At 36.6% G+C, this 72,089-nt stretch overlaps 4 protein-coding genes and 2 pseudogenes across 4 annotated transcripts in view; 2 read left to right on the plus strand and 4 right to left on the minus strand.

Annotated features, from left to right (window-relative positions):
• Positions 1-2,638: 2,638 nt before the first annotated feature.
• LOC116590090 (olfactory receptor 11G2-like) lies at positions 2,639-3,592 on the minus strand. The gene has a single exon (XM_032341754.1). It carries the CDS (start codon positions 3,590-3,592, stop codon positions 2,639-2,641), a length of 954 nt encoding a protein of 317 aa, XP_032197645.1.
• A 14,393-nt stretch (positions 3,593-17,985) lies between these two features.
• LOC116590091 (olfactory receptor 11H6-like) lies at positions 17,986-18,930 on the minus strand. Its single transcript, XM_032341755.1, has one exon. The coding sequence runs from the start codon at positions 18,766-18,768 to the stop codon at positions 17,986-17,988; it is 783 nt and encodes a 260-aa protein (XP_032197646.1). The 5' UTR covers positions 18,769-18,930.
• A 13,108-nt stretch (positions 18,931-32,038) lies between these two features.
• On the minus strand, positions 32,039-32,588 carry LOC116589935 (annotated as a pseudogene).
• Positions 32,589-39,144: 6,556 nt separating this feature from the next.
• LOC116590092 (olfactory receptor 11H12-like) lies at positions 39,145-40,158 on the minus strand. Its single transcript, XM_032341756.1, has one exon. The coding sequence runs from the start codon at positions 40,129-40,131 to the stop codon at positions 39,145-39,147; it is 987 nt and encodes a 328-aa protein (XP_032197647.1). The 5' UTR covers positions 40,132-40,158.
• A 15,638-nt stretch (positions 40,159-55,796) lies between these two features.
• Positions 55,797-58,864, plus strand: LOC116590093 (annotated as a pseudogene).
• Positions 58,865-69,643: 10,779 nt separating this feature from the next.
• Positions 69,644-72,089, plus strand: part of LOC116590094 (olfactory receptor 4S2-like) — a 3,868-nt gene continuing 1,422 nt past the window's right edge. Inside the window, exon 1 of the mRNA XM_032341757.1 lies at positions 69,644-69,740. Within this exon, the coding sequence (XP_032197648.1) occupies positions 69,644-69,740 (97 nt within the window). The remainder of the gene's footprint in view (positions 69,741-72,089) is intronic.

The following is a 72,089-nucleotide window of genomic DNA, read 5'->3' on the forward strand; positions in this document are numbered from 1 at the left end:
CCAATTGCTGTTTTACATCACTTTTTGGAGCAAAGGACTTCCTGAAGTCTATAAATTTAGATTTTATAAATTATGTTTAATATTATATAATAATTTCTCTTAATCGTATCTTGGAGAGTTATGTTTTTAAAAAAGTGGCAACAGAACAAAATGAAAATCATAATTAAAGCAACAATGTTAATTAAATATTATATAGAAATACTTGTTTTTAAATATTTATTTTTATTTTAAATTCCAGTATTATGATGAACACTTGAGTAATGTATACTATTGTTGAATCACTATATTGTATACCTGAAACTAATATACCACTGTATATTAACTATATTGGAGTTAAAAAAGAACGTAGGGAAACCTGGGTGGCTTTGGTTAAGCGTCTGGCTTTAGATCAGGTCATGATCTCAGGGTCCTGGGATCTAGTCCTTCATTGTGCTCCCAGCTCATTGGAAATTTGCTTCTCCCTCTTCCACTGCCCCTCCCTCCTGCTCCTGCTCTCTCTCTCTCTCTCTCTCAATAAATAAATAAGATCTTAAAAACAAAATAAAATTAAAAACAATTAAAAAATAAAATTGACTAAAGGTACAGAGCAGAAAAACAGAAGTTGTGTTAACCTTTAAAGTGAACATAAGGAATAACACGGAGGACATTAGGAGAAGGAAAGGAAAAGTGAAGTGGGGGAAATGAGAGGGGAGATGAATCATGAGAGACTGTGGACTTTGAGAAACAACTTGAGGGTTTTAGAGGGGAGGGGAATGAGGGGATGGGTGACCTTGGTGGTGGGTATTAAGGAGCGCACATACTTCATAGAGCATTGGGTGTTATATGTAAACAGTGAATCATGGAACACTACATCAAAAACTAATGAAGTATTGTATGGTGACTAACATAACACAATAAAAATTTTAAAAAAGTGAACATAGATACTTACATAAATTCAAAAGGCTAAACAGGAAAATATTGATGGGTCAATATCATATTGGTTGATCTTTGTAATATGTCATAAAAACTCCCTAAGAAAAATCCCTAGTTAAATATACTGAAAAAGAAATTTGAACATAATTAACATAAAGTGTTATAGTAGTTTCAGGTATATAGTATAGTGATTCAAAAGTTCTATACATGACTCAGGGGTTATCATGATAAATGTACTCTTAATCCCCTTCACCTATTTTACAGATCTCCTCACTTACCTCTCCTTTGGCAACCACCAGTTCTCTATATTTAAGAATCTTTTTGTTGTTGTTGTTATTTTTCTTTGTTCATTTGTTTTGTTTCTTAAATTTCACCCGTGAGTGAAATAATATGGTATTTGTCTTTCTCTGACTGACTTATTTTAGTTAGTATTATATTCTCTAGATCCATCCATGTTGTTGCAAACAGCAAGATTTCATTTTTTTTTGTAATTGAGCAATATTTCATTGTGTATATGAATGCCACATCCTTTTATCCATTCACCTATGGATGGACACTTGGATTGCTTCCATATCTGGGCTCTTGTAAATAATGCTGCAGTGAACCTAGGGGTGCATATATCATTTCCAATGAGAGATTTCATTTTCTTTGGGTAAATACCTAGTATTGGAATTACTGGATCATATGGTAATTCTACCTTTAATTTTTTGAGAACCTCCAAACCATTTTCAGCAGTGTCTGTGCCAGTTTGTATTCCCAGCAATAGTGCATGAGTGTTTCTTTTTCTCATATCCTTGCCAAAACTAGTTTCTTTTGTTTCTGATTTTAGCTATTCTGACAAGTGTGAAGCTTATCTAAATAGTTTAAAGGATCCTTATGCTATTAAATAAGTCGCACAGTGCTAACATTAAAACCACAGATGGTACCAGAAGCTGTTGTTTACCTGGATTTATCCTAAGGTGAATTATGCCCTGAGTAATGTCCTAGACCTTATGTTTAGCTATTATTTACCTATATTCTAGGTAGATAATACACTTTAAATTCCTAATTCTTGTCTTGTATACTCTGAAAAATCATTACTATCCAGTTAAAGCTATTAGTCTGTTTCCTTAGTATATGTGCTGCCAAAGTGAGCAGTAGTCTGTTTCCTTAAAGACACATGTTGCACTCTGACAAGGTAGACTTCCTTCAAATTTGAATCTTCTTTATCAGTCAGTATGTCTCAGTGGAGAATTACTGGCATATGGCGTTAATGCCCAAAGTGATCTATGATCTCTATTACATGTGTGCCAGTTGCTTCAATTTAGAAATGTAAAATAGATTTCTGTCTTCTTTTTAGAGATTGAATTACAAATAGAGACACTAAGGGGCTTAGGTACTAAAATTTCACTTACTTGATATTAACTTCAAAGCAAAATAGAATCCATTGCTGAAACGTATTCTTAAATAAAACTACTGCATCTTGTGGTGAGTGGTATTTGAGATAATAATGGGTCTTCATTGTGTAAACCTGGTGATTCACAGACCTGTAACCCTGGGGCTAATAATACATTATATGTTTTTTAAAAATTTAAAAATTTTAAAAAATGGGTCTTTGTTATAGTAGTTTCTTAATAAAAGTTAATGAATTTAAAAGTAAAAAAAAAACTTAATGAATTTGTAGACAAATATATTACTCAGTTTTATTAAGGTAAGTTGCACTTGAGAGATGGAATTCAACTATTGCTTAGATTTTATGAATACCATGTTCAGTCTTAAAGATTCTTTTCAGAGCAGTCTTCATCTCCTTGTTCCTGAGGCTATATATTAAAGGATTGCAGAAGGGTGTTATCACAGAATAAAATAAGGTGATGAATTTTTGAATTTTCACTGGGTGTCGTGATCCAGGACTTACATACATTACCATGATGGAGCCATAAAACAGGGTGACAACTGCCAGATGAGAGGCACATGTGGAGAAAGCCTTATGTTTGCTTGCTGCTGAGGGCATCCGTAGCACAGCCACAATCACCAGAGCATAGGAGCAAAGAATAAAGAGAAAGGTGCCAATCATGAAAATAACATTGAAAGTAGAGTAAATGAACTGAGTGGTGGTGTCTTCAGAACAGGACAGCAACATCAATGGGACAGGATCACACACAAAATGGTTGATGGTATTTGGGCCACAGTAAGGCAACTGTGAAATGAGAACAACTGGGGTTAGGAAGAGGATGAACCCACCTGACCATCCAAAGATGACAAGGCCAGTGTACAGCTGTTTAGTCATGATGCGTGGGTAATATAGAGGACGGCAGATGGCAAGGTACCTGTCAAAGGCCATGATGCAAAGGAAGAAGCCCTCATCACACCCAAATGAGAAGAAGAAGTAGAACTGTGTGAAACAGCTCACAAAGGAGATAGACTTGCTTGTGGACAGGAAATTGGCCAACATATTAGGGACAGTCGTGGTGACATAACATATTTCCAGGAGAGAGAAATTCCCCAAGAAGATGTACATGGGGGTATGAAGACGCCGGTCCCACCACACAGCACAGACAATGGCTGCATTCCCCATCAGAGTCAGGGTGTAGACTACTGAGAAGAGTGCAAAGTAGAGGAGCTGCATTTCTGGGCTTGAAGGAAAGCCCATGAGGATGAAGTGGCTGACAGAGTTGGTGGTTTCTGTGCTGGACACATTCATTGGTCTGGAAGACATGGGAGGTGACTTGGTTATTGCACCTTAATGGGTTATGCTGGTTCTTCCTAAAAACACCAAAATTCTCTATCTTTTATTTGAAAAAGTAGTAAACAATAGTAAACAGACTTTTGTTTAAACAACAAATCTGTGGCTTTCATGACTTAGCCCCTGAGCATATATTATTTTAAAAAGTCACAATAATAGAAAAGAAGGAAAACATGAATTGGAGACAAATTTTTCCCTTCCCAAGAATGCTAGACTAGATGCTAGCAATTCACACTTTGTGATTCTGATTACTTATTTTCTACTCTTTTACCTATTTACCTTCACTATCAATACTACCTTTCTGTTCATTTGAAGTTCTTTCAACAGTCTATGAGTACTTGATTTTTTAAGATTAATAAATGGCTTAATAATAAAAAACTAAATCAAGATGCTTCAAGAATCTATATAAATGTAGTACAATGATAGGACATAAACAGATATTTTTCACCTTCAGTTCCCCCAGTTTACTCATGGTGTTTTAAAGTGACAATAAAAAATACCTCTATCATTCCGGGATTTATGCTTTTTTTTAATGCCAGTTTCTGGATTCATATCATTTTGTATAAAAAATGCTTCCTTTCCTTTTTAGACAACTGAATGCACTGTACACTATGAGAAAAAGTTCTATACCTTTGCCTCCAAATTGCTCTGGCTACTTTAATAGACTTGCATGTGCATATGTGAACTAGAAATGCCCATTATGGCAATTGACCTGAGGGAAAGCAGCTAGTCTGAGTCACTGTGACCATGTTAATTGTGCCTATACTTATACAGTACAACCCATGGTCAAGGTAGCTGCAAGAAAAATGGGAAAATAGGTTTTAAATTTTTTTTTTTAAGATTTTATTTATTTATTTGACAGAGAGAGAGAGAGACCACAGGTAGGCAGAGCAGGCAGAGAGAGGGGGAAGCAGGCTCCCTGCTGAGCAGAGAGCCCGATGCAGGGCTCGATCCCAGGACCCTGGGATCATGACCTGAAGGCAGAGGCTTAACCCACTGAGCCACACAGGCACCCCAGGTTTTAAGTTTTTGTGAGGATTTCCATAGTCAGTATTTTTCCTCTACAGCCCTTTTCCATGTGTTTCTTTTTCTCTTTTAGATAGACCTTTGGTATCATTTTACATTTCACTAAGTGCCATCTAGGCCTTTCTTATCTGGGCAAATCTGAAACAAGGAGCTTCTTCCTTCTCTCTCTGGCTACTTCCATTTCATGTAGTTGTTATTAAATTGAAACTTAGGAGGCGCCTGGGTTGCTCAGTGGGTTAGACCTCTGCCTTTGGCTTGGATCATGGTCCCGGGGTCCTGGGATCAAGCCCTGCATTGGGCTCTCTGCTCAGCGGGGAGCCTGCTTCTCCCTCTCTCTCTGCCTGCCTCTCTGCCTACATGTGTCTACTTGTGATTTCTCTCTTAAAAAAGAAAAAAAAATACATTGAAACTCAGGTCTGTTTCCTCTGACCTTTTATATGAAGTGAAATATTTTCATTCAGAATATTTATTAAGCTTCTTAATTGTGTTAAGTGGTCTTTTGAGTGCTAGAGAAGCACCTGTGTGAATATGACAGATCTTGCATATGGAGCTTATAATCAGAGATTAACAAACTTTTAATACATTTTTGCTGAATTTTTGTTTTCCACTCCTGGAAGTATTTTTGCACTTTATCAGGAACATTTAATAAATCAAAGAAGACTTTTCAAAGTGGAAATCCAAGACTTTGAGTCAGAGAAGCCCTGGGCCAATTTATATAAAAGTCAGACCACATAGATGGCTAACCCTTTCATTTTACCTTTGAGACAGAGTTTAGATTGGAAGGACTAGTTATAGATTCTCATTGCCCTGAGGTTGTGCAATGGTTGTAGAAGCTCAGGTCAGCCTAACCCTTGGGTCTTTGGGTTTTCTGAAAACAGTTAATTAATATTTTTAAAGAAAGAATTTGTTCATTCACACAGAGCTTTTGAGAAATCATATCCCCTAATACCTTTTTAAAAGAAGTATTTTGGAGTGTAGTTGACATACAATGTTATATTAACTTCAGGTGTACAATATAGTGATTTAATGCTTTTATACATATTGCAATTCTCACCATGCTAAGTGTAGTTACCATTTGTTACCAAGTATGTTATTAAAATATTATTGATTATATTTCCTATGTTATAACTTTTTAATATTCCACTATATTGTCCTTTTGTCTTTAGACATTTTTGTGGTCCTCTTTACTCAGGACCCAATGTTAGCCTTTTCAGTTAAATTGTTTTATTTACAGAAAGGTCATTGACATAGGATTTGTTTCAAATCATTATTGATACTCACTCTTCTTGTTTTAGAATATCTCCTGGGGATAGTAATTGTCCAATGCCAGAGTTTAGGGTACAACTTATATGTACAACAAAATAACAGTAAAATGCAACATGCTGAAAACTTTGTACTTCAAAAAGAATCCATATTAAACCAGGGATCATTAGTGTAATGGAACTGAAAAGTAATATATGGGCTTGGGAGAGAAGATATCTTTGGAAAGAGAGATTTGCCATATTTACCCACCAAGCAATAAAAATCTTCAAAATGAATCCTTCTGCAGCAAACTGTCAGTTAACATACATCTTCACTAGAAATCCTAAGCCACTTTGTATGTATTTTTCTATTAATCTTTTAGAGTGATATATAAACTGAGAAATATTCTCCAGAATCCAGGGAAACAAGGAAATTAGTATTTTAGGACTTTATTTATATGTTAGCATTTCATTCTAGTGAAATATTTTCATTTTTTTCAAAGATAAGAAAACACTTTCTATAGAATTGTTTTTGCAAGAAATTCAAGCACATGTGGCTCACATGTTATACAGTTTCTACTTACTACTTGTATGAATGCCGAGAAGAGGGTCAGAGACCAGACGTAAAATATTACTTCACAGAGCAACAGGCATGTAAAGGAGTTCCAAGAAATTGGATGATCCAGTTTGTAATCTTTCATGGATTTCAAAGAGTGAATTGTACAAGGTATTTTTTCTCTAGTTTCAAAGCACATTTTTATGGTCAAAATGAAAGCTCAAATGACGGTGTTATATATGTCTACTTTTTTTTTTTTGCCTCATGACCTTTTGGGATTTGAGATTTATCCTCTTGAGGATTTGGTTGTATTTTTTCAAAATAGATAATTTTTGAATTTTCATTATAATCAAACACCTATTCTTAGTATTCCATAGGGAATAGTGAATCTATAGAAGTTGAGTCTATCTTTTCTTTCTTCTCTAGTAGCCATGTATTGTTGAAGGCTTTTGGGGAATAATTAAGTCATAATAGCTACAACTGGGAGCTCTATCATTGGGTTCCCTTTATCTATTTTGAAGAAGAAGGAATCATTCTTTGACCATCAAATATCTGTACTTGGGGTAGTTTTGTCACAGATATCTGAGGTACATTTTATGTATAGCAGAAAGAATTGGCAGCTTAAACTTTTGGGAACAAGGGCTAGAATGGTGATTGTCAGGGACCAGGGGATGAAGGAAATGGGGTGATGTTGGTCAAAGGGTACAAAATTACAGCTATAAGATATATATATATATATATATATATATATTCTATATATAATATAGATATATAAGTTCTAATGCACAGTGTGGTGATTATAGTTAACAACTATGTGTTATATACTTGAAAGTCACTAAGGAAGTAGATTTTGAGTGTTCTCACCACCAAAAGAAAAAAAAAGGTAAGTATGTGAAGTGAAGTGATAGAAGTATTAACTAACTGTATTGTAATTATTTCACAATATACACATGTATCACATCATCATGTTCTAATGTTATACACCTTAAACTTATATAACGTTATATGTCAATTATATCTTAGGCTGGAAATAAGTGGCAGCTCAAGAAATTTAATTAGCATTCTGTTATTTCACAAATATTTATTGAATACTTGCCATATGCTGATCAATATTTAAGATCCCAGGAATATTGTATGAAACAACCCTAGGACCCCTGTCTTCACAGTACATATTTTCTTTTGGAGGTAGCAGAAAATAAGTAACATTGGGTGGCTCAGTGGGTTAAAGTAACATAAATAAGATAATTATGAAGTATTATTAGGAAATATTATGGATAAATAAATAAAGTAGGGGGTGGGGAGGGAATACTAGAATAGGGAGATTTCGTGATTTTAGGGTGGTAAGGAAATCCTCATAGAGAAGGTAACATTTATCATTTTTTACCTTTTAAAAGAGTTATTTATTTATTTATTTATAATTTATTTATTTATTTGAGAGAGGGATCTCAAATAAATAAATAAATCTTTTAAAAGAGAGAGAGAGAGAGAGAGAGAGAGAGAGTTAGAGTATGAGGGAGGGAGGGATAGAGGGAGAAGCAGACTTGCTCAGCAAGGAACCTGACACAGAACTCAATCCCAGGAGCCTGAGATCATGACCTAGGCAGGTGTTTAACCAACTGAGCATCCAGGCATCCTGAGAAGGTAACATTTAAACAGTGTCTTGACGTGAGAGAACAAACTGTATAGCTATCTGTGGTATTGCATTTCTGGCAAAAAGGTCAATCACAAGAACTAGAGGCAGAAGAAAGGGTAATATGTTGGGGAAAGAGGAAAGGGGCCAGCCAGAATGGCAGTGGAGAAAGGAGCAGGACAAGATGGTAGAAATATAACAAGGTAAATGTACCTATGAGCTATTGTAAAGACTTCAGCTTTCACTGTTTAGAAAGGATTAGTGGAGGTGTTTGGCAGAGAATAAAATGATCTGGCTTGAGGCTTTTTTTTTTTAAAATTTTAAAACTTGGTACCTAAAAATATGCATATTGTAATTGTACAGCTCTCTGAATTACTAAAAACCCACACATCCACTTAACCACCACCTGAGTAAAAGAACATTACCTTGCATCTCAGAAGCCTCATTGTCACCTTTCCTGATAGTACTTTCTCCAGAATAACCTCTATCTCTACTTTAAATACCATCAATTTGCCTGTTTGGGGATTTGGGATTTTCTCTCTTGATGATTTAACAGTATTTGTTCAAAAGAGGAGATAATTTTCAAAATTTTACTTAGTTATAATCAAACACCAAGTTTTTAATTTGTTTTTGAAATGTGCATAAATGAAATCATGCAGCATCTATTTTGTGTCTGGAGTCCTTAACTCATAATTAAATTTGTGAGATTTATCTGTAATGTTTCATCTAACTGTTGTTCATTTAATTTTATTGCTATATATTATTCCTTTATATGATTATACCACATTTCCACCTTATTGTTGGGACATTCAGTTAGAGGGTAGTATGAGTAATGCTGCAATGAATAGTATTCTACATATCTCTTGGTGTATGCTTACAAGAATTTATGATATATCTATGTATATATATATATATATATAATTTCTGGATTCCAGGAAATGCATTTATTCAGCTATAACAGATAATGTCAAAGAGTATTCCAAAAATGGTTGCCCAAATGTATATTCTCATGAGTAGTATGTGCTCATCCTCATTATTCTGTGTTTTTTGTTTTGCTTTGTTTTTGTTAGTCTTTGATTATGTCAGTTTTTTGAAAAAAATATTTAGGCAAACACATCCCATGTTATATTTGGGTATAGTCTTTTCTTAATAATAACTTTTCAACAGTCTTGCCTACTTTAAACTATTGGGAATTTGTTTTTACTTCAAAGGCTTAAAGATTCTTTCTGAAAACAAGACTTTAATCAGTTAGATGTATTCCAAATATTTTCTCCCATTTAACTGGCTTATTTTCCAGTATCATAATTTCTTTTTAATAAACAGAAGTTCGTTTTTTTAAAAATTTGAATTCCAGTGTAGTTAGCAAAGTGTTTATATTCATTTTGGTTGTACAACATAGTGATTCAACAATTGCATGTATTACTCAGTTCTCATCGAGAAGTGTACTCTTTAATCACCATCACCTATTTGACCCATCGTTCTACCCACCTCCTTCCTGGTAGCCATCTGTTTTTCTCTATAGTTAAGAATCTGGTTTATGATTTGTCTCTCCTTCTCCCCTACTTTGTTTTGTTTCTTAAATTCCACATATGAGTGGAATCATATGGTATTTGTCTTTCTCTGACTGTCTTACTAATGAATAGAAGTTCTTACTTTTAATGCATCTAATTTATTAATCAAGTTTCTTTATAGCTAATTCTTTTTGCTTATTTTAAAGTTATGAAAGTATTCTCCTTCATTTTTTAGAAGTGTTAATATCTTACTTTCAAATTTAAAATCTGCAATTATCCTAGTCATAATTTCTTTGTATGGAGTGACATATATAGGTTAGATTTCATTTTTCCACTTGAAAGTCCATTGACCTAGACATTTTTTTGTTGTTGTTGTTAAACCTGTATTCTACACCTGCTGTGTAGTCCTATTTTTATCATAAATTAAGTGGCCATATATATGCATGGGTTGGTTTCTGGATTCTCTATTTAATTTCATCTGTCCTTTTATAGTTTTTTTTTAAAGGTTTTATTTATTTATTTGAGAGAGAGTGTGAATGAGAGAGAGCATGAATTGGGGAGGAGCAGAAGTGTCGCGGCCGGTGCGACAAATCAACCAGGGTCGATAAAAGAGGATGATGAAAAGAGAGGGTAAGAGGATGATGAAAAGAAATTAAGAGACAAAGAGATGGGGGCAGGAGGAGCACCAAGGAGGATGTCCAATAGTGCCGAGTTTATTCAAGGCTGTGAGGCATTATATAACTAACAGAAACAATCATAAGGAAAGTATCTATTTTTAGCTGATTACTAAAGAGTTTGCAACATGCACAGAAAACCCTTCAAGCTTTCCCATTATCTATTTCCCAAGCACCAATAGCAGACCTTCTAGCAACAGATGTACTGACTTCAAGGCCGCTCAAGACATAGTTTGTGTAAGCACAGCACAGCCTTATAGTGGTGTAGTCTATAGCCCATGCAAGGACAGCAAGGACCAGCCAAGAATTTCTGACCCCGGCCAAATCGTCTCTATCTGACTAGCAAACTTGTGGGAAGTCATGTAGGCGAGCGCACAACCCGTAGCACAGACCCTTTCTCAGTGCTACTCGACTTTATCGACCTAAGCCTTTTGTTCGGCTATTCAGCCTTTAAATGAGGCACAAGTCAGGGCCTGGTTTGGTTCTTGTTTCAGGCCTTACAGAGGGAGAGGGAGAATGATGCGGGTCTGGATCCTGGGACTCCCGGATTATGACCTGAGCAGAAGGCAGATGCTTAACCAACTGATCCACCCAGGCACACTTCATCTGTCTCAATTATTTAATTAATTTTAAAATTTGAATTCAACTAGCCAACATGTAGTACATCATTAGCTTCAGAGGTAGAGTTCAGTAACTCATCAGTTGCATACAACACCCAGTGCTCATCCCATCACACACCCTCCTTAATGCCCATTACCTGTTACCCATCCCCCTCCACCAACCTCTCCAACAACCCTCAGTTTGTTTCCTATAGTTAAGAGTCTCTCAAATGGTTTTTCTCCCTCTCTGATGATTACCATTCATTTTTTGCTCACTTCCCCTATGATCCTCTGCACTGTTTCTTATATTCCACATATGAGTGAAGCCATATGATAATTGTTTTTCTCTGATTTCGCTCAGCATAATACCCTTTAGTTCCATCTACATCAATGTAAATGGTAAGTGTTCATCCCTTCAGATGTCTGAGTAATATTCCATTGTGTGTGTATGTATATACACATTTTCTATATTTTGTATAAATTTTATATAACTAAATATTTTAAACCAATTATCAATGAAAAATGAAACCAATGAAAAACCTCTAACACAAAATTTTTTGAAAATATGTTCTTTTGAAATTTCTATATTTAGTTATGGCAGTAAAATAATTCTATCAAATTACAGTACTTAAAGGGCAATGCAACTCCCATTGAAAGTGTTCTAAGATGGAGGCATAATACTCCATAGTGTATATGGACCACATCTACCTTATACATTTGTCTGTTGAAGGGCATCTTGGTTCTTTCTACAGTTTGGCAACCGTGGCCACTGCTGCTATAAACATTGGGGTACAGATGGCCCTTCTTTTCACTACATCTGTATCTTTGGGGTAAATACCCAGTAGTGCAATTGCAGGGTCATAGGGAAGCTCTATTTTTAATTTCTTGAGGAATCTCCACACTGTTCTCCAACGTGCCTGCACCAACTTGCATTCCCACCAACAGTGTAAGAGTGTAAGTTCAGTGTAAGTAACAGTGTAAGTTATCATTTCTCCACATCCTCTCCAACACACATTGTTTCCTGTCTTATTATTTTGGCCATTCTAACTGGTATAAGGTAGTATCTCAATGTGGTTTTAATTTGAATCTCCCTGATGGCTAGTGATGATGAACATTTTTTCATGTGTCTGATAGCCATTTGTATGTCTTCATTGGAAAAGTGTTTGTTCCTATCTTCTGCCCATTTTTTTGATATGATTATCTGTTTTGTGTGTGTTGAGTTTGAGGAGTTCTTTGTGGTCCATATACACTATGGAGTATTATGTCTCCATCAGAAAGTATGAATATCCAACTTTTGTAGCAACATGGATGGGACTGAATTGTGCTGAATTATGCTGAATGAAATAAGTCAAGCAGAGAGAGTCAATTATCATATGGTTTCACTTATTTGTGGAGCATCGCAAATAGCACGGAGGACATGTGGAGATGGAGAGGAGAAGGGAGTTAAGGGAAATTGGAAGGGGAGGTGAACCATGAGAGACTATGGACTCTGAAAAAAAATCTGAGGGGTTTGAAGGGGTGGGGGTGGGAGGTTGGGGAAGCCAGATGGTGGGTATTAAGGAGGGCACGTATTGCACAGAGCACTGGGTGGTGCAAAAACAATGAATACTGTTACGCTGAAAAGAAATAAAAAAAAAAAAAAGAAAGTGTTCTAAGAATAATTTAAGTTTCAAGCAGTGCATACATTTCTTATGTTTGTTAACTTAATGTCTTTATCACTTAAAACCACAAAGAAATACATTATATAATTACAGAAATGGTATACCCCACAAAATGCTTTTGAAAAAAAATATATATCTCACATCACATCTTCTTTATCCATTACATTCTTTATATATTCCATTCTTTATCCATTCCACAGCTATTGTGAAAATTACTGCTATAAACATTGAGGTGCAGGTGTCCCTTCAGAACAATACAATTTGTATCTTTGGGGTATATACTTGGTAGTGCAATCATCTCTCTTTTTATACCTATTGTACCAGCAGTACATTTTCTTAATTTTCATAGCTTTATAATAAGTTTTGATATCTAGTGAGAAGAGTCCTCCAAATTTATTTCTCTTCAAATTCTTTTTGGTAGTCTTTGCCCATTGCCTTTTCAATTTGCCTCTTGTCAATTTGCACAGAAATTATTGCTGAATTTCTGAATGAAATTGCTCTGAATGAGATGATTTACTGTCACCTACACAATTACTCTTATAATCCATGGACTTGGCATATCTTCCTATTAACTCATGTCTTCTTGAATTTCTTTGAATAAAGTTTTAAAGTTTTTTATAAGGAAGGCTTCCTAGGGCAGAGGACATGAACAGACATTTCTGCAAAGAAGACATCCAGATGGCCAACAGACACATGAAAAAGTGCTCCATATCACTCGGCATCAGGGAAATACAAATCAAAACCACAATGAGATATCACCTCACACCAGTCAGAATGGCTAAAATCAACAAGTCAGGAAATGACAGATGCTGGCGAGGATGCGGAGAAAGGGGAACCCTCCTCCACTGTTGGTGGGAATGCAAGCTGGTGCAGCCACTCTGGAAAACAGCATGGAGGTTCCTCAAAATGTTGAAAATAGAACTGCCCTATGACCCAGCAATTGCACTACTGGGTATTTACCCTAAATGTACAAACGTAGTGATCCAAAGGGGCACGTGCACCCGAATGTTTCTAGCAGCAATGTCCACAATAGCCAAACTATGGAAAGAACCTAGATGTCCATCAACAGATGAATGGATCAAGAAGATGTGGTATATATACACAATGGAATACTATGCAGCCATCAAAAGAAATGAAATCTTGCCATTTGCGACAACATGGATGGAACTAGAACGTATCATGCTTAGCGAAATAAGTCAAGCAGAGAAAGACAACTATCATATGATCTCCCTGATATGAGGAAGTGGTGATGCAACATGGGGGCTTAAGTGGGTAGGAGAAGAATCAATGAAACAAGATGGGATTGGGAGGGCGACAAACCATAAGTGACTCTTAATCTTACAAAACAAACTGAGGGTTGCTGGGGGGAGGGGGGTTGGGAGAAGGGGGGGTGGGGTTACGGACATTGGGGAGGGTATGTGCTTTGGTGAGTGCTGTGAAGTGTGTAAACCTGGTGATTCACAGACCTGTACCCCTGGGGATTAAAATACATGTTTATAAAAAAATAAAAAATTAATTAAAAAAAAGGCTTGCTAAATATACATATTTTTATTTTTTTCTACTGAGCCCTTCTCCCATTGTTTCTCACTGTTATAATTTAGAGAGACAGGGTTGGGGGAAAAATTGTAGCATGAAAATCTGCAGCCAATTGCAAGGATGTTTGTGAAGTTTGTGGACAGGCTTGTTGACCTCATTCCAAACTTGGCAGTTTGAATTCAATTTCTTACCACCTCCCCCTTTATTGCAGCTGGGGATCCCTTTACTAGATAAAGCAGTAAAATCAGAGCAGTGGGCAGGTCTAGGCTTCTTTAAGGCTGTCTTGAAATACAGAATCCCTAGAGCTTCTGGATCCTTTAGTTTCCTTCTTCTGGTTCCTTTCTATTTGTCCTTACTTTGCTTTTCCTCCAGTTTTATTGAGAAATAATTGACATACATAACTATAAGTTTAAGGTGTTCAGCATGGTGGTTTGATTTACATGTGTTGTGAAATGATTACCACAATAGATTTAGTTAACCTCCACCATCCCATATGGATACAATGAAAAGAAAATTTCATTTCTCTTTCATGAAAGTGAGAAAATTTCTCTTTGAGATGACAACTCTTAGAATCTATTCTCTTAACAACTTTAAGTCTCTAAGGCCTGTATTTTGCACTTCTTTTTTCCCCCCAAACCTGGGATCAATACTTAGCACATAGGAGACACTCAGTAAATATTTGGAGGATGAGTATGTCAAAAAATGAATAAATGAGTGAAGGAATGTTTCAAAGCAGGGAAAGAAAAATGTGGGAAAGAGAAAACACATCATAGTACAATATCCAAATAATTAATACTGACAATTTAATTTTAGCACCATTGAGTGTGTTTGGGATGGGGAAATAATGTACATTTGTCAGTAGTAAGCCCATGGCCTGGGGGAGTTCCTATAAGAATAATGTGAACAGAATTTTGTTTCCAGGGTGGGATGTGGTTTCAGGATTGATAAAACTATTCATTTGAACCTAAGATTTTAAAAACAGTCCAAGGCACGTTGCATTGGGTGATGAAATTCAAGGGGAAATTCAGAAAATATCCTGGGTATATTGATAGAGAGGCCCGAAAGGATATGGGGAAAACTAAAGACAGAACTACTGAAGAAATTAAGCTTATCAGAGTATACAGATCAGGTCATTTTCCCACACACAGGGCAGATAATTAGAACCCTGGGAAGGAAGGGTGCCTGGGTGGCTTAGTTGGTTAAGCACGTGCCTTTGGCTTAGGTCATGATCTCAGGGCCCCAGGATCAAGCTTGGGCTTCCTGCTCAGTGGCGAGTCTGCTTCTCCCTCTTCCTCTTCCTTTCCATGCCTCTCATGCTCTGTCTGTCTCTCTCTCTTTCTCTCTCTAAAATAAATAAATAAATAAAATCTTAAAAAAAAGAGAACACTGTTCTTTTGTTTTAGGGAGACAACTTTGAAGGCCCGAGACTCACTTGCCTAAATCTCTCCCAAAATATCTCTTTTCATGCACTCTTATCCTGGATGAAGGCTTTTGCACTTATATAAAGATTTTCTTTTTATTATTTTAAGTTGCATACCACATAGGAAATTTGCTCTTGGTTTGGTTATGAGGCATATACACTGTGCTAGAAAATTATATACAATTAAAATCACTATTTCAGAAAATCTAAGAAAAAGTTGTCAAATATGATAAAATATAGAAAAATTATTAATGGCACTATGAGTCCCTCTAAATCAAATTGTTATTAATCTTTGTTGCATTTTCCCATTTTCCCCATTCCTAATGTTTATTTTTATTTTATTAAAGTATAGTTGACACCCTGTGTTACATTAGTTTCAGGTGTGTAACATAGTGATTCAGTGACTCTACACATTATGATGTGCTTACCACAAGTGTACCTACCATCACTTACCATACAACACTATTGCAATTCTATAGGCTTTATTCTCTATGATGTAATTTTATCCCTGTGACTTATTCATTCCATAATTGGAAACCTGTATCTCCCACTTCCCTTCATCAATTTTGCATGTCCACTTACTGCTTTTTCCTTTGGCAAGTGGAATTACTAGATCTTTGGTATTTCTTTTTTTAAATTTTTTGAGGAACATCCATACTCTTTTCCATAGTGGCTATATCAATTACATTTCCTATCAGTGGTGCACAAGGCTTCTTTTTTCCCCCTCATCTTTGCCAACACTTGTTATTTCTTGTCTATTTGATTTTTACATCACTGTGACAGATGTGAGGTGACATATCTCATCATAGTCTTGATTTTCATTTCTTTGATGATGAGTGATGGTGACATCTTTTCACGTATCTTTTGGCCATTTGTATATCTTCTTTGGAAAAATATGTATTCAGGTCTTCTGCCCATTTTTAAAATCAGATTGGTTGTTTGTGTATGTTTAATTCTTTAAGTTCTTTATGTATTTTGGATATTAAACCCTTCCTGGATATATCATTCAAAAATATCTTCTCTCATTCACTAGGTTGTCTTTTCCCCTTGCTGATGGCTTCCTTTGCTGTGTGTAAGTTTTTTATGTTGGTATAGGCCCCGTACTTTCTTTTTGCCTTTGTTTCCCTTGCCTGTGGGGGACCTATCTAGAAGATATGTTGCTAAGGCTGACATCAAAGAATTACTGCCTATGTTTTCTTCTAGGAGTTTTATGGCTTCAGGTCTCTCATTTATGTCTTTAATCCATCTCGAGTATTTTTGTGTATGGTGTAAGAAAGTAGTCCAGTTTCATTCTTTTGCATGTGGCTGTCCAGTTTTCCCAACACGATTTGTTGAAGAGTAGCCACAGTATCTTCTTTCTTTCTTTTTTTAAAAATACTATCTTATTTCTATCCTCAGACTCATACACACTATCATTGCTGCATGGTTAGTATTAATTCTAATACTAAAAATGAGAAAAACCCTTTAAAATCATAAAGCACTTAAAATATGAATCATTAGAAAAATTAAAATTATGAATGATTATTTTTCATTAAGTTTTTTCCAAGTAATCTTGTTTCCTGGTCTCATCTCTGTTTCAGTACATTTATTCTTTTGTATTGAGTGATACTGGGGGTAGTACGATAAGGAATATGATAAGTTATAAGAACCTATAACAACCCAAAAAGTAAATAATTGGGGAAAAAACCCTTATTTTCACAAAATCCTATTTAAGAATTAGATTTGCTGAGGAGAAACTTTTTGGCAAGCCCACTTTGAGGAACAACTGAAAATTACAAGGGGCTACATGTGTAAAATAATTCTTCTGAATAGAAAGAGAAAGATGTTCTGGTTGTTCTGGTAGGTGGTGGGGAAGAGGATGAGGAAAGAAGAGAAAGAGGCAGACCAGGTATAATATGAAAGATTGACTGGGTGTTCAGCACAGTGGCCTTTCCTGTAACTCTCCCTAACCCCAACCTCTAGTCAGGTTAATAAACCCACACAAAACTGGATTTTCTTTGTTTTTGGATAAAATGTTGAAGGGGTGAGTCTCACATGCAGATTGATGTAATCAAAACAAGACACAAGGTAGATTCAGGAGTGGGAGAAAAGAAGCACACATGAACATGTTTGTATGATATGTAGGGAGATAGCAGTGGGTACTTTAAACAGGTGATCACTGAGAAACTGGGGATCAGAGACAAATTTACCTATATATGTAAAAGATAGAAGCTGACCAGGTGATATCTGGGTTATATATGGTTTTTCTGCAGAGGTCTGAGAACGTTTCACATTTTCCTGTTTGCATATAAGACACACAGGAGTACTAATATAATAAAGTCTAGTACAAATGATTTATGCAAGTTCTTATAAGATCTCATTTGCTATTTGCCGCATTGATATACATTTCTAAAAATATTCCAGGGAATATGGGAGACATATTTGCCTCTCAAATTTGCTTAAGACCATTAACCTCCTGTAATTTTATATCACTATATGTCCTATACATATATGGATTCTAGTTCTTGAGAGGCTGTCTTTGACCAAATCTCATAATCTGAAACAGTTTTCTCAGGGCCTTCTTCATCTCCTTATTCCGGAGGCTATAGATCAAGGGATTGAAAAATGGAGTCATCACAGAATAAAATAAAGTCACAATTTTCTGGATCCCTGCTGGATTTCCTGCTGTTGGGCTCACGTACATCACCATGATAGAGCCATAGAATAGGGACACCACAGCAAGATGGGAGCCACACGTGGAGAAGGCCTTATGCCGACCTTCTGCTGAGGGGACCCTCAGCACAGATCTGATCACCAGAGTATAGGAGCTGGTAATGAAGAGGAAGGTGGAGAAAATGAGGACTGAGTTAAAGATGGCACAGATGATCTCAGTAACAGGAGCTGGCACACAGGACAGCTTCATAAGGGGCCCTGGGTCACATAAAAAATGATCGATTATATTGGGACCACAAAAAGGAAGTTGGGAGATGAGGTAAACTGGGAGAAGAAAACAGGAGAAGCCACACACCCAGCACCCAGCTCCTATTCTGATGCAGTGCTGAACAGTCATGACAGTGGGGTAGTGCAGGGGCCTGCAGATAGCAAGGTACCTGTCAAAGGCCATGGCAGACAAGAAGAAGGTCTCAGTGGTACCCATGGAGAAGAAGAAGTAGAACTGGAGGAAGCAGCCATAGAAGGAGATGGTGCTGGTCTCAGAAAGCAAGTTGGCTAGCATATTGGGGACAGTAGAAGTGACATACCAGATCTCCAGGAAGGAAAAATTGGCCAGCAGGATGTACATGGGGGTGTGGAGATGGTTGTCCCACCACACTGCAGAGATAATGCACAGGTTTCCAGTTAGTGTCAGGACATAGATTGCAAAGAAGAATGAGAAGAGGAGGATCTGAATCTCCCAGGAACAAGGGAATCCAAGAAGAATGAATTCACTCACAGGGTCAGAGTGGTTATTTTCAACTGGGTTTTTCATTTTTTTTCTCTTCAAACTGCAATAGTAAGACATCACCATGTAACAAATGACTACATCTTGAGATGTTTTTCAGTTTTCTTTATGATTCAATTGACAGCACAGTTTTAGATTACTTGAAGATATTTAGCGCTCTTTACCCCAGTGATATTGGAAGTAAATAAGGAACTTGGGGCTGTGGGTGCTTGTTATAGCTTTACCATCATGATTACCATGCTCATCATGGGCCATTAAACCCCTGCCTTTTTATGTGTCCTCAGCACTGCATAAAATTAAGATAGATGCTTCTTGTCATTCAGAGGCTTTCAACCAAGTTCAGAAACATCAACTTAGAGTCAACCAGTGCTATCAGTGAGGCCACCTGTGACCTCTTATTTTTGAAGATCTCCTGAAATCACACAATTTGCAATGTTACTTCCTCTCAGGGTTTGGTGATAGGCACAATTCTTCAAAGTACTCTTTATTTTTAGATTTTTTCCTTTTACAGTTAAAAATTTATTCCTGAAGAGGAGTAAGCTTCTTGTTCTGTCACCTTGAATGAACACTTTAAATAAAATTGGTATGAATAAATGAGGTTTTTAAAATTTTTTTTTGCATTTATTTTTTTCATGTTGTTTTTAAATTTATTTTTTATTTATTTTCAGCATAACAGTATTCATTATTTTTGCACCACACCCAGTGCTCCATGCAATCCGTGCCCTCTCTAATAACCACCACTTTGTTCCTCCAACCTCCCACTGTTGTTCCCGCCACTTCAAACCCCTCAGATTGTTTTTCAGAGTCCATAGTCTCTCATGGTTCACCTCCCCTTCCAATTTCTCCCAACTCCCTTCTCCTCTCTAACTCCCCATGTCCTCCATGCTATTTGTTATGCTCCACAAATAAGTGAAACCATATGATAATTGACTCTCTCTGCTTGACTTATTTCACTCAGCATAATCTCTTCCAGTCCCATCCATGTTGCTACAAACGTTGGGTATTCATCCTTTCTGATGGAGACATAATACTCCATAGTGTATACGGACCACATCTTCCTTATCCATTCGTCCGTTGAAGGGCATCTTGGTTCTTTCCACAGTTTGGTGACCATGGCCATTGCTGCTACAAACATTGGGGTACAGATGACCCTTCTTTTCACTACATCTGTATCTTTAGGGTAAATCCCCAGTAGTGCAATTGCAGGGTCATAGGGAAGTTCTATTTTTAATTTCTTGAGGAATCTCCACACAGTTCTCCAAAGAGGCTGCACCAACTTGCATTCCCACCAACAGTGGAAGAAGGTTCCCCTTTCTCCACATCCCCTCCAACACATCTGTTTCCTGCCTTGCTAATTTTGGCCATTCTAACTGGTGTAAGGTGATATCTCAATGTGGTTTTAATTTGAATCTCCCTGATGGCTAGTGATGATGAATATTTTTTCATGTGTCTGATAGCCATATGTATGTCTTCATTGGAGAAGTGTCTGTTCATGTCTTCTGCCCATTTTTTTTTTGATATGATTATCTGTTTTGTGTGTTGAGTTTGAGGAGTTCTTTATAGATCCTGGATATCAACCTTTTGTCTGTACTGTCATTTGCAAATATCTTCTCCCATTTTCTTTTTTATTTTTTTAAAGACTTTATTTGAAAGAGAGCAAGTGAGAGAGATCACAGAGGGAGAGGGAGAAGCAGACTCACCACTGAGCAGAGAGTCTGATGCAAGGCTTGATCTCAGGAGCCTGGGATCATGACCTCAGCCAAAGGCAGACACTTAACTAACTGAGCCATCCAGGTGTCCCTAATCGAATGAGGTTTAGACTAAACACTAATGATCTCTTTTAACTGAGATTTACCCTAACTAGAGTACACAGGCTTCAGTCTTCAGTTGAAATTTATCACATGCAGGGAAAGTACCTCATGATAGTACTCTCTATATATTTTGTCATGTAAAGTAAAAATAACTATGGTATTATATCACTGAAAGCATTGTGAGACTTGAATTATATTAATTGGAGATCTGTGCATAGACTAGTCATTCTCATTTCTCTCTATATATTATCTCAAAGCTTCTATGTCAGAGTTTCTTCTGACTGACTTGATCTGTACATGTTTTCCCCAGGACCTAATCCCTGATATTTTTCCTTCTTCACTGATCCTCTCTCTGCATGTGACCTGCCAGTTAGCCCCTTGATATAAAAGCCAACCATCTATGCAAGATGAAGCCATATTTTTCTCTCCCTAGCTGTGAAGTTTCTTTCATAACCTGGATTTATCTGCTCAATTTCTTTCTCAGCATCTCCATTTGATATCTAATGAAACATGCTTATGATTCAACTTTTTTTGATTTCTTCCTCCTCAAACTGGCCAATCCTTCCTTTACTGCCATACCACTAAATTGCACCACCAATCACTCAGCTGTTCAGGCTATACACTTTGGCCACATCTTTACCACTCCTCTCAATACTCTACATCAACAAGTGTTCTAGGCCTCAAAACATTCAGAATCTGAACAATTTTTAGCATTCCTATCAGCTTTCACCCGGTGCATGTTATTCCCATTTTGACCACTACAAAAGCCTTTTAAATTGCCTGTTTCCATTTTTATATGCCTAGAGACTTACCCATATAGTAGCTAGATGACAGTTTTTAGAAAATCTGACCATGTCAACTACTAGCTTTCAATCTTTTATATATACTTTAAACCCTCCAGTTCCTGGGGCGCCTGGGTGGCTCAGTGGGTTAAGTTGCTCCCTTTGGCTCAGGTCATGATCTCAGGGTCCTGGGATGAAGTTCCACATCGGGCTCTCTGTTTGGCAGGGAGCCCGGTTCCCTCTCTCTCTCTCTCTGCCTGCCTCTCTGCCTACTTGTGGTCTCTGTCAAATAAATAAATAAAATCTAAAAAAAAAACCCACCAAAAACCAAAAACCAAAAACCAAAAAAAAAAAAGTTTCTTACCATAGCTAGGAAGGCCAATGAGGCCTTCTTCCATGTCCTCATTTCCTACCACTCTTCCCCTGACTGGGCTCACTCCAGCTGTGCTGATTCTTGACTATGCCAAGGGTGGCCCATATACAGGCCTGGATCACCCCTCACTCTATCCCTCTCTCCACCTGGCCAGTATTCACATGTCTTAATCTATTACTTTATTCAGATTTCTGGTAAAAATCAGAAACTCACAGAGGCCTTTCCCTACTTTAGCCCATCTTTGCTACTCTGTTTCCCAATCCCACTTTAGTTTTCTTCAAAGTGCCTATAGCTACCTGGCATTGTATTATATACTTAGTGTGTATTTTCTGTCTCAACAGTCTGAATGTAAGAGGAAGACATTATTTTGCTCACCAATGTATTTTAGAATCTAGGACACTATCTGGTATATTATAAGTGCTTACTAAATATTTGTTATCTCAATTAATGAACATGCCCTAATAGTAACCAGTTAGGGAAATAATTGCTTGTAGCTGGAGGAAAAAAGAGTGGAAAAAATGCAAAGAGTGGAAACTCCACTTTGCTAAAAACAAAAGCAAGGCAATAAAGATTTTGTTTTTTATAGGGATACACCATTAGTCCTGGGAAACAGGAGAATATCCATGGCAGGAACCTGCTCAATACAACACTGTTTAAATCATTTCATCTATCTTTTTGTCTCTTTCATCCATGCTGCTTTGTGCTGTGATCTTTCTTATTGTCACTAAGTTATAATCTGCTCTAAAGTTGTGTGTGTGTGTGTGTACACTGTTTCTTGCTGTCTTCTGTTTCTAATTGTCCTTATCTTTATTAAATGGCTTTTATAATTGTTCCCTCTTATTTTAAATAGATAAGTGAACTGTTTTAGTTTATTCCCTCTTGAAGAAAATGTGTTTATAGTCCATAGCTGATATATTTTCTCTATGTAGTTAGTCAATATCCTTTAACAGAAAAATGTCCTTCTCTTACTACCGAATGTTTTTTTCTACCCCATATTCAGGGTCAGAAAATCTGGTATATGGGATTTGAATAAGTAATAAGGTATAGAATGATGAAGTTGTCATTCCACAATTTATTCTTGGTACATATGTTTGGGAGTTCAGCTAACATTTCAATTTAAGTAAAATACTATTATTTTTATTAAATATATTTATTAATATATTTATAAATAAAATACATATGACAATGTTTATTTAGAACAGTTCTGATGTTATAGGCTATGTTATATACTTGAGAGTAAAACCAATTTCCATTAGGAGGAAACTATTTTAAATTACATTTTCATATGGAAAAAATACAATAAAGGGTTAGAGGAAAGTAAAAAAGACATTACCAAGAAAATCTGAGCTGTACCTTACCTAATGCTATTATGTGAGGATTGCAGAATCCAATAGAGACCAGACATCCAAGTATAGGTTTCTCTCTCCTGGAGTCAGCCTTGATCTCCTTGTCCTCTCATTTCAGCAGGAAAAAATGTGTAGCCATGTCAAACAAAGTTGTGCTCCAATTCACGCTTCTGTAAGGGGTTGAGTGTTGGAAGAGTAATATTATCAAGGCTAGAAATTATTTGAAGCCCACACAATGACTATATTGACCTTTCATGCTGGTTACATGAAGTTATACAGGGCACCATAGTTTCTCCTGATTTGGGAACAACTAATTACAGCCCTGCCTCTAAAAGAGGGTATGTACCAAACACACTCTGAATCATGATTTTTCTGTTCTTGACAGTCCATTTTGGAAGTGTGGTGATCCAGAGCACTCTATGTCTACACAGGTCTTGCTGCTGAGCTCCAGTCCCTTGTATGCTTTTAAATAAATGTGTCAAGTTTTGCTTCTGACCCTCCTGGATTATCTGACTTTTCCCAATGGCCTCATCTAGGAATAACAATGAGAAAGTTTTGGCTAGATCTCAGAAAGTATTTCTTTAACTGAGGCTTAAATTGGTCCAGCCTCTAGGGGAAAAGGGAAAGATGGTGAGTCCTGGATCTAAGCTGAAGAATAAGTTGGTTTTAAGCTTTGGATCATACTGTTACATATAACCAGAAGCATCTGCATATATTTTTATAGTAATGCAGCTGTGTTTTCCCATAAAAGAGACAACCTGGATTTAGGATTAAAATGTAAGAGCAAAGGGTTCTATAAAGCCAAAGGATATAAGGACAGAGTTTAATTATAGTAAAGAATTTACAAAACTCTTCAAAGTCTTATTTGATCTATTCCTTTCTCTCTATAATTGAGTACATATACAAGCTGGGAATGCTGGGATTTTTAGATCAGTAACAACTGTTCCACTATTACTTGACTGTTAAGTATTGTCCTACTGGTCTAAAGTCTCACTTTAGCCTGGGTAAAGTAAATTAAAAATTTACATCAACATTACATCAACATTATAATTGCTACAACTAATATTGTGACTTTGGAATGTATAATGGAGGTAATACTCTAATCCTGTTTGACTCTGCAGAGGTCAGATAAAGAGTCCTTCATAAATTCTCATCCGATAATTTAAGAAGCACATGGGCAAATGGCAGTGATTTTGAAGGAAGCAATTTAGAAGGGCTTGGAATTATGAAAAATGAGTAACAGTGGAAGGAGATTGCATATTTAAATTGGAAGACAAAGACTGTGTCAGAGGAAAAGAGAAGGTGATCATTTAACACAGCAATTCAGTTTGTCCCATTTGTTTCCAAAATACAGAATTAAAAATAATAGTTAAAAGTTATAGGGAGATACATTACAATTGAATATGGAGAATAGCTTTCTAACAGAGAAACCTGTCCAGTAGGGGTGCCTGGGTGGCTCAGTGGGTTAAGCCTCTGCCTTCGGCTCAGGTCCTGGGATTGAGTCCCGCATCAGGCTCTCTGCTCAGTGGGGCTGGGATTGAGTCCCGCATCAGGCTCCCCGCTGAGCAGAGAGCCTGCTTCCCCCTCTCTCTCTGCCTGCCTCTCTGCCTACTTGTGATCTCTGTCTGTCAAATAAATAAATAAAATCTTAAAAAAAAAAAAAAAAGAAACCTGTCCAGTGATGGACCAAGCTACTTCAGAAGAATACTTTCTATCATGGATTTTGTCAGATGTAGGCTGAGAAAGTGGTATAAGGGATTTAAGTAAGCATCAAAAGCGATTTTTTTTTTCAATTCTGAAGCTCTGTGATAAGCATTTAAGATATGTCAAGGAAAAAAAGAACTTGCCCAGGTAACCTCAATGACATAAAAAAAGGTATAATGGGAAGTACTAAGGTTAGTGAGAACTTGAAGCTTTCATTAACACTGGTAAATATGAATAGTATTTTCTAAAGGTCATAGACAATAGACAAAGGGGGCAAAAAAGGGAATTCTGGACTGTATTGTAGTCAGTAAGACCCCAGAGTTATGTTGTGAAACTACAAATAATCCAATTCTATTAATTGAAGAAATTGTTATTTTTTTTTCCTGGAAAAAAAAAATGTGTGTAGGACACTTACTCTCTGAGCAAAAATTTGAATTGTTGTTTAGTTTGGCCAAAGGCTATTCTGCCAGAATTGTGTAGGGGGAGGTGGTTCTGGTGGTTCTGAAGTAAAAGATATGACCATGAGGTGGCAGTAGTTTCAACAACTTTTATCTGGGGACACTGCTTGGAATATCTTGCTGGGGAAATCCCTTACCTTTCACGAGACATTTCAGAGGTTATAGGCTTACAGGCCAGTACTCAGAAGGGAAGGAGGACTAAGGGCTAACACCCAGGAAAAAGAAGGGGATCAGAGAGTAAGCTTACTTGACTAGGTGCTATGAGTTAGCTTGGAGAGGGGGGAGGACTCTATGTGAGAAAGTTCCAAAGGGCAGCAATAACTTGGGGGTTTTTATCTACCTATAGCAGGCAGAAGTTATCTTATCGATGGCTAGCAGATATTGGGCACAGTTTCCTGGGATATGCAAGGTGGGCAGGCTCTGGATGGCTAAAAATCTATATCTTTGGGCTATATGTAAAAAAATTAGGTATGTAAAAATTTTAGTACCTGTGGGCTTTGAGCTACCAGGTAAAGAAGTAAACAATGTAGGGGCCAAGGTACGGAAGCCAACATTGGCTCATTTATATAACAGATGGGCTTTGAAATAGATTGTGATGGCTTTTTACTCTATTTTCTGTGTTTATTCAGACTTCAGAATTCATGCTTTCTCTACATGCTTTCATGTATACATGTACACATATATATGTATATACACACATGCATACCACTTCTTCTTTATCCATTCATCTATGGATAGGCACTTGGGTTCCTTCCGTATCTTGGCTATTATACATAATGCTGCAATTAACATAGGTGTGCATATATCTTTTTGAAATAGTGTTTTTGTTTTCTTTATTGGTAGAATTACTGGATCATATGGTAGTTCTATCTTTATTTTTTTGAGGGACCTCTACGGTGTTTTTCACAATGACTCTACCGATTTACATTCCCACCAGTTTACATTCCCACAAAGAACAAGAATGTGTTCTTTTCCCCCCCACATCCTCACTAATGCTTATTTCTTATTTTTTGATGCTAGTCATTCTAACAGGTGACATTTCATTGTGCTTTTCATTTGCATTATCTTGATGATTAGTGATGTTGAGCATCTTTTCATGTCTCTGTTGGTCATCTACGTGTCTTCTTTAGAAAAATGTATATTCAGGTCTTCTGCCCATTTTTAAATCTGATTGTATGGGGGGTTTTTTGGTGTTGAATTATGTAAGTTCTCTATATATTTTGGACATTAACCTCTTATCAGATATATCATTTGCAAATGTCTTCTCCAATTCAGTAGTTTGCTTTTTTGATTTGTGGATGATTTTCTGTGCATAAGCTTTTTATTTTGATGTAGTCCCAATAATTTATTTTTGCTTCTGTTTCACTTGCCTAAGGAGACCTATCTAGAAAAATTTGGCTAAAGCTGATGTCAAAGAAACTACTGCCTATATTTTCTTCTAGAAGTCTTATGATTTTAGGTCTCACATTTAGGTTTTTAAACCATTTTGACTTTATTTTTATGTATGGTATAAGAAAGTGTTCCAATGTCATTCTTTTCCATGTAACTGTCAAGTTTTCTCAGCATCATCTTTTTGAGGAAACTGTCTTTTCCTTATTGTATATTCTCACCTCATGGGTGAATTGACCATATTATCATGAGTTTATTTCTAGGCTCTCTATTCTGTTCTATTGATTTATGTGCCTATTTTTGTGGCAGTACCATATTATTTTGATTACTAATACATTTTAGTTTATCTTGAAATCTGGACTTATAATGCCTTTAGCTTTGTTCTTTTTTAAGATTGCTTTGGCTGGGGAACTTAAAATTTAATGCAAATTTTCTGAGAATTTATTTTCTTTAGAAAAAATATTGGAACTAGATCATATGTATGTGTATTTTTAAGAGGTTTGGCACACACTTGCCTATTTTAACTTTGTAGCAAGGTAAATTGTCATGGGTTGGAGATAACTGGAAGACAGCACTGGTCTGTGATTCAGAAGACCTTGGGCCAAAGTTTATGATATACTAGCTGTGCCAGGGTGATAAACCATTTAACATTTATGTGCTTAGATTCCCCATGTAATCTTGTCAGAGCCTTATGAGTTAGGGAAACTCTTTGAATGTTTTGACCTCTGATGAATTGCAAACATGGTTTCAGTGTAGTTTCAGAGAACTAACAAAGATCTCATCGATTCTTGCCCCATTCTGCTAGAATAAAGTAGATTTTTTTTTTAAAAAAGCAAACAAGTAAAAACATCACTTTAAGCAGGCAGGATAAATTCATTATGAAAAATGCAGTTGTAATTCTAGAAAACATTTTTGTGTATTCTTTTTTAAAGGATGTCTTGTGGGTACCTGGGTGGCTCAGTGGGTTAAGCATCTGCCTATAGCTCAGGTCATAACCCCAGAGTCCTGGGAGCGAGTCCAATATCAGGCTCCCTGCTCAGTGGAGAGTCTGCTTCTCTGCCTCTCCCCTGGGCCATGCTCTCTCATTCACTTTCTCAAATAAATAAAATTTTAAAAATGAAAGGATGCCTAGTGTTGAGAGGACCAGTAGGAATCAGAATTGTTTTCTGAATGAATACTTTGTTTCCAAGTCTTTTTAAAATTTTTTTAAAATTCAATAGCCAACATATAGTACATCATGAGTTTTTGATGAGTTTCAGTGATTCATTAGTTGCATATAAAACCCGGTGCTCATCACATTACGTGCCCTCCTTAATGCCCATCACCCAGTTACCCCATCCCTCCACCCACCTCCCTTTCTGCAAGTGTCAGTTTGTTTTCCAGAGTCTAGAATCTTATGTGGTTTGTCTCTCTCTCTCTGATTTCTTCAGTTTTTGTCCTCTGAACTATTTCTTATACATTCCACATGAGTGAAACCATCTAATTGTCTTTCTCTTATTGACTTCTTTCATTTAGCATAATACCCTCCAGTTCCATCCATGTCAGTGTAAATGGTAAAAATTCATCCTCTCTGTTTTTTTTTTTTTTTTTCAACATTTTGAGGAACCTCCATGCTGTTTTCCAGAGTGGCTGCACCAGCTTGCATTCCCACCAACAGTGTAGGAGGGTTCCCCTTTCTCCGCATCCTCGCCAGCATCTGTCATTTCCTGACTTGTTTATTTTAGCCATTCTGACTGGTGTGAGGTGATATCTCATTGTGGTTTTGATTTGTATTTCCCTGATGCCGAGTGATATGGAGCACTTTTTCATGTGTCTGTTGGTCATCTGGATGTCTTCTTTGCAGAAATGTCTGTTCATGTCCTCTGCCCATTTCTTGATTGGATTATTTGTTCTTTGGGTGTTGAGTTTGCTAAGTTCTTTATAGATTCTGGACACTAGTCCTTTATCTGATATGTCGTTTGCAAATATCTTCTCCCATTCTGTCAGTTGTCTTTTGATTTTGTTAACTGTTTCCTTTGCTGTGCAAAAGCTTTTGATCTTGATGAAGCACGGGGTGTGGTGCAAAAATAATGAATACTGTTATGCTGGAAATAAAAAAAAAAAAAAAAGAAACACCTTAAACCATAACTTGGCTATTTGGAAGATTTTAACGAATGAGAAATCTTTTCATTTTAAAGTTTTATAAGCTAAATGAGGATTTAGAAAATATTAATAAATATCTGGTAGAAAATGCTTTAATAAAAAAAAATTCATCCTCTCTGATGGCTGAATAATATTCCATTGTATATACGAACTGCATCTTCTTTATCCATTCATCTATTGAAGGACATCTTTGTTCCTTCCACAGTTTGACTATTGTGAACGTTGCTGCTACAGACATTGGGGTGCACATGCTGCTTCTTTTTACTACATCTGTATATTTGGTGTAAATACCCAGTAGTGCAATTGCTGGTTCATAGAGTAGCTCTATTTTTAACTTTTTGAGGAACCTCCATACTGTTTTCCAGAGTGGCTGTACCAGTTGCATTCCCAACAGTGGAAGAGGATTCCCCTTTCTCCACATCCTCACCAACACTTGTTCCTTGTCTTATTAATTTTAGCCATTATAACTGGTGTAAGGTGGTATCTCATTTTGGTTTTGCTTGTATTTCCCTGATGACAAGTGATGTGGAACATTTTCTCACGTGTCTGTTGGCCATTTGTATGACTTCTTTAGAGAAGTACCCCTTTATGTCTTCTGCCCATTCTTGACTGGATAGTTTGTTTTTTGGGTGTTGAGTTTGAGAAGTTATACATCTTGGATGCCAGCCCTTTACTGTTATGTCACTTGCAAGTATCTTCTCCATCTTGTGGGTTGCCTTTGTTTTGTTGACTGTTTCTTTCCTGTACAGAATGTTATTGTCTTGATGAAGACCCAAAAGTTCATTTTTGTTTTTGCTTCCCTTGTCTTTAAAGACATGTCTTGCAACAAGTTCTGTGACTGAGGTCAAAGAGGTTACTGCCCGTGTTCTCCTTTATGATTTTTTTTTAAATTTATTTTTAGCATAACAGTATTAATTGTTTTTGTACCACACCCAGTGCTCCATGCAATCCATGCCCTCTATAATACCCACCACCTGGTACCCCGACCTCCCACCCCCTGCCCCTTCAAAATCCTCAGATTGTTTTTCAGAGTCCATAGTTTCTCATGGTTCACCTCCCCTTCCAATTTCCCCCAACTCCATTCTCCTTTCTATCTCTCCATGGCCTCCATGCTATTTGTTATACTCCACAAATAAGTGAAACCATATGATAATTGACTCTCTCTTCTTGACTTACTTCACTCAGCATAATCTCTTCCAGTCCTGTCCATGTTGCTACAAAAGTTGGGTATTCATCCTTTCTGATGGAGGCATAATACTCCATAGTGTATATGGACCACATCTTCCTTATCCATTCGTCCGTTGAAGGGCATCTTGGTTCTTTCCACAGTTTGGCGACCGTGGCCATTGCTGCTATAAACATTGGGGTACAGATGGCCCTTCTTTTCACGACATCTGTATCTTTGGGGTAAATACCCAGTTGTGCAATTGCAGGGTCATAGGGAAGTTCTATTTTTAATTTCTTGAGGAATCTCCACACTGTTCTCCAAAGAGGCTGCACCAACTTGCATTCCCACCAACAGTGGAAGAGGGTTCCCCTTTCTCCACATCCTCTCCAACACATGTTGTTTCTTGTCTTGCTAATTTTAGCCATTTTAATTGGTATAAGGTGGTATCTCAAAGTGGTTTTAATTTGAATCTCCCTGATGGCTAGTTATGATGAATATTTTTTCATGTGTCTGATAGCCATTTGCATGTCTTCATTGGAGAAGTGTCTGTTCATATCTTCTGCCCATTTTTTGATATGATTATCTGTTTTGTGTGTGTTGAGTTTGAGAAGTTCTTTATAGATCCTGGATATCAACCTTTTGTCTGTACTGTCATTTGCAAATATCTTCTCCCATTCCGTGGGTTGCCTCTTTGTTTTCTTGACTGTTTCCTTTGCTGTGCAGAAGCTTTTGATTTTGATGAAGTCCCAGAAGTTCATTTTCACTTTTGTTTCCTTTGCCTTTGGAGACATATCTTGAAAGAAGTTGCTGTGGCTGATATCAAAGAGGTTACTGCTATGTTCTCTTCTAGCATTCTTATGGATTCCTATCTCACATTGAGGTCTTTTATCTATTTCGAGTTTATCTTTGTGTATGGTGTAAGAGAATGGTTGAGTTTCATTCTTCTACATATAGCTGTCCAGTTTTCCCAGCATTTCCCAGCATCCCCACCATTTATTGAAGAGACTTTTTTTCCACTCTATATTTTTTCCTGCTTCGTCGAAGATTATTGGACCATTGAGTAGAGGGTCCATATCTGGGCTCTCTTCTCTGTTCTACTGGTCTGTTGTCTGTTTATATGCCAGTACCATGTTGTCTTGGTGATCACAGCTTTGTAGTAAAGCTTGAAATCAGGTAACATGATGATCCCAGTTTTACTTTTGTTTTTCAACATTTCCTTAGTGATTTGGGGTCTCTTCTGATTTCATACAAATTTTTGGATTATTTGCTCCAGCTCTTTGAAAAATACAGGTGGAATTTTGATCAGAATGGCATTAAAAGTATAGATTGCTCTAGGCAGTAGAGACATTTTAACAATGTTTATTCTTCTTATCCAAGAGCATGGAATGGTCTTCCATCATTTTGTGTCTTCTTTAATTTCTTTCATGAGTGTTCTGTAGTTTCTCAAGTACAGATCCTTTACCTCTTTGATTAGGTTTATTCCCAGGTATCTTATGTTTCTTAGTGCTATAATAAATGGAATCGATTCTCTAATTTCCCTTTCTGTATTTTCATTGTTAGTGCATAAAAAAGCCACTGACTTCTGTATATTGACTTTGCATTTTATGTTTTATTTGTTTATTTTTATAAATGAAAGGTAACTGTTTATTACCAAAGAGAAAAATGTATACAAGAAGATCTAGATTCTTTTTCCTCATGCACTATGTTTTTGTAGTGAAGTTCCAAATATCAACTCTGAGGGTATTTGCAAGAGTACATTTTTCTTAGCACATGACCATTTACTGTATGGTGGACATTTTTTCATAGAAATAAAATAAGAAGTTTCATATATTCTCATAGTTTATAAGAAGCTTAGAACATTGTATTAACAGAAAGCAATATTATATTTTGCTGTAAAATATCGTAAAAGTGACATGATCTTGTGGTTCATAAATGCTTAATTACTTTATTTGAACAGGGGAATTAAAAAACCAAGCAGGACAGGCCTGCCTTTAAGATGTTTTTGTATTCAATTCCTTTTACTTTTACATCATCTCCAATTAGCTGATACATGTAAAGGACAACTGTAGAAGCCTGAATATCCATTGATACAAATTAAGGAGTAATGTTTGTTGCTAAGAAATTATATGCTTCAGTGGCAGAACCTGGGTTAATGTAAAAATTTTTTTCATGCTCAAATGCTTCAAATTTGTTTGTGTATCTCGAGTTAAGAATGTCCTCATCAGACTGCCTTACAATAGGGCTAAGCTGGTCATGTCTCCTATGCAATAACTTGTTGCCTATGGATCAAACCAAATTTGAACTGCCCAGCAGTCACAACTTTTTGTTCTGTATAATTCAGATTCTCATGAAAGACTCCTGTTACTATATGAACATCACTGGTCAGAGTCTTGAGACAGTCATACCTCTCTTTGGTGCAAAGTTTTCCAGTACAGAGAATGTGCTGAATCTTTCCAGGTACCAGTGGTTTTTTTTTTTTTTGTGGATGACTTGAGATTTCTTTTTCTTTTCTTTTTTTAAAAAAATTTTTAAAGTTTTTCAGCGTAACAGTATTCATTATTTTTACACCACACCCAGTGCTCCATGCAATCCATGCCCTCTCCAATACCCACCACCTGGTTCCCCCAACCTCCCACCCCCCCACCCCTTCAAAACCCTCTGATTGCTTTTCAGAGTCCATGAGTCCACTGGTACCAGTGGTTTTTAAAATTCAGTCAGCAAACTGTTTCACCAGGGTGGGATGAACAGGTCTCCATACCAACACCAGCTGGAGAGAGAACAATCTTCGTCTTTAGAGAGGGATTCCTTCAGATATGGATCGAAGTACATAGTTGATGTGTTGATGTAGGAAGCATCCTGTCACTGTGCTCTGCTCAGTCACTACAACCACTCTTGCCTTCTTCCTTGGGCTCCTCAGTAACCCCCTTGCATTTTAGAAAGGCTGTTTCTTGTGCTTACACTATAGTCTCTCACTGTGTCAAATAGAATGCCCTGTGGGGCACCTGGGTGGCTCAGTGAGTTAAAGCCTCTGCCTTTGGCTCAGGTCATGATCTCAGGGTCCTGGGATCGAGTTCCGCATCAGGCTATCTGCTCAGCAGGAAACCTGCTTCCCCCTCTCTCTGCCTGCTTCTCTGCCTAAAATTATGGTCTCTCTCTCTGTCAAATAAATAAATAAAATCTTTAAAAAAAATAGAATGCCCTGTTATTCTTGATATTCCTTTTCTATTCTAGTATCTAGGAGATTTCAAAGTCTGAAATAGATCTCAGACCAAGGAGACATAACATCACTTGGGCAGAGATCCTAGGAATACAGAACTATTCTGGACTGTAGAGTGAGTATCCTCTGTCCTTAGGAAATTTGTATTTGATGGAATACCTGAGCCATCACTCAGATTGTCCACAAATGACATTTCCTCATTTGGCCAGTTAAATTAAAGTTTTAGCCAAATGTTTCCCTTAATCTGTGCCACTGCCTAACTAGCACGAGGCCTCTGGCTTCCCCTACAGGGGGCCATCATTTCTATGTAGGGGGGATTCTCTGTTTTTTCTTTCTTCCTTATCAGTTTCTGCTACTTGTTCTATCTTGTCCACAAAGCTTACCTGGTATTGGGGTAGCAGTTAGTTTACTTTTGAGCAGAGGAAATAAGACAGAGTTGAAGTTTCTCAGGAAGAGTTCTTTCTCATCTCCTGCAACAAGGATATAAATGCCTTTCTTCTGTGATTCTTTCCTCCACAATGGCCTATGCCCTCTCTCAAACATAGATGTGACACCCTCTTAAATTAAAGTTGGGAAGAGCAAGGGCAAAGAGGAGAGTGCTTTGTTAACTTTGTAACTTCTCCCAAATCTGCATGATTTTTTCTCTCTTTTCCCCCTTATCAACTTTTTCTACTTCATGATTTCTTATTTCCTAGTCTGGTTTGGGGATTTGTTTCTCAGTACTTCTTTACCATATTCTTCTGATACTTGAAAGAATAAGACTCTTCTCCATTTTCCAGCAGAGTTTCTTTCTTCTTTACAATAAGAGAAACCCACTAGCTCCATCATTTCCATGACTTCCCTCTCCATCTTCCTGGTAGTCTTAATATTAAGGTTCTCTATAGCAGGAAGACTGAAAAAGAGCCCATAATCTTACCAGAGGGAATCTGACCTTCAAACAAAGGTTGGGGGCATAGAAAGAAAGAAGAAGAAAGAGAATGGTAGATTTCCATCTGAATGGTAAGATCTTCTTTTCCAGAGAATATGAGCCATTAACTCATGGAAGGAAATCATGAAATCAGAGGCAGGACTGAGTTTGGATAATTTAGTATTCCAAAGATGGAACGGTTCCCCACACTCTGATTTATATCATGCTTGACATGATTGAAACTCTATTTGAAAAACTTGCTGGTTTTTGGAGTAGCAATTATACAAATTTGATTATAAAGATATTAAAATATTTTTTCATCATCGAAATCATTAATTTTTCTTAAGCATGGACAAGTTATCCTTTCTTGCTTGCATTTTTTTCTTTTTTTCTTTTTAAATTTCTTTTCAACGTAACAGTATATGAAGACATACAAATGGCTATCAGACACATGAAAAAATGTTCATCATCACTAGCTATCAGGGAGATTTAAATTAAAACCACTTTGAGATACCACCTTATACCAATTAAAATGGCTAAAATTAGCAAGACAGGAAACAACATGTGTTGGAGAGGATGTGGAGAAAGGGGAACCCTCTTGCTTGCCTTTTAAATCTTTAAACTAGAGCTAATGATAATACCTTCCTCACAGAATGGCTGTGATCATCAGAATAGAATCATACATAGTATGTACACAATTGATTTCAGTTAATATTTTTCACTTGGAAAGCTCTTTATCACTTACAAAACACTTTGGCATACTCTCTCAATTCATCCACACAATTATTCTTATATAAGGGACACTCCATTTGATTTTTCAAACTGGGTATGTTGCCACCAGAATAGAATTGAGATTGTATTAAGAAGGAAGATAAGGAAGATGTGGTCCATATACACTATAGAGTATTATGCCTCCATCAGAAAGGATGGATACCCAACTTTTGTAGCAACATGGATGGGACTGGAAGAGATTATGCTGAGTGAAATAAGTCAAGCAGAGAGAGTCAACTATCATATGGTTTCACTTATTTGTGGAGCATAACAAATATCATGGAGGACAAGAGGTGTTAGAGAGGAGAAGGGAGTTGGGGTAAATTGGAAGGGGAGGTGAATCATGAGAGACTATGGACTCTGAAAAACAATCTGAGGGGTTTGAAGTGGCAGAGGTGTGGGAGGTTGGGGTACCAGGTTGTGGGTATTATAGAGGGCACAGATTGCATGGAGCACTGGGTGTGGTTAAAAAATAATGAATACTGTTTTTCTGAAAATAAATATATTGAAAAAAATGGGCAGAAGATATGAACAGAGACTTCTCCAATGAAGACATACAAATGGCTATCAGACACATGAAAAAATGTTCATCATCACTAGCCATCAGGGAGATTCAAATTAAAACCACATTGAGATATAACCTTACACCAGTTAAAATGGCCAAAATTAACAAGACAGGAAACAACATGTGTTGGAGGGGATGTGGAGAAAGGGGAACCCTCTTCCACTGTTGGTGGGAATGCAGGTTGGTGCAGCCTCTTTGGAAAGCAGTGTGGAGATTTCTCAAGAAATTAAAAATAGAACTTCCCTATGATCCTGCCATTGCACTACTGGGGATTTACCCCAAAGATACAGATGTCATGAAAAGAAGGACCATCTGTACCCCAATGTTTATAGCAGCAATGGCCATAGTCGCCAAACTGTGGAAAGAACCAAGATGCCCTTCAACGGACAAATGGATAAGGAAAACGTGGTCCATAGACACTATGGAGTATTATGCTTCCTTCAGAAAGGATGAATACCCAACTTTTGTAGCAACATGGACGGGACTGGAAGAGATTATGCTGGGTGAAATAAGTCAAGCAAAGAGAGTCAATTATCATATGGTTTCACCTATTTGTGGAGCATAACAAATATCATGGAGGACAAGGGGTGTTCGAGAGGAGAAGGGATTTGGGGTAAATTGGAAGGGGAGGTGAATCATGAGAGACTATGGACTCTGAAAAACAATCTGAGGGGTTTGAAGTGGCGGGGGTCGGGTGGGAGGTTGGGGTACCAGGTGGTGGGTAATATAGGGGGCAGGGATTGCATGGAGCACTGGGTGTGGTGAAAAATAATGAATACTGTTTTTCTGAAAATAAATAAGTCAATTTAATTAAAAAAAAAAAAAAGAAAATGGCCTTTTGAGCAACTGCCAGGAAGATCTCTGTAGACTCTAAGACATTTTGATATCCTGTGAATAAGTATTCTCTGCTTATTCTGACTGACACTCTATGGCTATATTCTATTTTACTTTCTGAGAATTGACTCAATTACCTAAAACAAACAAAAACAAACAACAACAAAAAACCCATCCTAGATTGAAATTTAACATGGTTTTCATAAAGTTACACATAGATGTCATTCAGATTATTCCCAGTTGTATCCCCAATTATATCCACAAGTTAGTTTATCAAACAATGATGATGATTCCTTAAACTGACTTTGTGGTGGACTGTGATTTCTTTTTGATGCATACATACCTGATAAAATCTAAGTCAGAAATTCAAGTTGAAAAAATGTTACATTCCTTCCATAATTAAATAATGATTTTTTGAAATCTTATTTCAATGAGGAAAAAAAAAGAAGGAATATAAGAAAAATGGATAGTAAGTATGCAGGTAACACACTCTGCCACACATGTGTTGAGTGTAAAGTAAGAAAATGAATACAGTGATGGAAATTAAGAACTAGACCCTTTTCCCAGTGACACCACTTTAGGAGATTGATATTCAAGCAAATATTTATATCCAAATAAACAACAAGAGAGACTGTCAGTGGCTAGAAAATCCTTGAAAGACAATAACAAAGGTCAAGAAAACAAAAAAATGAAGCAGTACAAAGCCAAAGATTTTAGTCAAAACTTGTAAATGTGTATGGAAAAATTAAATATAGATTTGTTTCCCAAACTTCAACAAAGCACCTCATATGGTACTTAAGAAAAATGAGTGAATGTGATGATGAAAAATATTTTAATATCTTCATAATCAAATTTATGTAATTGTTGCTCCAAAAGGAGGCAAAAAAATTCAAAAAGAGTTTTAGTCAAGTCAAGCATGATATTAATCAGAGTGTGTCCATTTCAAAAATCACAAGTGCAGTTTTATATTTTAAACTAAGCAATCCTTTTTTTTCTCAAGAAACTGTTATAAGATAGAAACCCCAGTGGGAAAATTAATACATGCGTATAGTAGTCTTACATCCTGGATTTTCCAGAGGCAGTTTTAGATTAGATGATGAGTCCTAATCTAGTTAGCAAAGCATCATCATGATAGAACTTTATGAAGATTTACTTGAGATATTAATTTTTGCAATAAAAAAATGGAAGTTACTGTATAACAAAATGATGGCTGTTGGGTGGAAGAGTTTCTGAATCTTTGGATAATAATTCTAAACAATCATTATTATGTAGCTGGTGGCATGCATTTTTCTCCTAATCCACCTTCTGGAAAGTCCCTTTCTTTCATCCTGCAAAAGTAAGTTTCAAGGTACTTGGAAGAACAGTCCTCCTTCTAGAAAAATATTGATCTCACCACATAAAAATTTACAATCCATACCATACTGGTTGAATGGAATATTAAAGTTCTAAAAGTTCCTAAAAAGCAATGGTCATAAAAACTTGGTATAATATAGGAACAAATTTGATATCATATCAAATAAATATACATATAAATGAAAATGTAAAGTGTATTGTATCACTGTAACAATTTATTAATAATTTTCCTTACTGTTCTTTTAATACTGTTGCAGCAACAAATAACAAGGAACTGTCAACTTATTTTTTTTAACTTAAGTAATTTATTATAAAGTAGATTATTTCCCTCTCCACTTTTTAGGAAGAGACACTCTATTATCTAAATCACAATTAAATGGCCAATTAACCTTTGTTCACAAAACATGTATGCTCTAATGAACCTTTGTTTAGGTAAAAATATTGACACTCAGAATCCTGTATATCTGAATATTTTGACGATGTTGTTAGAATTAGAATTAGCCCCTTAAACTGGAAGAGATTATGCTGAGTGAAATAAGTCAAGCAGAGAGATTCAATTATCATATGGTTTCACTTATTTGTGGAGCATAACAAATAGCATGGAGGACAAGGGGAGTTAGAGAGGAGAAGGGAGTTGAGGGAGATTGGAAGGGGAGGTGAACCATGAGAGACTATGGACTCTGAAAAACAATCTGAGGGTTTTGAAGGGGTGGGGGGTGGGAAGTTGGAGGAACCAGGTGGTGGGTTTTGGAGAGGGCATGGATTGCATGAAGCACTGGGTGTGGTGCAAAAACAATGAATACTGTTACGCTGAAAATAAATTAAAAAAATTTAAAAAAGAGAGAGAGAGAGAGAGAGAGAGAGAGAGAAAGAATTAGCCCCTTAAGGAGCTTAGAAAGGGATAATGTGTAAGGAAACAAACAACATATATCTGAATGTCATTAGGCTAGCATAACATTATGGTCCCATAGAAATTTTGGATAATTGCTTTAAGGGTTTATTTATCAGGGGTAACCTAATAGAATCAAATAAGAAAAGAACTACAAACAGAAATAAATACATTTTCCTTTTATTTATAAATAACTAAAACAAAATGAGATAATATAATTGATCCCAGAACTATTAATCTAAATCATCAAATAGGACACAGAAATTTTTGTCACAGAAGAACCATATGAACTACCCAGAAAGCGCCCAGATGTGTACATTGCCTAGTTCATGTACACTCTAAGTGCCAAAGAAGAACCTAGTACTTCCATTTATCTGTATAATCTGGCCACTTTATGATTATAAGTGACCACATAGATGTTTTATTTAATAAGCTGATAGAGTTAACATAACTAGACTTATATTTGAAGATTTGAATAACTATACAATCCTGATTGCTTTTTGTAATACTATACTGACCTGATAATGGGGGTCTTATCCAGTATAGTTTGGATGATACTGAGATGCCCCAGAACTTTCCTCAGGGCTGCTTTTATCTCCTTATTCCGAAGGCTATAGATGAGGGGGTTGAAGAATGGAGTTACCATAGCATAGAACAAAGTTGCAACTTTCTGTATACCAGCAGAATGCCCAAGTCCTGGGCTCACATACATGATCATCAGAGAGCCATAGAATAGTGATACTACAGCCAAATGAGACCCACAGGTTGAGAAGGCCTTGTGTCTCCCAGTGGCTGAAGGCATACGCAACACAGCTAATAGGACAAGTGTATAGGACCCAAGGATAAAAAGGAAGTTACCAAAGATAATTAATGAGCTTAAAGTATAGCAAAGCTGTTGGATTGTTGGAGCAGAGGTACATGCCAATGCAAACAGTGGCCCTGGGTCACATACAACATGGTCAATAATGTTTGGACCACAGAAGGGCATCTGAGAGATGAATACAATGGGGATCAGGAACCACAGAAATCCACAAACCCAACAGATAATGACCAGTTTGGTACAGAAGTGTCCTGTCATGACGTTAGGGTAGTGCAAGGGATGGCAGATAGCAAGGTACCGATCAAGGGCCATGACAGCCAAGAGGAAACATTCGGATGTTCCCAAAGAGAAAAAGAAATAAAATTGGAGGAAACATCCAGTAAAGGAGATGGTCTTTTTATATGAGAGGAAATTGACCAACATCTTGGGAACTGTAGAAGAGACATACCAAATCTCTAGAAAGGAGAAATTTCCCAGGAAAATGTACATGGGGACATGGAGTCGGCATTCATACCACAAAGCACAAACAATGGCCCCATTCCCTGTTACAGTCAAGACATATGTTGTGGTGAAGAGTGAGAAGAGGAGGATCCGAATCTTCCACTCACAAGAAAAACCTAGGAGTATAAATTCTCTTACAGAAGCAAAGCTGGAGTATGACGCAGAAACATTCATTGGGTCAGTAACCTGCAAGGTCAAGAGACATATTGCTATCATTCAGGACTAGTTTTAAATGTGCTCCTTTTTAGAATGAAGAAAAGACAATGAACATGGGGTCATTTTTCAGAAGAATCATCAGTTAGGAAGAGAATGTAGTCTACTTGTTCTTGGTTACGTACTCTGAGTTTTGGGTATAGTAGGCAGCTGACTGCACAGAAAAAAACTGCCTGCTTCTGAATCTCTTCCTCATTATGGTACCATGATAGAACTAAGTAAAGTTAAATTCTTTTTTTCTTTTAGAAAGAAAGAGAGAGAGAGAGAGAGAGAGAGAGAGAGAGAGAAAGAGAGAGATATGGAGGAGGGAGGGAAAGGGAGAGACTCTTAAGCAGGTTCCACACTGAGCATGGAGTGCAATGCAGGGCTAGATCTCACGACCCTGAGATCATGACCTAAGCTGAAATCAAGAGTTGGACATTTAATCAACTGAGCCACCCAGGCACCCCAAGTTAAACTCATTTTGTAAAGCTTATTATTTTGGAGCAGGGACTATGTATGGTAGTTTCTGGATAGCATAAAACATAAAGTTAATACTTAATACATTATTAGTTTTTATCCTAAACCCATCTTATAGGGCAATAGACTCAGTAAAGAAGGTTTTGATTTTACTATTTACATTTCAGTTAATAGTATTTTTAAATATATCATTTATTTATATTTAAATACTATTTATATCTTTACCTTTTGAGCACTGCAGAAGGTCATAACACCTCTGTGTCAATCCCTTTAATTCCAAAATTTCTCAGTGTTGGTTCATTAATGCTCCTGGTTTGGAATATTTAAAAAATATATACATACTACAAAAAGATGCTAGATATATATAGTATATATATAGTATTGTATATTATATTATATATATATATACCTCTCTCCTTTTTTCCTTCCCCTTCCCATATATATATATATATATATATATATATATATATATATATATATCAAGATATATATAGTATTTAAATATATCATTTAAATATGAAAAATAAATAGACATGTTGTATAGCAAGTAGTTTTAAGGCCAACATGCCTCATTTCTATTGCTATTGCTGTTAGCTTAAGCATCATAAAATGTCATACCACAATGTTACTTACCAGCACTGACTTTTAATATTGCTGTGTTGCAGTGTCTTCTGCTGGAAGCGATGGCTTTAAGTTGTCACTTAATCTTTGACCTGCAACAGTTTGCAAAATAACAGCTAGGTGTGGGAGTTTATTTTTTGAAGACTTCCCCTCCCATAAAATTTGGCATTTTTAAAAATATATCATTGTTTAAGTTAAAAATTTTAACCAGAAAACAGAAGCCAAATACTTTTTTTTTTTTTTGCTATTGACTTTTCAAAAGCAATTTTTCTTCCAACCTATTGTCCACACCTTTTTAGAATGATTTGGTGGAAGCTGTCTTTGTGCTTCTTTTTGTAGTATGTATATATATTTTAAATATTCTAAACCAGGAGCATTAATAAACCAACATTGAGAAATTTCGGAATTAAAGGGATTGACACAGAGGTGTTATGACCTTCTGAGTGTTCAAAAGGTAAAGATATCATTATTTTGATACCTACCAAATCTCTAAAGAACATGTTTGATGAACCATATACTTCTTTGTCCAGCTGGATAAAGAGTTTTATTGCCTTATAAAATTAAGAATGTACTTTATCACATGTTCTTGTGGGAATTGGCCTCTATAGCATTAGAAAAATTCTTCTCCTCCAAGGCAATGAATCTTTAAAAAGTTAATGATTGCATGTTCTCTGAGGAACTAGTAAAGAGTAATAACTTTTGAGGCACCATTATTACAGAGTTTCCTTGTCTGGAATATGGATTCCAGAAAGTTTCCAGAAGACACAATTTGAAGAAAAATAAAGTACAAATCACCCAAAGTTTTGAAGTTCAGAAACACTTCTTTTTAAAATATTTTAATTTAATTTTTAGGTAGTAAACATATGGTGAAATATTGAATTCTGGAGTAGATCTCAGTGGTTCATCACTTACATGCAACACCCAGTGCTCATCATAAGTGCCCTCCTTAATGCCTATCACCCATCTAGCCCATTCCCCACCCGGCTCCCTCCATCACCCCTCAGTTTGTTCTTTATCATTAAGAGTCCCCTATAGCTTTTTTCACCTCTCTCCTTTTGTCCTTTCCCCCCTTACCATATGTTAATCTGTTTTCTTTCTTAAGTGTTACACATGAGTGAAACCATATGGTATTTGTCCTTTCTGACTGGCTTATTTAGCATAACACATATAATATACACTTAGTTCCATCCATGTTATTGCAAATGGCAAGATTTAATTCTTTTTGATGGCTGAATAACATACCATTGTATATTATACTCCATGTCTTCTCTATCTATTCATCAGTTCATGGGTATTTGGGCTTTCTTTGAAATTTGGTTCTTGATGATAAGGCTGCTATAAACATCAGAGCATGTATATCCCTTCAAATCTATATTTTTGTATTCTTTGGGTAAATACCTTGTATTAAAATTTCTGGATCATTGGGTAGTCCTATTTTTTCCCCTTTTATTTATTGTCAGCATAAAAGTGTTCATTATTTTTGCACCACACTCAGTGTTCCATGCAATATGTGCCCTCTCTAATACCCACCACCTGCTTCCCCCAACTCCCCTCCCCCCTCGCCACTTCAAACCCCTCAGATTGTTTTTCAGAGTCCATAGTCTCTCATGGTTCACCTCCCCTTCCAATTTCTCCCAACTCCCTTCTCCTCTAATTCCCCAATTCCTCCATGCTACTTGTTAGGCTCCACAAATAAGTGAAACCATATGATAATTGACTCTCTCTGCTTGACTTATTTCACTCAGCGTAATCTCTTCCGGTCCCGTCCATTTTGCTACATCTAGGTTCTTTCCATAGTTTGGCTATTGTGGACATTGCTGCTATAAACATTTGGGTGCATGTGCCCCTTTGGATCACTACGTTTGTATCCTTAGGGTAAATACCCAGTAGTGCAATTGCTGGGTCATAGGGCAGTTCTATTTTCAACATTTTGAGGAACCTCCATGCTGTTTTCCAGAGTGGCTGCACCAGCTTGCATTCCCACCAACAGTGGAGGAGGGTTCCCCTTTCTCCACATTTTCGCCAGCATCTATCATTTCCTGACTTGATGATTTTAGCCATTCTGACTGGTGTGAGGTGATATCTCATTGTGGTTTTGATTTGTATTTCCCTGATGCCGAGTGATATGGAGCACTTTTTCATGTGTCTGTTGGCCATCTGGATGTCTTCTTTGCAGAAATGTCTATTCATGTCCTCTGCCCATTTCTTGATTGGATTATTTGTTCTTTGGGTGTTGAGTTTGCTAAGTTCTTTATAGATTCTGGACACTAGTCCTTTATCTGATATGTCGTTTGCAAATATCTTCTCCCATTCTGTCAGTTGTCTTTTGATTTTGTTAACTGTTTCCTTTGCTGTGCAGAAATAGACCCTCAACTCTATGGTCAACTAATCTTCGACAAAGCAGGAAAGAATGTCCAATGGCAAAAAGACAGCCTCTTCAATAAATGGTGCTGGGAAAATTGGACAGCCACATGCAGAAAAATGAAATTGGACCATTTCCTTACACCACACACAAAAATAGACTCAAAATGGATGAAGGACCTCAATGTGCGAAAGGAATCCATCAAAATCCATGGACGGGACTGGAAGAGATTATGCTGAGTGAAATAAGTCAAGCAGAGAGAGTCAATTATCATATGGTTTCACTTATTTGTGGAGCATAACAAATAGCATGGAGGACATGGGGACTTAGAGTGGAGAAGGGAGTTGGGGGAAATTGGAAGGGGAGGTGAACCATGAGAGACTATGGACTCTGAAAAACAATCTGAGGGTTTTGAAGGGACGGGGGGTGGGAGGTTGGGGTACCAGGTGGTGGGTATTATAGAGGGCACGGATTGCATGGAGCATGGGGTGTGGTGCAAAAATAATGAATACTGTTATGCTGGAAATAAAAAAAAAAAAAGATACACACACACACACACACACACACACACACACACACAAATCCTTGAGGAGAACACAGGCAGCAACCTCTTTGACCTCTGCCGCAGCAACATCTTCCTAGGAACAACACAAAAGGCAAGGGAAGCAAGGGCAAAAATGAACTATTGGGATTTCATCAATACCCAACGTTTGTAGCAACATGGACGGGACTGGCAGAAATTATGCTGAGTGAAATAAGTCAAGCAGAGAGAGTCAATTATCCTATGGTTTCACTTATTTGTGGAGCCTAACAAATAGCATGGAGGACATGGGGAGTTAGGAGAAGGGAGTTGGGGAAATTGGAAAGGGAGGTGAACCATGAGAGACTATGGACTATGAAAAACAATCTGAGGGGTTTGAAGTGGCAGGGGGGTGGGAGGTTGGGGGTAGCAGGTGGTGGTTATTAGAGAGGGCACGGATTGCATGGAGCACTGGGTGTGGTGCAAAAATAATGAATACTGTTATGCTGAAAATAAATAAAAAATAAATTGAAAAAAAGAAGTCTGTGGACCACAGACTACTTGAGGAATTTCCTAAAGCAAAGTCCTCACATTGAAAGACTAAAGGGGAAAATAGTATTTAGACCTTTTTTACCTCTTAGTTACACTACTTCAGGACTTAGGGACTCATAAAACATTGCCTTGATCTTATTACTTCCTTGCTCAAAAAACATCAATGGTTTTATTATTTGGAAATTTCCATGTTTTTCATAAATTCGTTTCAGATTTCTTTTCTTGTTTAACTTTTCTTACTCCCTTTTATAGATAAATTGGACAGCATTTCATTCTCTGGATAGCTTTCAGCTTCTAATATTCATTTCTTTGTGGTCTGTCTATTTAGAATGTTTATTACCTCCATCTATACCTGCAAAAGCTCATCTATCCTTCAAGATCTATTTCAAATGACATTTTTCTGTAACATGTTCTCTTATTCTCCTAACCAAAGCAACTTTTCCATCTATGAATTTTTATTTAACCATCTGTGTATCATTCTTATGACACTCGTCCTCAGCTGCTTTATGTTATACTTATTTGTATACTTAGCTGTTCTCTCCTCCCAGATTGTAGTTTTGAAAACAAAGAATAGGTATTAATCAACTTCAAATTAATCAACATGATAAAAATACATTGTATTTACTGGTCCTCATTAAATACTTGTCTAATAAATGACATCTTAAGAATTATATGAACTTCCCTCTCTCCCTCATTTCATCCTCTCCTTCCTTCTCTTCCCCACCCTGCCTTTTGTTCTTTCATCTGATTGTTGTGGCTAGGCCTTCAGGTACTTTTTTGAACAAAAGGGTTAGGAATGGACATTCTTGTCTTGTTACTGACCTTAGAAGGAAAGCTCTCAGTTTTTCACCATTGAATATGATGTTAGCTGTGGGTTTTTCATATATGGTCTTTATTATGTTGACATATGTACGTCTACTCTATTTTGTTGAGAGTTTTTATCATGAATGGATTTTGAATCTTGTCAAATCCTTGGTCTGCATCTATTGAGATTATCATATTATTTTAACCTTCATTTTGTTAGAGTGGTGTATGATTATTGATCTGTGAGAATTGGACCATCTGGCATCCTGGGAATAAATATCACCTGATTGTGATGAAGTTGTTTTTAATCTCTTGTTGTATGTGGTTTGTTAATATTTTGTTGACAGTTTTGTATCTTTGTTCATAAGAGATCCTGACCTATGTAGTTTTCTGTTTTTTTGTAATGTCTTTGTCTGGTTTTGGTATATGGCTAATGGTGGCCTTGTACAATGTATTTGAAAGGTTTCCTTCTTCAATTTTTTGGAATAGTTTGAGGAGAATAGGTATTAATTCTTCCTAAAATGTCCAATAGAATTCACCTGTGAATTCATCTGGTCCTGGACTTTTATTTTTTGGTAGATTTTGATGATTAGTTCAATTTTGTTATTTGTAATTGGTTTGTTCAGATTTTCTGTTTCTTCCTAGTTCAGTTCTGGGAGGTTATAGTTCTAGGAATTTGTCCCTTTCTTCTAGGTTGTACAGTTTGTTGGCATGTAATTTTTCATAGTATTGTCTTATAGTCCTTTGTATTTCTATGGTGTCTGTTGTTACTTCTCCCTTATTTCTGATTTATTTATTTGGCTCCTTTCTCTTTTTTTCTTGATGAGTCAGGCTAAGGGTTTTTCAGTTTTGTTTATCTTTTCAAATAACTAGGTCTTGGTTTCATTGAATTGTTTTCTTTCTTTTTTTCTTTTTTGTTTTTTTAATTTTCTATATCATTTATTTCTGTTATTCTCTTTATTATTTCCCTTCTTCTACCCTTATTGGGCTTTGTTCTTCTTCTTTTTTTTTTAAGCTTGATTGATTGATTGATTTGTATTACAGAGCAAGCAAGCACAAGCAGGGGAAACTGCAGCAGGAGAGGGAGAAGCAGACTCCCCACTGAGCAGGGAGCCCATTGTGGGACTGGATCCCAGGACCCTGTGATTGAGACCAAAGCTGAAGGCAGATGTTTAAATGACTGAGCCACCCAGGGCCCCTGTCCTTTTTTTTTTTTTCCTAGTTCAAGAATAATGTTAAACTGTTTGAATATTTTCTTATTTCTTGAGGTAGGCCTGTATTGCTATATATTTCCCTCTTCGAACTCCTTTAGCTGTTTCTTTTTTTTTTTAATTATAGAATAATGGTGATGTTTTTATTAACATATAATGTATTATTTGTTTCAAGGGTACAGGTGTGTGATTTATCAGTCTTACACAATTCACAGCACTCACTATAGCACATACCCTCCCCAAAGTCCTTCTCTTAGTTACCCCATCCCTCCCATCCACCTTCACTCCAGCAACTCTCAGTTTGTTCCCTGAGGTTAAGAGTCTCTTATGGCCTGTCTCCCTCTCTGGTTTCATCTTATTTCATTTTTCCCTCCCTACCCCTTTGATCCTTTGTCTTATTTCTCAAATTCCTCATATCTGTGAGATCATACAGTAATTGTCTTTCTCTGATTGACTTATTTCACTTAGCATAATATCTCTAGTTCCATCCATGTTGTTGCTAATAGCAATATTTCAGTTTTTCATGGCTGCATGGTATTCCATTATATATGGAATACACATTTTTTTAAATCTATTCATCTGTTGATGGACATCTAGGCTCTTCCCATAGTTTGGCTGTTATGGATGTTGCTGTTATAAACATTCAGGTGCATGTGTCCCTTTGGATCACTACATTTGTATCTTTGGGTAAATACCAAGTAGTGAAATTGATAGGTCATGGGTAGCTCTATTTTTAAGTTTTTGAGGAATCTCCATACTGTTTTCCAGAGTGGCTGTACCAGCTTGCATTCCCACTTCATGCCTAAAATTAACCAGTCAGGAAACTATAGATGTTGGTGAGGATGCTCATAATATGTTCTTAACTATAACTGTTTATATTTCTTTGGTGTTGGTTGTGATCTCTCCTCTTTCATTCATGATATTTTCTTTTTGCTCAGTCTTGCCAGAGTTTTGTCAATCTCATTAATTCTTTCAAAGAACCAGCAACTAGTTTTGTTGATCTGTTATACTATTCTTTTGGTTTCTATTTCATTGATTTCTACTCTGATCTTTATTATTCTCTTCTGCTGGATATAGGCTTTATTTGCTATTCTTTCTCCAGCTCCTTTAGGTGTAGGGTTAGATTGTATATTTGAGAACTTTCTTGTTTTTTGAGAAAGGTTTGTATTGCTATGTACTTTCCTCTTAGGACCACCTTTGCTGCATCCCAGAAATTTTTGAACAGTTGCGTTCTCATTTTCATTTGTTTCCATGATTTTTAAAAATTCTTCTTTTATTTCCTGGTTGACCCATTCTTTCTTTAGTAGGATGCTCTTTAGCCTCCATGAATTTGAGTTCTTTTCAATTTCCCTCTTATGGTTGAGTTCTAGTTTCAAAGCACTGTGGTCTCAAAATATGCAGGGAATGAACCTAATCTTTTGGTATTGGTTGAGACCTGATTTGTGACCAAGAATGTGATCTGTTCTGGAATATGTTCCATGTGGACTAGAGAAGAATATGTATTCTACTGTTTTTGGATGGAGAGTTCTGAATATATCATTGATGTATGTTTGGTGCAATGTGTCATTTGAAGGCTTTATTTTCTTGTTGATCTTTTGCTTAGATGATTTGTCCATTTCAGTGAGGGGGGTGTTAAAGTGCCCTACTATTATTGTATTATTTCAGTGTGTTTCTTTGATTTTGTTATTAATTGGATTATATAATTGGCTGCTCCCAAGTTAGGGACATAGATATTTAAAATTGTTAGATCTTCTTTTTGGGCAGACCCTTTAAGTATCATATAGTTTCCTTCTTCATCTCTTATTGTAGTCTTTGGCTTAAAATTTGATTCATCTGATAAAAGGATTGCCACCTCAGCTTTCTTTTGATGCCCATTAGCATGTAAATTGTTTTCCACCTCCTCACTTTAGATATGGAGGTGACTTTGGGTCTAAAATGAGTTTCTTATAGACAGCATATCAATGGGCCTTCTTGTTTTTTCCATTCTGATACCCTGTGTCTTTTGATTGGGACATTTAGCCAATTTACACTCAGGGTAACCATTGACAGATATGAATTTAGTGCCATTGTATTGCTTGTAAGGTGACTGTTACTGTGTATTGTGTCTTCCTTTCTGGTCTTAATTTTAGGTTCTCTCTTTGCTTAGAAGGCCACTTTCAATATTTCTTGTAGGGCTGGCTTGGTGTTTACAATTTCTTTTAGTTTTTGTTTGTACTGGAAGATTTTTTGTTTAAAAGATTTTTTAAATATATTTGACAGAGAGTGAGAGATCACAAGTAGGCAGAGAGGCAGGCAGATGGGGAGTGGGGAGCAGGCTCCCCACTGAGCAGAGAGCCCAATGTGGGGCTTGATCCCAGGACCCTTGTATCATGACCTGAGCCAAAGGCAGAGGCTTTAACACACTGAGACACCCAGGTGCTCCTGTCCTGGAAACTTTTTATTTATCCTATTTTTCACTAATATCCTAGCTGGATATAGTATTTTTGGCTGCATATTTTTCTCATTTAGTGCTATGAATATATCATGCCAGTCCTCTCTGGCCTGCCAGGTTTCTGTGAATAGGTCTGCTGCCAATCTAATATTTCTACTGTTGCAGGTTACAGACCTCTTTTCCCAAGCTGCTCTCAGGGTTTTCTCTTTGTTTCTGAGATTTGCAAGTTTTATTATTAGATCACAGGGTGTTGACCTATTTTTATTGATTTTGAGGGGGGTTCTCTATGCCTCCTGGATTTTGGTGCCCGTTTCCTTTCCTAAATTAGTGAAGTTCTCTGCTATTATTTGCTCCAGTATACCTTCTGCCACTCTCTTTCTTCTTCTGGGATCCCAATTACTCTAGTACTATTTCATCTTACTGTATCACTTATTTCTCAAATTCTCCCCTCGTGATCCAGTAGTTGTTTATCTCTTTTTCTCAGCTTCTTCATTCTCCATCATTTGGTCTTCTATATAAATAATTCTCCTTTCTGCCTTATTTATCCTAGCAGTAAGAGCCTCCAGTTTTGATAGCTTTTTAAAAATTTCAATTTGGTTATATTTTAGTCCTTTTATTTCTCCAGAAAGAGATTTTATTTCTCCAAAAGGGATTCTCTAGTATCTTCTATGCTTCTTTCATGCCCACCTAGCATCTTTATAATCATCATTCTGAACTCTAGTTCTAATTGATCTTAGTAATGTCTGTATTGATTGGATCTCTAGCGTCGGTACTGCCTCTTGTTCTTTTTTCTTTCTTTTTTTTTTTTTTGAGGCGAGTCTTTCTGCCTTGTCATTTTGTCCAGAGAAGAATAGATGAATGAGAAAACAAAATGCTAAAAGGGTGACAATGACCCCAGAAAAATATACACTAAAAGTATATACCAAATCAGAAGAGGCCTGAAACCAGGGAGAGAAGAAGAGGAAAAAAAATATATGATTAGGCTGGTGAATGGAACAGAGCCACCCACGTAGTTTTGGGTGTATTTTGGTCTGTTAGAAGAAACTGCCTAGGGGCGCCTGGGTGGCTCAGTGGTTTGGGCTGCTGCCTTCGGCTCGGGTCATGATCTCAGGGTCCTGGGATCGAGCCCCGCATTGGGCTCCCTGCTCCGCAGGAAGCCTGCTTCCCTCTCTCTCTCTCTCTCTCTCTCTCTGCCTGCCTCTCTGCCTACTTGTGATCTCTGTCTGTCAAATAAATAAATAAAATCTTAAAAAAAAAAAAAGAAACTGCCTATATATATATATATATATATATATATATATATACACACACATATACATATATATATACATACACATACTTTATTCCTTCAAAATATATATATTCTATTCTTTAAAATATATTTCCTTAAAATATATATTATTCTTTCTTTAAAATTATTTATTTAAATAATTAAATCATTTAATTATTTAAATTATTCTATTATTTATTTAAAATTAAAATTACATATATATGGGTAAACACAATGGAGGAATGGAATATGATTGTAAAGAGAAGATTAAGAAAGATTTTAAAAAAGGAATTGATAATATAAGCAACTGGTTGGAAGAGTAAAAAAAAAAAGAGGAAAATGATCAGGCTGGAGACTAGAACAAAGCCATGCACTAGACTTAGGGTATATTTTGTTCTGTTAGAAGAAACTGTATCCCAAAATTTTAATGAAATAAAAACTTATTTGTATACAGAAAATAAGGTTAACTACAATGATGGGATAGAAAATGACTATAAAATGAAAATTTAAAAAGATTTAAAAAAATATATTGATGAGATGAAATAGTTAAAATAGTTTAAAATAGGTAAGAGGAATAAATTTTAAAAAATAGGAAAAGAAAAAAATACTAAAATAAAAAAAAATTAACTTTGAAAGACTAAAGAATTGTGGGGAAAAAGCCATGAATTCTATGTGCTGTATTCTCCTAGCACTGGTGTTTTGCAGTTCTCTTTGATCAGTAGACTTGGTCTTGGCTGGATGTTCTAGCTGATCTTCTGGGGGAGGGACCTGTTGTAGTGATTCTCAAATGTCTTTCCCTGAGGCAGAATTGCACCACCCTTACCGGGTGCTAGGCTATGTAATCTGCTCAGGTTTGCTCTAGGTAGCTGTTGTTCTCTGAAAGCTTTCCATACAGCTTTAGAGGAGGAGAATGAAGATGGCAGCCTCCCAATCTCTAGCTCCAGAGAAGCTGAGAGTTTGGGGTCCCCCCTCTTCAATGAGCCCTCAGAGAAAAGCAGTCAATCACACCTGTCTCCCTGGTGTCTGGCTTCTCTCTGAGTTCACCCAGCCTGTGATCAACTGTTTCTATCTCTGGCGCATGGCTCTGTTTGGAGTTTCCAAACCCAGCAGTTTCCTGCAGCACACTTCTGACTGCTTCTCCCAGTGGAAGAAGGGAGGTGTCTCCTTGGATCTTCCACTTGTGAGGTCTTTGCTTGAAGAGTAGTGGCCCAACTGTGCCTTGGATCCTGGATTATAGTAACTCTGAGCTGAGACTCCCCTCCTCAGCTATGTGTTTAAACCAGCTTCCCCACTCTGATACATGGGAGCTCTGCTGCATTCCAGCACCCCTGGTTTTTCTGTGACCCTGCAGGTCCTGAGACCACAGTGTACAGGGAGGCCTCCCCCTGCCCCCTGCTTAGTCTCTGCAGTGACATCCCTCAGTGGACCAGACTTCTAAAAGCTCATTTTGTGCACTGCTGCACTATTGCTTGCCAGGAGCCTGCCTCTCTTCCTGTGGTCTATCTTCCTGTATATCGCCTTGGATTTACTTCTCCCTATGTCCTACCTTCCGGGGAGTGGTTGCTTCTCTGTTCATAGAGTTTATGCTATTCTTCTCTTCGATCTCCTTTGAGTTTGGAATTCCTGGGACCAGACAAAATTTAGGTCTTCTACTCTTCTGCCATCTTTACTTTTGTTGTTTTAATGATTTTGGACCATTGAGTTTTTATTTTCATTTGTCTCTATGTATTTTTTGATTTCATCTTTGATTACTTCATTGATCCATTGGTTGTTTAGTATCATTTAGTTTCCATATGTTTATGTTTTCCCCAGCTGTTTTTTTTTTTTTGTGTGTGTGTTTATTTCTAGTTTCAAACAACTGTGTACATAAAAGATGCATGGCATGATTTCAGTCTTTTAAGGCTTGTTTTATGTCCTAAGGTGATCTATTCTGGAGAATGTCCATGTGTACTTGAAAAGAATATATATTCTTTTGTTTTTGGTTGGAATATTCTCTATGTATCTGGTCCATGTGTCATTCAAAGACATTGTTTCCTTATTTACTTTGTGTCTGGCTGATCTCTCATTAATGTAAGTGGGGTGTTAAAATCTCCTAACATTATTGTATTACCATCAGTTTTTCTTTTATTCTCTGTCTATTAATATTTATTTTATATATTTAGGTGTTACACTGTTGTGTTCAGGAATATTTACAATATCAACAGATGAACAGATAAAAATGATGTAAAATATATATTTTACATATATGTGTATGTATATATATATTATATACATACACACACAATGGAATATTACTCGACCATTAGAAAGGATGAATGCTTACCATTTACATTGACATGGATGGAACTGAGGGTATTATGCTGAGTGAAATAAGTCAGTCAGAGAAAAACAACTATCATATGGTTTCACTCATATGTGGCCTATAAGAATCATCACAGAGGATCACGGAGGAATGGAGGGAAAACTGAATGGGAAGTCATCAGAGAGGGAGACAAACCATGAGAAATCCTTAACTGTAGGATACAAACTAATGGTTGCTGGAGGAGAGAGTGGTGAGGAGATAGGATAATTGGGTGATGAGCATTAAGAAGGTCATGTGATGTGATGAGCACTGGGTGTTATATACAACTGGTAAATTATTGAATACCACATGTGACATTAATAATGTACTATATGTTTGCTAGTTGAATTTAAATTTTAAAAAAGGAAAAAACATTGTATTCTTTTGTTGGATTGATTCTTTTATCATTATGTAATATCTTTCTTTGTCTCTTGTTATAGTCTTTGTTTTAAAGTCTATTTTGTCTGATGTAAGTATTGCTACTGAAGCTTTTTTCCCCCCCACTTTCATTTACATGGTGAATATTTTATCATCACTTCACTTTCAGCCTATTTGTGTCATTGGATCTGAGGTGAGTCTCTTATAGGCATCATATAAATAGCTCTTTTTTGTTTGTTTGTTTGTTTGTTTTAATCCATTCCACCACTCTATTCCATCAGAGAATGAAAGAGAAATAGGCAGGCTAGAGACCCATCAAATTAACAAGCAATGTTACTCTATAAAATATATATTTTTTCAAGATCCATTCCTGCAGTGCTGGTATTCTGCATTTCTTCTGAGTTCCTGAAACACTAGAAGACTAGCTTAAATATTAATAAGCTCTCTACCTACACCTACTGCAATTAGTTCCTTTTCTTCATCCTCTAATATGCTTTGCCTTAATTAAGTCTGCCCAGACTTATAGGATTTTTCTTCTCATATTATTGTCTGGGTATTTATTCTACAATATTGTTGATAAGAAGACAACATGAAAGCAAGGAAAACAAATAATTGTCATTTAATTTGATTTTAATTGTCCATCATTAATAAATGAAGAGATTATGTTCAGTTGAGGTTTTTTTAATTGTTTAAAATCAATTTAATTAACATATACTTTATTATTAGTCTCAGAGGTAAAATTAAATAATTCATAATTGCATACAACACCCAGTTCTTATTACTTGAAGTGCCCTCTTAATGCCCATCACCCATTTATTCCATCCTCCCACCCACTTTTCCACCAGCAATCCCGTTTGTTTCCCATAGTTAAGAGTATCTTATGGCTTACCTTCCTCTCTGTTTTCATGTTATTTTATTTTTCCTTCTCTTCCCACTATGTTCATGTTTTTCTTTCCTCAAATTCCATATATATGAATGAAATCATATGTTATTTGTCTTTCTCTGACTGGCTTATTTTGCTTAGCATACTACCCTCTAGTTCCATCCTCATAATTGCAAATTGAAAGATTTCATTCTTTTTGATGGCCCAGTAATATTCAGGTGAGTGTGCAAATATGACTCATCTATAGAGATTTTGTTACAGAATTGACATGCTTAAGACCCATCATTCATCTTCTGAGAACCTAGAATTGATAGGGTTCAAGCAAGTGCAATTTGTAAAAAGGGCCTGTTGATTTTGATATATACTCTGAGTTGAGAATCAATGATATGTAGAAATACTTTAAGTGGAGAGATTAATCAGAAATTTGAAGAAGACAAAGAACACATTATCTGTGAAAGACCAACCTATACATTAAAACAAGAAATGTATATAATCTTTTCATGTGTCTTAGTCATTTGTATGTCTTCTTTGGAGAAGTGTCTGTTCATGTCTTCTACCCATTTTTTGACATGATTATCTGTTTTTCTTGGTGTTCAGTTTGAGGAGTTCTTTATAGATCTTGGATATCAATTCTTTGTCTGTAGTGTCATTTTCAAATATCTTCTCCTATTCTGTGTATTGCCTCTTGGTTTTGTTGACTGTTTCCTTTGCTGTGAAGAATCTTTTTATCTTGATGAAATCTTGAAATTTCATTTTTGCTTTTGTTTCCTTTGCCTTTGGAGATGTGTCTTGAGAGAAGTTGCTGTGTCCAATGTCAAAGAGGTTACTGCCTATGTTCTCCTCTAGGATTTTGATAGATTCCTGCCTCATGTTGAGATCTTTCATCCATTTCTTTCATCATTATTAGCTATAAGGGGAATTCAAATCAAAACCACATTGAGATACCATCTTACACCAGTTAGAATGGCCAAAATTAACAGGACAGGAAACACAAGTGTTGAAGAGGATGTAAAGAAAGAGGAACACTCTTACACTGTTGGTGGGAATGCAGCTTGGTGCAGACAGTTGGAAAACGATGTGGAGATTCCTCCATAAATTAAAAATAGAGCTATCCTATGACCCTGTAATTGCACTACTTGGTATTTACCCCAAAGATACAGATGTAGTGAAAAGAAGGGCCATATGTACCCCAGTGTTCATAGCAGAAATGTCTACAGTTGCCAAACTGTGGAAAGAGCCAAGATGCCCTTCAATAGATTAATGGATACAGAAAATATGGTACATATATACAATGGAATATTAAACAGCCATCAGAAAGGATGAATACCCAACTTTTGTATCAACATGGACGGGATTGGAGGAGATTATGCTGAATGAAATAAGTCAAGCAGAGAGAGTCAATTATCATATGGTTTCACTTATTTGTGGAGCATAAGGAATAACATGAAGGACATTAGGAGAAGGAAAAGAAGAGTGAATTGGGATAAGTCGGAGGGGGAGATGAAGCATGAAAACTGTGGACTCTGAGAAACAAACTGAGGGTTTTGGAGGGGAGAGGGATGGGGGCATGGCTGAGCCTGTTGGTGGGTATTAAGGAGGGCACCTATTGCATGGAGCACTGGATGTGGTGCATAAACAAGGAGTCCTGGAACATGGAAAAAAATAAAATTAAATTGTTAAAAAATGTATATGATCTTAGATTGTATTCAGCAAACTATAGGTATTATGCAATAAACTATTAAAAGTAGAAATCTGATTATCAAGTTCTAGTTCCTTCCCATGAAATAAGTGGCCATGATAATAATGTAATAATCAATTTCATTCTGGGATGCATTTGCTCATAAAATATTTTTACAATGTATTGACTGTATGAATGTAATCTCCATATGAAAATTCGCAATCCTTGATATATCCAAAGGAGATTAGAAAATTTCCATTGTTTCAGAGCTCAAGTAGGGCTGTACATATGACAGCAAATGGTTTCCTGTCTTTTTTGCTTCTCTTTTCTTTTCAAAATGATTTAGACAGCGAGGTGGTTTCTTCCATATTTATCAGATTGTAGCTTTAGATGTACCTGGGCACCTGAGTCTTTAGGCAGGTGAAGAGGATGGTCACATATGTGGTGTTATTAAGACATCCAAAAGTTCCTTGGGCCCCCGATCTCTCTCTCACATGTTCTTCTTGAAATACCGTGTAATGTGAAATTTCTTGGTATTAAGAATTTTTCTTTTTGGAATATCTGAATAACCATCATATAACTTTCCCTGACTGACTTGAGAAAGATGCAGATTTTGTCTCACTCAATATTTTACCAAGAGCTAGTTGTAGATTGAAAATATACTGAGCTAGACAGAGAAACATCTATTTCTTCACTGCTTCAAGGGAAGGAATGTGCCAATGTTCTCTAATATTTTATTTGTAATCTGAGATATACCCACCCAATATCAAGAATGAATATAAATGTAGAACAGGAGGAAATTGACAAAACAATATCTTAGCATAAACTTTACTTCTTTTAAGTGTACCCATGGTTGTTGAAAAGTCCAAAAACAGCATAATTTTGATTTCGCATACTGTCTTCTCCTATGAAATGGACATGGTGGGACACCTGGTGGGCTCAGCTGGTTAAGCATCTGACTTTTGATTTTGGCTCAGGTCAGGATCTGCAGGTCCTGAGGTCAGACTCTGCACTCAGGAGGGAGTCTGCTGGAGATTCTCTCTCTCTCCCTCCCTCTTCCTCTGCCTGTTCCCACAACCCCACACTCTTTCTCTCCCTAAAATAAATGTATCTTAAAAAAAAAGAAGCAGGGGTGCCTGGGGGGCTCAGTCAGTTAGGTGTTTGCCTTCAGTGCAGGTCATGATACCAAGTCCTGCTTTGGGCTTTCTCCTCAGTGAGGAGTCTTCTTCTCCCTCTCCCTCTCCCACTACTCTCTCTCTTAAATAAATAAATAAATAATCAATCTTTTAAAAAATAAAATAAAAAAAATTGTCTCACTTTGAGGGACTTAAGTCATTAAAAATTTTTTATTTAAATTCACTGTAGTTTATTTAAAATCATAGCAATAATTACAATGTATAACAATAATAACTATATGTTATTAAATTCAAAGCCAACTATACATTAAAAAAATTCAAGGTAGCTAACATATACTGTGTTATTAGTTTCATGGGTAGAATTTAGTGATTCATCAGTTGTATATAACACCCAGTGCTCATTACAGCAAGTGCGTTCCTTAATGCCCATCACCCAGTTACCCCATCCCCTACCCCTCCCCTCCAGCAACCTTCAGTTTATTCCCTAGAGTTCAGTATCTCTTATGGTTTGCCTCACTCTCTTTTTCATCTCACTTTATTTTTCCTTCCTTCCTCTATGTTTATCTGTTTTGTTTCTTAAATCCCACCTATGAGTGATTTTTTAATGTAAATGTATTTTGTTCATAATCAGATTATATTTGATTCTTGAAGCAATGTTGGAAGATATTATTATCTTAATATTAGATTGAATAAACAAAGAGTAAAACTCAGGTCTGATAGCTTGCCTGAGGTCAATGCATTGGTGTAATGATTTTCATGTTCTGATCACCTCATATCCGGTTCATTGTCTCCCTCCCTCCCTCCCTAGTTTGTTGTAAATGCAACTTGAAAACATTATAGGAATGAGGAGTTGAAAGTTATGCAAAGTATTCCTCATTCTATTTATACAGGATTGTATATTTCCCACCTCACAGAACTTATGTTTTTCATCTTATAATATGATATAAACATATAAACTCAGTATCTTTTAATTCATATACACATATATATGTATAACTATATATAATAAATAAATATATTTTATTTTTATTTTATTCATTCATTCATTTATTTATTGCATTTTTTCTTAGTTGAATTTTACTTGTTCCAATTTCATTCTTTTTTCTTTAGGTCACTTGATATTCTTGACTTGATTAAAAAAAATGATTCCAAGGTGACAGAATTTGTTCTTCTGGACTTTTCATCTTCCTGGGAGCTACAACTCTTTCTTTTCTTAATATTTTCTTTATTTTACATGACTTTTTCTAGGAATTCTCTTGATAATGGTAACACTGTGAGCTGATGCCTGTCTGCTCCAATTTCCTATGTAATATTTTTGGGGCCATCTGTCCCTTATTGACCAATGTCTGAGCTGTGTTACCATGCCCAAGATATTAGAAGATTTTCTAAAGCAAGGCAAGATAATCTCTTTTTCGGGATGCTTGGCTCTTTCTGGGAGCCAGAGAGATGTTTCTGCTGACAGTCATGGCCTATGATAGGTATGTTGCCATATGTAATCCTTTGTACTACCTGACAGTCATGAAACACCAGCTGTGCTTTCAGTTGGTTTTTCCCTGTTGGTGTGGGAGATTCATCCACTCTATCACACAGGTCGTGCTGGTGATCCAGCTGTCCTATGACCCTAATGAACTGGACAACTTCTACTGTGATGTCCCACAGGTCATCAGCTATCGTACATGGATACATATGTAGTAGAGGTGCTGATGGTCTCAAACAGTGGTCTGTTATCTCTTGTATGTTTTTTGGTCTTACTGCTCTCTTATGCCATCATCCTGATCACCCTCAGAACTCACTTTGGCCAGGGCCAGCGCAAGGCATTCTCTACCTGTGCCTCCCACTTAACAGTGGTCAGCCAGATATTTGTGCTATGTGTATTCATCTACCTGAGGCCTTTCTGCAGCTTCTCTGTGGATAAAGTGTTTTCTGTCTTTTACATAGTGATCATTCCCATGTTGAACCCTCTCATCTACACACTCAGAAATGCTGAAATGAAGACAGCCATGAGGAAGCTGAGAAAAAAAGCATGTGGCATCCTTCTGCCATATTAAAGGATGAACAGAAGGAGGTGATTTAGAAAGCATAACTTTTTTGGGACATCCTTAACTCATCCTATACATGGATATATGCATGAAACCAATTCCATGACTTTGGCATAAAAACCAGCGTCAAAAGTTTAATGCATTGGTGTTGATTGCTATTGAGGCATGGTGACTTTATTGGGTGTTAAATATTAAGAAGGGAAGTTTATTGGCCCAGAAATTGAATAGTAGGTTCAAAAGGACACCTTGAAAGATCAACCCTACTACGCTTTGTCTATGACTAGTCTTCCTTGATTTATGTCATTTCACTTTTAAATTCTCTTCAAATGAAAGAAGTTATCTTATCTCCTTTTTTGTTTTCCTCATCTGGGTGTAACAATTCCTAGGTCAGGAGGTTCCTTCTGATGTCCATCAGAGTCTCTTCTGATGAAAGCTGAAAACAGCACTAACCACCCTACCTATTAATGTTTACCTAGGGACTGTGTTATATATTGTGCCAAATTTTAGAAATGCACCTGAGTTCAGTTCAGGTAAGTGAGCATGCATGCTCTTTGTGAAGTTTACATGTGAAGGCAAGGAAACCTGAGAGTTCTGAGTGTTGGAAACTCCCAATTTTCTCTCCTGGGGTTTTCTCTAGAAGAGGCATCCTATTTCTTTAAGTGGAGTTACAGCAAAGGGTAAATGTATAAGCTGGCTCTTTAACTGGTTATAATATTTAAGAGCTCTGACATGTAAAGGAAAAAAGGGGGAGGGGAAAGACATGATCTATGGTTTAAAGTAGTTATTCCAAGTCTTGGAGGCACTTTTAGAAAGAGGTAATAATATTCTTCACTTTTTTTTCTTATTTTTTAAATTTTATTTTTTATAAACATATAATGTATTTTTATCCCCAGGGGTCCAGGTCTGTGAATTGCCAGGTTTTCACACTTCACAGCACTCACCAGGTTTCACACTCACAGCACATACCCTCCCCAATGTCCATAACCCCATCACCCTCTCGAAAACCCCCTCTCCCAGCAACCCTCAGTTTGTTTTGTGAGATTAAGAGTCACTTATGGTTTGTCCGCCTCCCAATCCCATCTTGTTTCATTCATTCTTCTCCTACCCCCTTAACCCCCCATGTTGCATCTCCACTTCCTCATATCAGGGAGATCATATGATAGTTGTCTTTCTCCGATTGACTTATTTCACTAAGCATGATACCCTCTAGTTCAATCCACGTTGTTGCAAATGGCAAGATTTCATTTCTTTTGATGGCTGCATAGTATTCCATTGTGTATATATCCATTCATCTGTTGATGGACAATCTTGGTTTTTTCCATAGTTTGGCTATTGTAGACATTGCTCTATAAACATCCTGGGTCCTAAATCAGGAATATTCTTCACTTTTACAAGTGAACTGGGATTTTTAAAAAAATTATTTATTTATTTTAGAAGGAGAAGAATGCAAGTGGAGGGAGGGGCATAGGGAAACAAGAGAGAGAAACTAAGGCAAACTCCCATCCTAGATTAGAGGCCAATGCAGGGCTCAACCTTAGGACCCTGAGATCATAACCTCAGCTAAAATCGAGTCTGACCACCAACCAACTGAGCTGTCCAGGTGCCCCAATCTCAGATTTCTTTAGTGACTTTTATTAGTTTACTCAGAAAATAATATGATCACACAGGAAGGCTAAAAATTTTGGATAATTAAGATTAAGCTAATATTTTTCTTTCTAGAAAATCTTTGCCTCAATTAGATGGACTAATTGCATCTTTCCTATTTTATCTACAGAAGATATCCAGATTTAAGAGATCACTAAGAACATGCACAAAAACATTTATATTTAAGGTTATCTATTTCTGATGTTTGGATCTTCACAACTTCTTTTATCTAAAGAAAGATTAATTCTGTTCACTATATAATAATATAATGATGGACTTTATGTTTTCTATATTTTTATATTTGCTCACTTATTTCCTAATCAGTTGTGATGGAGAGGCATTCAAAATTACTTACCTGAAACACATAACTCAGGAAATGAATATTTGAAACTCCACCAAATAATAAGATTTACTAGGTATATTGTAATACCTGTGGTCTTGTAAGAGCTTGGATGATTTCTTACTAAGATGAGTGAGGAGGGGTTGGCATCCCTGTGTGGATCACACTTTCCTTACCATCCCTGGTATGGATCACATTCTCCTCTTTCACTCTACAACATTTCTACAGAGGTCCTTTGCCTATAGTCAATATCCAGAGAGATTATCTGATAATTGTCTTTCTCTGATTGACTTACTTCACCTAGTGTAATACCCTCTAGTTCCATCCACATCATTGCAAATGGCAGAATTTCATCTTTTTGATGGCTGCATAGTATACAATATTTATCTATATCTATATATAGATATAAATATCTATCTATATAATATCTATATATAGAAATAAATATCTATATCTATATCTCACATCTTCTTTATCCATTCATTTGTTGATGGACATCTAGGTTCTTTCCATGGTCTGGCTATTGTGGACATTGCTGCTATAAACATTTGGGTGCATCTGCCCCTTTGGATCACTACATTTGTGTCTTTGGGGTTAATACCCAATGGTGAGATTGCTGGGTTGTAGAATCGCTCTACTTTAAGCTTTTCAAGGAACCTCCATACTGTTTTCCAGAGTGGCTGCACCAGCTTGCATTCCCACCAACAGTGTAGGAGGGTTCCCCTTTCTTTGCATCCTCACCAGCATCTGTAATTTCCTGACTTGTTAATTTAACCATTCTGACTGGTGTGAGGTGGTGTCTCATTGTGCTTTGATTTGCATTTCCCTGACGCTGAGTGATGCTGAGTACTTTTTCATGTGTCTGTTGGCCATTTGTATGTCTTCTATGCAGAAATGTCTGTTCATGTCTTCTGCCCATTTCTTGATTGGAGTATTTGTTCTTTAAGGGTTGAGTTTGATAAATTCTTTATGAATTTTGGATACTAGCCCTTTATCTGATAGGTCATTTGCAAATATCTTCTCCCATTCTGTGAGTTGTCTTTTGCTTTTGTTGACTGTTTCCTTTGCTGTGCAGAAGCTTTTCATCTTGATGAAGTCCCAATAGTTCATTTTTGCCTTTGCTTCCCTTGCCTTTGGCAGTGTTCCTAGGAAGAAGTTGCTGTGGCTGAGGTTGAAGAGGTTCCTGCCTGTGTTCTCATCCAGGATTTTGATGGATTCCTTTCTCACATTGAGGTCTTTCATCCATTTTGAGTCTATTATTGTGTGCGGTGTAAGGAAATGGTCCAGTTTCATTCTTCTGCATCTGGCTGTCCAATTTTCACAACACCATTTGTTTCCCAACACCACTGTCTTTTTTCCATTGGACATTCTTTCCTGTTTTGTCAAAGATCAGTTGGCTATAGAGTTGAGGGTCCATTTCTGGGCTCTCTATTCTGTTCCATTGATCTATGTATCTGTTTTTGTGCCAACACCATATTGTCTTGATGATTACGACTTTGTAATAGAGCCTGAAGTCTGGAATTGTGATGCTGCCAAGATTGGTTTTCTTTTTCAACATTCCTCTGGCTGTCTGGGGTCTTTTCTGATTCCATATAAATTTTTTTAATTTTTTAAAAATTTTTATTTATTTTTAAAATTTCTTTTCAGTGTTCCAGAATTCATCGTTTATGTACCAAACCCAGTGCTCCATGCAATACGTGCCCTCCATGATACCCACCACCAGGCTCACCCAACCTCCCACCCCACCCCTCCAAAATGCTCATATTGTTTTTCAGAGTCCACAGTCTCTTATGGTTCATCTCCCCCACCAATTTACCCCAATTCCCTTCTCATTTGCATCTCCCTATGTCCTCCATGTTATTCCTTAAGCTCCACAAATAAGTGAAACCATATGATAATTGACTGTCTCTGCTTGACTTATTTCACTCAGCATAATCTCTTCCAGTTCTGTCCATGTTGATACAAAAGTTGGGTATTCATCTTTTCTGATGGAGGCCTAATACTCCATAGTATATATGGACCACATTTTCCTTATGCATTCATCCATTGAAGGATCTGTACTCAAAGAACTACAGAACACTCGTGAAAGAAATTGAGGAAGACACAAAAAGATGGAAAACCATTCCATGTTCATGGATCAGAAGAATAAACATTGTTAAAATGTCTATACTGACTAGAGAAATCTATACTTTCAATGCCATTCTGATCAAAATTCCACTGGCATTTTTCAAAGAGCTGAAGCAAACAATCCTAAAATTTGTATGGAATCAGAAGAGACCCTGAATTGGTAAGGAAATGTTGAAAAAGAAAAACAAAACTGGGGGCATCACATGGTCTGATTTCAAGCTTTACTACAAAGCTGATTCCACATAAATGTTAGGATTATTTGTTCCATTTCTTTGAAGAAAATTGATGATATTTTTATAGAATTTATGTTAAATGTATAGATTGCTTTAGGTAGCATAAACGTTTTCAAAATATTTGTTCTTCTAATCCATGAGGGTGGAATATTTTTTCAATTTCTTTGTGTCTTCCTCAATTTCTTTCATGAGTACTTAATAGTTGTCTGAGTAGAGGTTCTTTGCCTTTTTGGTTAGGTTTATTCCTAGGTATCTTAAGGTTTTGGGTGCAATTGTAAGGGGGGTTGATTCCTTAATTTCTCTTTCATCTGTATTCTTGGTGTAAAGAAATGTGATTGATTTCTGTGCATTGATTTTATACCCTGACACTTTATTGAAATCCTGTATGAGTTCTAGCAGTTTTGGAATGGACAGACAGTAGGGTGCCACATCCCTTTTTCTAATGTTCTTCTTTTATAAAAAAATTTAGAGTCTTGGGATATCATTTGAATTGTTCTGTTGTTATCTGGGATTGGTAACATTATATTCAGAAAAAACAAGAATTATGTATATTGCTTTTGGCAATTTCAATTCTCCAATCTTGCTTTATCAATGGTCTATATTAAAATTTTCTTTATCAATAAGCTATTAGAATTTCTGTTTGTCAGACTGTACATGATTGCTATCATCTCCAGATTTCTCTTCTCAAATACCTTGAACGCACTTCCAGGGCCTGCCTGAGCCTCTCCTTTATTTCTGTCCTCTGAGAGCAATGCCTACACTTGTATGGGAACTTTTAGGCTGAAGGCACTGTGTGTAAACTGAGGGTACAGAGTCTGGAAATCTGGGTGGCAGAGTTCATATCCACACATGAGTGACCACCTGTGTTGGGATTTAGACCCAAGAGAAGAGGTGGGCTGGGGACTGAGGGGCAGGGCTTTCTCTTTTCACACTGTCATGTCTGGTGTAGAAATGTAAAGAGTTTGAGGATTTTATTTAATTACTTAATTAAATTTTAATTAAATTCTAGTTCTTTAACATACAGTGCAATATTGTTTTCAGGAGTAGAGTTCAGTGACTCATCACTTATATCCTACACCTAGTGAAGGAGCCTAAAATTGTAAATTTGAAATTGGTCTTGTAGTAATTATGAGAACATGAGAACATTGTTCTTTGAGTATGAAAATTTAAACTTATTCAAATTTTGTTACATTGATTTAAAGCTTTTAGACATATGTTACATGGGGTCCATTTGTATTCTTGCTCTGGGTAGCACAGATATTTGAGGTAGATCTGCTCCTTCTTTCCAGCTCATGCGTCCTTTCAGGGGTATTGAAATAACTGAAAGGAGACAAAGACAAGTCCTATTCCTGAAGCCATTTGAGGATAACTGACTTAATATTTCCAGAATACATGGAAAGTAACGTGTTTGTCATCACCTAGCTCCAAAGTACACATTATGTGAGTGGGCAAAGGTGGTAAAAAAATCAAAGTTCCCATTATCAAATTTCTCCCTTTAAGAACCTTAGAAATGAGCAGTTATTATTGGAGAGATATCAGCATGCCACCAAAACACTTGCTTTTAATTTATAAATTATAGAAAACATTTCCTGGGAGATGTTTCTCTAATAAATAACTCCTAGGGATGTTTTTATCTTTTATTATTCATTCACCCATTAATTTATTAATTAATTTACTATTTATTACTATTTATTATTATTAATTTACTATCCAACTTGCCATTTGGATTTTCCACCAGGCATCAACAGATTACCTAAGTATCTAATTTTATATAAAGTCTTTCAGGAAACACCAGGAAAATGTGAAATCATTCTCAGATAACATCTGAGTCAGATAATTGGGAAGAGTAGGGCAGAGAGGAGAGAATAGAGCAATGGACTGTGGAGTCAGACAGCTTCATCATGCCCAGCTCGTCACTCACCAGGGTGCAAGCAACATAACTTCTTGACGCTTGTTTGAGTATACAGTGAGGACAATAACAACATACACCTCATAGTGTTCTCAAGAAAACTATGTAAAATAATACTTGTAAAGCTCTCATAAGCACTTAAGTATTGACTGCTTATGTTACCATTATTATTAAATGTTATGTTAAAAGAGAAACAAAGATTGATAAAAGGCTATACAATTCTTTGAACCTAGTGAAATGCAGTGCAGAAAGATGAATTAGAGCATTTGACTCTGGACCCCTGCCATATGACAGTAAAATCCTTAGGAACTCCTCCCTTCATATTGAAACCAACCTTGACACAAGAACTGCATGTTAGGTGATACATGAATCCTCAAAACACATTTTTAGTGTTTTTAAAAAAAGTCTGCTTTAACATCATACTTTTGAGGCCATCATTTTTAATTTAAATAATTTAAAAATATTTAGAACAATTTTAAATTTAGAGAAAAGTTGCAAGGATAGTACTGAGTTTCTGTATGGCTCATGCCATTTGCCATATTGTTAGCATCTTACACCATGTGGTGTATTTCTCAGACAAGTGAGCCAGTGCTGATACATTACGATGAGCTATCTCCACATCATTTTATTTAGATATTTTTTATTAGATTAGATTTCAACAATTTTTCCTTAATGAATAGGCTTATACAGGTTATCTGTTTTTTATTTATAGTCTTGCCAATTATTGATTTATTGTCCTAATGCTCTTTATTTTTCCAGGAAGCTTTCTGTAATTATACCATAAAGAAGTCAACTTGTAAAATTCTTTTACTTAGAAAAAATGGTGAAATCTATAATGGAAACATAGTGCAATCTTTTTCTTCTCAAGTAAATAACTTTTTCCTGTTTCTATCAGTCTCTTCCAATTTTTTTCTTCAGGTATATGGTGTCTTATCTGCAAATTCCATCTTGTCCTGCAGTCTGATACAAATGTTATCATGGGTATCTATAGGGATAAGAGTGTGTGTGGGGATAGGGAAATCTAGGTTAATAACAAAGAGTCCCCACATTATTCACTGTGATATAGTTATCACTCTCAATCTTGGGTCCAGTTCTAAAGACTAAGGTTGTTCTGAGACCAAGTCTTGTTCCCAGTGCCCACTTACTGCCCTAGTACTGTCCCCTTGTATGAGCCTTTGAACAGTTTGCAGTTTCCTCATATCTCTATGTTGCTAAAGATGTTGCTTTCTTTACTAGAGTTGTTTACCCACTTCTTGCCTTTAGTACTCAGATTAAGAGTCTTGTCTTCGTGGAAGTCTTCTCTGATCTTATTCTTGTACAGTGTTATTAATTGGTCCTCATATGAATTCTTGTAGCATGGTGTGCTTATCTTTAATGAGCACAACACTCAGCGTATCTATTGCAATTTTCTTCTCGCTAATTGGGATACCCCATCATTCAATGGTCTTTGAATCTGGAGGATCTGGCACAGTGCCCAGCCAAGAATAAATGCTTGATAAATCTTTCTTTTTTATTTCCAAATTGAGGTATAGTTGACAATATAACAATGTGTAATGTTAAGTTGTAAAACTTGTTAATTTGGTATTTATATATTGCACCATGATACAACCATAACTTTGGTTTACACTTCTATCACATGAAATTATCATTTCTTTTCTGTGGTGAGAACATTTAAGATCTAGTCTCTTAGCAGGTTTAAAGTAATTATTGACTATAAGCACCATTCTATGCATTATATCCCTAGAGTTTATTTGTCTTCTAATTGCAAGTTTGTACTCCTTCACAACATCTCTAAATCCCCACCCCACCCCCCTTGGTAACTACCATTCTACTCTCTGTTTCTATAAGTTCAGAATTTCAGATTCCACATATAAACGAAATCACCCATTTGACTTTCTCTGACTGATGAGATGTGTTTTTAAAGAAAGGAAAATAGGAAGTGAAGGAAAAAAGGAGCCTAGGGAAGAGGAAAGGGAAGGAGGAAGGAAGGAAAGAGCACAAAGATAAGAGAGAGAAAGAGAGAAGCGCTGACAGATTTTCATCTCAGAAAGAATTTGAGTGGGAGTTTATTAAAACAGTACTTCCACAGTTGGCCATTCCTTTTCTAAACAGCCCCTTTATTTGTAACTTAGAGAGGTATAGTACAATAAACTGTTGCCAACAACAACAAAAGTGTACATCTGTGCTGCAACATGATAATTCTTTCTGCCTTACTGAGATGAATGCTATTAGAGTTACTGTATTTCTCTTTGTTGAGGTTGTGCCAATCAAACTCACTGAACTTCAGGTATGACCTGGAATTTCATGCTGTAATTCAGTAACAGTTTTCTACTAGATCACAGAAGTGTAATCCTCAAATCTTGTCAAGACCCTTGACCCAAGTCCCTTAGAAATTCATTCATGTCAATATAAGACCGAGACAGGGCGCCTGGGTGGCTCAGTGGGTTAGGCTGCTGCCTTCGGCTCGGGTCATGATCTCAGGGTCCTGGGGTTGAGTCCTGCATTGGGATCTCTGCTCTGCGGGGAGCCTGCTTCCTCCCCTCTCTCTCTCTGTCTCCTCTCTGCCTACTTGTGATTGCTCTCTGTAAAATAAATAAAATCTTAAAAAAAATTATCTTCCCCACTGTTTAAAAAAGAAAAAAATATATATATATATAAGACTGAGACAATATCTTTACTGTGTCACCAATTTAAAACATTTTGCTTCTGCCCATTTTTTGATATGATTATCTGTTTTGTATGTGTGTTGAGTTTGAGGAGTTCTTTATAGATCCTGGATAGCAACCTTTTGTCTGTACTGTCATTTGCAAATATTTTCTCCCATTGTGTGGTTTGCCTCTGTTTTGTTGACTGTTTCCTTTGCTGTGCAGAAGCTTTTGATCTTGATGAAGTCCCAAAAGAAGATTATTTGACCATAGAGTTGAGGGTCCATATATGGGCTCTCTACTCTGTTCCACTGGTCTATGTGTCTGTTTTTATGCTAGTACCATGCTGTCTTGGTGGTCACAGCTTTGTAGTAAAGCTTGAAATCAGGTAACGTGATGCCTCCAGTTTTATTTTTGTTCTTGATGAACAGACACTTCTCCAATGAAGACATGCAAATGGCTATCAGACACATGAAAAAATGTTCATCATCACTAGCCATTAAAGATTCAAATTAAAGATTTAAATTAAAACCACATTGAGATACCACCTTACACCAGTTAGAATGGCCAAAATTAGCAAGACAGGAAATGACATGTGTTGGAGAGGATGTGGAGAAAGGGGAACCCTCTTACACTGTTGGTGGGAATGCAAGTTGTTGTAGCCACTTTGGAGAACAGTGTGGAGATTCCTCAAGAAATTAAAGATAGAGCTTCCCTATGACCCTGCAATTGCACTCCTGGGTATTTACCCCAAAGATACAGATGTAGTGAAAAGAAGGGCTATCTATACCCCCAATGTTTGTAGTAGCAATGACCATGGTTGCCAAACTGTGGAAAGAACCAAGATGCCCTTCAACTGACAAATGAATAAAGAAGATGTGGTCCATATACACTATGGAGTATTATGCCTCCATCAGAAAGGATGAATACCCAACTTTTGTAGCAACATGGACAGGACTGGAAGAGATTATGCTGAGTGAAATAAGTCAAGCAGAGAGAGTCAATTATCCTATGGTTTCACTTATTTGTGGAGCATAACAAATAACATGGAGGACATGGGGAGATGGAGAGAAGGGAGTTGAGGGAAATTGGAAAGGGAGGTGAACCATGAGAGACTATGGACTCTGAAAAACAACCTGAGGGTTTTGAAGGGGCGGGGTGTGGGAGGTTGGGGGAACCAGTTGGTGGGTATTAGGGAGGGCAAGTATTGCATGGAGCACTGGGTGTGGTGCAAAAACAATGAATACTGTTATGCTGAAAAGAAACAAAAAAATAAATCTGTTTAGTAATTAAAAAAAAAGATTTTGCTTGTGTACTTGAGCTTCAGGAAATTTTAAAATGAAATTTTAAATGAAAACAGTTTAATGGTTTTAGAAACTACTATACTTGGGCTGGTGGTGCAATATAGTGATACAGAGCATCAATTACCTTCCCTTGTACCAACTTTGAGTAAATGGTGCAACACTGTAAAAATGGCCTGCATATTTTTAATAAGTAATTTACCAAGTAGACTCCAATACAGTCTTACAAGGGGTCTCTTAGTGGGAATTATACTTACAGTTTCTCTAACAGTACTCTCCAGATGCTACCTAATCACCTGTCTAGCCATTCCCTCAGGGCTGTGATGATGCATAAAGATTGCTGGCAGAATCTCTTTCTTGGAAGTCAGGAATAAAGAAATAAAGTATTACAGACCAAGGTAAGAAGGTCAAGGCACAGCTAGAAGCCATAAAATACTCTGAGAGAGGAGAAAGAGAGAGAGGGAGAGAGAGAGAACAAATAATGTAGAACACCTTCTCAGGCTATAGGTATAATTCTTCTGTGAAATGGGACAAACACATAAGAGGAATATCACTATATAGTTTTCAATCTTTTAACATCAATATCTAGATGGAGAGCCCATTTTCATCTCAGAAAGGTTTATTGATCCAAGAAGATCTGAGATTGTCCAAATCCATGTCGTGGGACCAGACTCAAGATGGCCAGAGTAAGTTTCACATCTTTAATGACAAGTTAACAACCAGAGAGAAAGGCAAGGGCAATTTTAATATATTCAAATCATATTCAGGGATAAAAAGGAATCTTCAAATTTTTCAACCAATTATAACATCTGTTCTAATAATTCTTTTTTTTTTAATTTAAAGATTTTATTTATTTATTTGTCAGAGAGAGAGAGCACAAGTATGCAGAGCATCAGTCAGAGGGAGAGGGAGAAGCTGGCTGTTCTCTGAGCAGAGAGCCTGATGTGGGGCTCTATCCCAGGACCCTGGGATCATGACCTGAGCTGAAGGCAGACGCTTAACCAACTGAGCCACCCAAGTTCCCCTGTTCTAATAATTCTATTAAGTAATTTAGGAAATAGTCTACTGTAATTTAAAGTGTATCAATATTATTTAAGTTGGAATTTAGTTCCAGGTTTACACTAAACAGTGCAGCCTAGATAATTCAGTTTCCTCCCTGAACTTTACTTTCACCAATGGTTTGATGAGTGAAATAAAGTCAAGTGATCACTAAGGTTTTTTTGTTTTGTTTTGTTTTTGTTTTTCATTTGTATTAGTATAGGATTTTACATAAGTTATGGTCCAGTCTAAGAGGATTTGAGAAGGTCTTTTAAAGGCACTACTTTAAAATGAAAGTCTTTATGCCAGGTATTGTTTTATTTATCTTTTCATGTTCATAGCACAATACCAGATATGGCAAATGTGCTCCATAAATATTTCAGTTGAAAGGATAAATAAATATTGGTGTTGTGTGAAGTGTAGATGATATAGATGGTACCATAAATAGTCTGTGTTATGCTACATGTACACATGGCCAGATTTTTTTTTCAAGACTTTACTTATTCATATTCCTTATCTCTTTAAACATTTTTTTTTTTTTGTCAAAGAGAGTGAGCACAGGCAGATAGAGTGGCAGGCAGAGGCAGAGGGAGAAGCAGGTTTCCTGCTGAACAAGGAGCCCGATGTGGGTCTCGATCCCAGGATGCTGGGATCATGACCTAAGCCGAAGGCAGCCGCTTAACCAACTGAGCCACTCAGGTGTCCCAATATTCCTTATCTCTTAGTTACACAAATATTTAGTAAGTTACTCCCTCAGTTGTAGAAAAATACAGGAACAGGATAAATTGGTACTTTAAATGTTTCTATAGGTATAAGTTCAAAAGATTGGCAGGTAATAAAATGATGTCAAGTGACCAGAGACATGAAAACATGTACATGTGTCTTAATGTCTCTATGAGGGATATTGAAGTCAAGGATACTATTGCACAAAGAGCTTGCTGTGGGAGGGAACTTCATGTTAGGAAAGAGATCCAGAGTATTTGATCTCTCTTCCTTGCAGATCACTCACAGAAGAAACTAAAGACTAAATCTCTTTCCCAGAGGATTTTAGGGAACTGCAGTCTTGTAATTTGTTTGATTTGAAATAATTTAGGTGGGCTTATGAAGTTGTTTCTTTAACACCATTATAGCTAGTATTTACTCTTTGGAATTATCTGAGAGACTAAATCTGACCTAAGAATATGGATGGGCCATTGGAAATGATCCATCCCATAGAGGCCCTGGTCCACAATGTTCAGACATTTGATACTGATGCTTCTGCAATTCTTTCACTGAAATGGTTATGACTTAGATTTACTGGTAACTTGTTGCTTTTATGTCCATTAATTAATATGATCTTCACATGGATGGCATTATTTTTTCCCAGGGAAGACACTGAAGTTAATAGAAGTGAGAAAAATTATCTTAAGATCACACAGCCTGTAAGAGGCAGAGCTGTTGAGTCGGGCCATGTTGTTCTACCTTTAAATCCTATGATCTTTCTTCCAGTGAAGATAGTAGAAAGATCTTGGGTCTTAGAGTTGGAATAGTTTTCTCAGCCCCCGAGGGGACCCCAGATGACATTGAGATTGTCACTATTCAGGAAGAATATAGCAGCTGTTCAAACATTTTTGGGTCATCCTACCTAAACTCTTAAGGGAAACCATTCAAGAATATGGACTATATTCTGGTAATACTGTAATCAAAGAATGTATTTGAGAGGGTGGGTGTCAGCAGTAGACATATTTTCTAAACATGGAATGCATGGAAATACATATAAACGGGAACTAGGAGATGGGCATAGTAAGGAGTTTAGTGTCCTAAGAGGACTCTTATCCAGACTTTCTCCCTCTTCCATTCAGCATGTTCTCCAGTCAATAAGATGGGTGACGATAATTATATATTCATTTACAATGTGTCATGTAACCTAAGTGCTTCATGGGTGATTCTTCTAGCACTTATATGGTGTGTACTATTCTTTGTCTTTTTTTCTTTTTTGAAGATTTTATTTATTCATT

Source organism: Mustela erminea, chromosome 5, assembly GCF_009829155.1.
Source record: "Mustela erminea isolate mMusErm1 chromosome 5, mMusErm1.Pri, whole genome shotgun sequence".
Classification (NCBI taxonomy): Eukaryota; Metazoa; Chordata; class Mammalia; order Carnivora; family Mustelidae; genus Mustela; species Mustela erminea.

Bases quoted from the DNA above. Each gene is read 5' to 3' on its own strand.
- LOC116590090 (XM_032341754.1), bottom strand. From the start codon at position 3,592: ATGAATGTGTCCAGCACAGAAACCACCAACTCTGTCAGCCACTTCATC.
- LOC116590091 (XM_032341755.1), bottom strand. From the start codon at position 18,768: ATGTACATCCTGCTGGCCAATTTTTCCTTCCTGGAGATCTGGTATGTC.
- LOC116590092 (XM_032341756.1), bottom strand. From the start codon at position 40,131: ATGAATGTTTCTGCGTCATACTCCAGCTTTGCTTCTGTAAGAGAATTT.